At 49.1% G+C, this 71,771-nt stretch overlaps 4 protein-coding genes across 4 annotated transcripts; 1 reads left to right on the plus strand and 3 right to left on the minus strand.

The window, feature by feature from the left end:
* Positions 1 to 4,789: 4,789 nt before the first annotated feature.
* EI90DRAFT_3133041 (uncharacterized protein) lies at positions 4,790 to 5,803 on the minus strand (the record flags this gene model as incomplete). Its single annotated transcript, XM_039064542.1, has 1 exon — positions 4,790 to 5,803. The coding sequence occupies one exon, from the start codon at positions 5,801 to 5,803 to the stop codon at positions 4,790 to 4,792; it is 1,014 nt and encodes a 337-aa protein (XP_038909847.1).
* A 1,085-nt stretch (positions 5,804 to 6,888) lies between these two features.
* EI90DRAFT_3133042 (uncharacterized protein) lies at positions 6,889 to 8,219 on the minus strand (the record flags this gene model as incomplete). Its single annotated transcript, XM_039064543.1, has 3 exons — positions 6,889 to 7,234; positions 7,289 to 7,634; positions 7,682 to 8,219. 3 exons carry the CDS (start codon positions 8,217 to 8,219, stop codon positions 6,889 to 6,891), a joined length of 1,230 nt encoding a protein of 409 aa, XP_038909848.1.
* A 14,677-nt stretch (positions 8,220 to 22,896) lies between these two features.
* On the plus strand, positions 22,897 to 25,971 carry EI90DRAFT_3020949 (SNF2 family N-terminal domain-containing protein; the record flags this gene model as incomplete). Its single annotated transcript, XM_039057587.1, has 8 exons — positions 22,897 to 23,038; positions 23,085 to 23,459; positions 23,498 to 23,708; positions 23,807 to 24,436; positions 24,492 to 24,519; positions 24,572 to 24,685; positions 25,490 to 25,664; positions 25,715 to 25,971. The coding sequence occupies 8 exons, from the start codon at positions 22,897 to 22,899 to the stop codon at positions 25,969 to 25,971; spliced, it is 1,932 nt and encodes a 643-aa protein (XP_038909849.1).
* A 23,367-nt stretch (positions 25,972 to 49,338) lies between these two features.
* On the minus strand, positions 49,339 to 51,874 carry EI90DRAFT_3020950 (uncharacterized protein; the record flags this gene model as incomplete). Its single annotated transcript, XM_039057588.1, has 11 exons — positions 49,339 to 49,647; positions 49,722 to 49,868; positions 49,909 to 50,058; positions 50,106 to 50,320; positions 50,372 to 50,496; positions 50,792 to 50,945; positions 51,007 to 51,081; positions 51,153 to 51,177; positions 51,343 to 51,514; positions 51,689 to 51,708; positions 51,758 to 51,874. 11 exons carry the CDS (start codon positions 51,872 to 51,874, stop codon positions 49,339 to 49,341), a joined length of 1,509 nt encoding a protein of 502 aa, XP_038909850.1.
* Between the last annotated feature and the right edge of the window lie 19,897 nt (positions 51,875 to 71,771).

Consider the following 71,771-nt stretch of genomic DNA (forward strand, 5'->3'; position numbering starts at 1 on the left):
CCCGAAGGTGGACTCTGCAGGGCAGGCGAGTGTATTGCCCAGCGGAGGCGGGGGTGCGCTAGCGGACGTCGGAGCTGTCTGGAAGTCTTCGGGGCTCCGTACTTAGGGAGGCATAGGTAATAAATTGAAATGAGGGGGTGGTGACCATCGAGGGGCGCCGAGAGGATTGCGGAATACGGGGGCTCCGAGGTTAGTGAGGGAGGAGCGGAGTTGGAACGGAGGGATCGGAGGGTCCGGAAGTCGATGGCCAGGGATGGATATGACAGTATCCCCTTCTTAGGCCTGAACCCTTGAAGGCCCAGAATTAGTAAGACGAGGGGAGCTGCACTTACAGGAAGAGAAACAAATGAGGAAATGGAAATGAAAACAGAAGTGAAGAACGGAGGGGAAAGGAGAAATGGGAGAGGAGTCGGGGTTCCTAAGGAGCTTCGGGTCCAGGCTTCGCTGGATACCGAGAGTGGAACGCTTCGACGAGGTCGGAGGCGTGATCGAGTTCACCGGCAAGGAGCCATTGTGTCTCCTTGTCGGTCCCTTCATAGCCTAGCCACTTGACCAAGTAGAGCAACTTGTTGCGTCTACGTCGGTCGATCTTGGAGTCGAGTATCTCCTCGATCTCGAACTCCATCTCGCCTTCGATTTCTACGGGAGGCGGAGGTGGCTGGTGGCGGTTCGGAATGGTGTTCGGGACGGATGGTTCGATCTGCGAGACATGGAATACCGGGTGAATGGCTCGCATGTTTTCCGGCAGGCGGAGAGTGAGGGAGTGGGTTCCAATGCGGGCGATGATCTCGAATGGGCCAAGGTTTTTCTCGGAGAGCTTTTTGGAAGGTGGAGTGGAACGGAAGTACTTGGCCTTTACGTAGACCGAGGTTCCTACTTCGAAAGCTGGGGCAGGGCTCCAGCGAGAGTCTGCCAGGCCCTGATAACGGATCTGAGCGAGATGCATTTCCTCGCAAGTGGTGGAGGGAGTCGAGATCGACGGAGTACTCTTGGGCGCGTACCGATGTCAGGTCTCGCTCCGGGTGAACGGTGATGTTCGGATGGTAGCCTTTGTTGGCGAAGAACGGGGAGACGCCCGTGGTGGCATTCGGAGCGTTGTTGTATGCGAACTCTGCGAGAGGCAAGAGTTCGGACCAATTGTCCTGCTGGCAGAAACTCACTCACCCAAAGAAGATCAAAACCGCTGACACTTATATTGACGCAGTTGGTATTGGTGATATCGAGGTCCAAACATTCATGGGAGATCAATCCCATCCTGGCCGATTCACAAATGTTCTTCATGTGCCCCGCTTAAACGAAAATCTTCTATCTGGCCGACAACTTGCAAAGAATGGTCTCAGAACCATTATTGAGGAGGATCACATCGACATCGTAAATTCCAAATCTGGAAAAGTTGTCAATCGTGCATACCCACACGGAAGTCTCTATAGACTCTGGGTAAAGATCATGTATCCCGAAACCACAAAGTTTTGTCGAGTCAAAGTTGCAGAGGATGATGAGCACGCACTCACGACCCAAACCATGTCAACTTCCAAAGCCAGCCTAGCCCTATGGCACCGGAGGCTTGGACACGTTACCGAGGATACAATCCTAAACATGGAGAAACATGGGTCAGTGGGCGAAATGGAAATTACGGAGAAAGGAAAGGGACACTGCATACCTTGCCTAAAGGGAAAGCAAACACGCGATCCAATCCCTAAATCCACCTCAACCCGCTCATCCGAACCACTAGGCCGAGTCTTTAGCGACTTATGCGGCCCAATCACTCCAGAGACCTGCGAGGGTCACCGTTATTTCATCACTTTCACCGACAATTATAGCCGGTACACCCATATCGGACTTGCAAAGTGAGAGGTCTGTGCACAGAAACAGTGAGATGTTTCATTAGAAACATCCCAACATCCTTATATAAGCATTTCCAATGCTTAATAAGCATGCACCAAGACTAATCCGAAAATAGAAGTAATATATAGTTTATATAATGTACAGAAATGTTTATATTATAACCCGATATAGTAGCAACTGTTTGGTTGAGTTGGGTGGTTGTATTGGGTGGTTGGGTGCTTGGGTAGTTGGGTTGTCAAAGATAGAAATTGTCCTGGGCTGAAGTTGCAGGCAGAAAGAGGAGACCCTTGCTCCTACTGGAACACAGGGGACTTTCATCTGGGGGGACTCATCAGCCCTTTTTGCCTAGTATTTACACTTGCACAGTACAGGTCTGTGCACCTGGAAAGCATCCCACATCTGAAATCCTATTAATCTTTGTTGATCTTGGGTGGACATCAGATTTTACCATAATTATAGTTATCCTAAAATTATGATAAAATATGGAACAGGAAGCTACAATGCTGTAGATTTTAATGGAAGTATTTATTTCCATAAAAGGCAAGTAGTTTTTCCATTATTTATGAAATAATGGACCCAATCTTGTTAAAACTCAAGATTAATCCTTAGGACAGCCTATCTTTTTGTTTCAGTGTAAAATGGATAGATACCATCCAATTTACAGACTGGTCTGTTGAGTTGGGTATGGTTGATTGGGTGGGTTATGGGATGCTCATTGGATGCTCAACCTTGGGGGTCAGACTTTGGAGGTCTTAAACAGCAAAGTGCTGACAGTGTCAGCCCAGGTCTGACTGCAACCAACCACCCACTATGGGGGTCCTCTGGGCAAAGTGCTGACATTTTCTGGACCAGGTCTGACTGCACTGCCTCCCACTATGGAGGTCCTCTGGGCAAAGTGCTGACAGTGTCGGCACTTTCTGGATGAGGTTTGACTGCACTGCCACCTACTATGGAGGTCCTCTGGACAAAGTGCTGACAGTGTCAGCACTTTCTGAACCAGGTTTGACTGCACTGCCACCCACTATGGAGGTCCTCTGGACAAAGTGCTGACACTGTTGGCACTTTCTGGACCAAGTTTGACTACACTGTCACCCACTATGAAGGTCCTCTGGACAAAGTGCTGACACTGTCGGCACTTTCTTGACCAGGTCTGATTGCACTGCCACCCAATATGGAGGTCCTGCCAACACTGTCAGCACTTTCCAGACTGGTTTGACTGCAGAATATGGAGGTCCTCTTGGACAAGTGCCAATGCTATCATCACTCTCAGGACTGGCATATGTTAGTTTCCATATCGGGCCACTTTCACAGTATTTTCACCATATCTCCCCAAGTTCTTCTCCGATCCAGATGGATCTAGTATCGTTGGAAAGCTATTGTCAAGGCGAGTCCAACGAGTCCAAGCTTGGGAGATTTATTACAGCCCTTGTGGAGATGGTCATATTCTATTCATTGTGTTGCTACTCCCATATATCTTTCATATTTACTTTGTTCTTATGTTGTTCTTGTAATAACTGTGCAATGCGATACTTGTATTAGTAAAGTATTGGCTGCCAGAGCAAGTCCCATCCTAATATACATAAACATGGGCTCTACAACACTGAGGTGAAACCAAGAGTATCAAAGTGCGAAAACAATGGTGAGTAACAACACAAAGGGAAAGAGAAAGGTTGGGTGGCAATTATGCCTCAAAGCGCTCCCACCTCCCAAAGCAAGTGTGTGCAGCCTGGGTACCTTGCCTTGGCAACCGTTGTGCCAGGCAACCTTTGGCCCTGACCACAAATGGCGTTGGGCTGCAGTTTCCAACAGTTCTGTCCATTTCTGTCTGTCCCCAACACCATCAGATCCCTTGGACATTAGCTTGGATCAGCTTTGGTTATATGTATCTATACAGTGAGTCAACACTGCAGTTTCACTCCCCCTTTGTTGCCTGTGTGTGTGAGGATGGGCTGATGAGCCTCCATTCCCACTATGGAGGTCCTCTTGAACAAGTGCCATTGGGTCGTAGTGTTATAATCGCAGTGTTATATAATTGCAGCATTGCAGCCACATGTAGAAACTGTCAGGGCACACCCGCCTGACCCGGCTCCACCCGGCCCAACCTGACCCGGTACCCCGCCGGTCCACCCTTCCTTACCTCCTCCCCCTTTCCCTTCTTCCCCCCTCATCCTCCCCTCCTCAGTTTCTCCTTATCTTACTTCTCCTTTATTCTCCCTTTATTCTACATGGATGCATGGATGACTTTCTCTGTATCAATGTACAACTGACCCATCTGCAGCGCGCCCACCATGTACCCGGCCCGGGCACCTCGGGCGACTTCCCGCTGTGCCCAGCATGCACGCCTGCACCGGATACCCTCGGGATCTCCCACGGAGACACCCGGGTGGTTACGGCTGTGTGCGAGGGTGATGTGGCACCCGTCATGTGATCCAAGCTGCATGTATATAAACGAACCTGAAGTGGGAACCGAAGAAGTAGCCTTCTTCTCAACTTTCCACTTCAGGTAAGTAGTACAATATCTTTAATGATAATAACAACTTTCCACTTCAGTCTAAGTGGCCAGGGACCACTGTCCCGCATCAGGCCTGTCAGTACGCACACCCGATCCGCCCCCCGCCAGGCTCTCGGTCCCGGACGCTATACCCAGACCCCCTCGACCCCAGATGAGTCCCTGACAGAAACCCAGATTTGACAGGATTCCATCAAATTTTGTATTGTGGGTCAAGGGAGTAATGAAAACAGGGTGGGACCCACATGAGGCATTGCAGTGTAGGATCTCACAAATCCAATGCACCTTAGTTGGATTTGGTCACGAAATGAGGGAGAGCATCCACAATAAAGATTGTGTCTCATGCCTGCCAAAATGTGGATTGCCTGCATTCTGCCATGTCAGTGGCTTGACATCCAAGTGAAGATAGTTAATTACATGTAGTATCAAGCCAAATCAGTCTTCTGTGCCCTCATCTTGTAGGATGGGAGATTTCCACACCCCCCTCCTAATCAAATTCCCATCCCACATAGCCTTGTCATCCACCAAGGGATTTAGAATGAGCACAGGGAGCCTTGTTCCAGCCCTGTCAGCAGGGAAAGTGTCTGAACTCCAAGGGTTGGCTGTAGTGGACCACATTCGTGAAAGATCTGAATATGGCACCCAAACGAGTTTGGAGTATACTGTCTCCCAAATTTTCTTTCTGATATGATTACCACCAGTACAGTCAAACTTTATGATGAATTCCCACCAAGAGATGTGAAATGGATACCTCTTCCATCCTTTGCCCCCATCTTTGAACTGAATATGCCCCCCCTGTCTCCTGTCCCGATTGTATTTGCCCTGCATTTTTGGTGGTTCCCATTGGAGGTCTGGAGGTGGGAAAGTGAGTTGGAATGCAACATGAAACTCAGAAGGGTTGCACCTTCGGAGGTGAGCTCCAATGAAACCACTTTTATGCAGATCTGGTTCCACAAAGTACTCCATACCAGGATGATCGATAGGGTTGTCTGGATCATGGATGATGTGATAGAACACATCAGAAGATGGGGTCTGTGGTACTGGGATGGTCTGCAGGATGTTGGAATAGAAATACTGGATAATCTGGTGGAGAGACTTTGTGTAGATTATTGAGGTGGTCCCTTGAACAAGCTGAGGTACAGAATGGTGGTCTTCAACAGAGTAGGCAGTCCTCAGGTGCTTTATATGGTGCTTCTTGAGTTTGACATGAAGATCGGCTGGAAGCTCATGTTCTGGTTTGAGTACAGGGGGGGCTTCTGTACAGTGAGGTCTGGGGAGACGGAAAGGGGCTCTTACTGCAGTGTAGAGGGTGGCTGAGAGCAGTGTTTTGATCTCCTTGACAGAATAGCCCAGGAGGTGGTTAAAATGGTCCTCATCCAGTGGCCACCATCGTACCAGTCCAAGTGTGGTATGTGCCCTTGTTACGGATACGGAGTCTCCAATGACCATATCCGTCACATGGTCAAAGACTTCTCCTCATTATCGTTCCTCCCCTCTTTCTCCCTTCCGTCCTCTATCCTGATACCCTATCCTCCTTACCCGTTCTACCCCTTTCCCCCCCCTCATGCAAAGCTTTCCCCAACTGGGGTTTTGGTGCTGGCCGAGGTTATTTGTGTTTCGTGGGATTTCCCGCGACCTTACCATTTGTAGATAGTCACACGTCTTGTACGGAAACTGCCGAAGGCGGTTCCCGCTAACTAACAACTGCTCTACAACTGTCTCATGTACTGTCTTCTGTAACAACCCTCCCTGTGACTCAACTGAACCCATGTGATTGTACAGCTCTCAATATGTCTTATATGTCTGGTTATATCGAGTCCTCTAACGGCCCTCGCCGTGAGAACTCGATGTCGCGAGTCGAAGACTCTCGACATGTATTTCGTCCTATGGAATCTGTACTCTATGGGTCCTCCTCACTACGCTCTCCCCCCAGTACTCGACACACGACGTCCCATCACGATCATGGAGATCGTGAATACTCTGAGGCCCGCTTACCCGTGATGCCGGCACGTTCGCTACGTGAACACCAAGTAGCCGCCCATCCACCGTCTGTTTCTTCCTTCGCAAGTCATCATGTTTCCCCGCCAACGGTACGTTCCCTTTGGGAATGCCAAGTCACCGAAGGACCTATTAGTCAGTCCTCATTGCACGCCTATGATATCAACCCGCTACCGGTACGTTCGCACTGCGAACGCCAAGTACCCGATAGCAACTATACGAAGATCTCACCCATCTCACAAGTCGCGACCTCGCACACGGTACGCTCCATTGAGGAGCGCCAAGTATCCGTGGCTGACCCGTCTGTCCTGGTATCTCCGACTACCTATCATCAATCCCTTAATGGCTCACTACATCACCAACCGCGATCGATGGGAATTCGATCGTCTGCTCCCAGGCAAGACTGGGATCACTCATCAATTACATATCCCGTTATGGTACAGACTAGACACGACCCTCGTCATCCCACTATAAGAACGGATCGAGGAATGGGGAATTCCCCCCATCCCCGTAACAGCCCTGAATGAAGGGGCAATTCACCCATGATTGGAGGGGCCACCATAACTGATGTCCCTGAACCAGAGAACATTTCCAGGTGCAAATGGGCAACATTGTTCACCCTCAGCCTGGTCTCTGTGAGGGTTTCTGTCACATCCATCCAGGACATCTGGGTGTAAGAAGTTATCGGTCACTGGGAGGGAAGCACACATGAGTGCATGCTCTGAGGAGCCTGTGGCAGGCCTGCTGTTGAGCATGTTGATGCACCATAGGAGTGCTGCAGTGAGCTCCAGTGCATAAGGCTGCACCCTAGACTTGGGGGTGGCATTCCGCTGAGCTTCTATGAGCTGATGACATGCACAGGTAGTCAGGAGTTTGAACAACCTAGGTTGAATGGTTAACCACAGCGCAGATATAATTTAACCTTTCTTGACTTACCACCACTGTCGAGCAGGTACAGAGATGGTGCATTCCTCGATAAACTCCCTTATGCCCCTCAATGCATTCCTTGCTTTCCCCAGTGGCACATGAATCTCCATTCTGGCTGTTCCCTCTGTGTGCTCCTCGTTGGCTAAACTCCACACTTGATCCAGGTTATCAAATTCTCGCTGGAGTTTCTTTTGGTTCTTTTCCAGGAAGACGTTTTTCTTGCTAATCTCCAGCATGGGATGGAATTTGTCTGCCCTTCTGGCCACTGCCTTCTCAGAAGCATACCACTGTGCATAAACAGGCAACCATGCATGATGGGGTAATGCACAATGGCCACCAGCCAAAGATAGGATGCCTGCTTGAACATCACAAAGTACCCTTCTTGTCCTGGTGTGGTCCAACCTCTTTCAACCTCTCCCTGACACCCATGGGCAAGGACCTGAAGGACATTGTGATGCTTGGATGCATCCCAGTGGAGGACGAATTCCCTCCTGTGGATTTCCAGCCTCACATCCACCCATGTGCTTCTCTGCTCCTCTGCCGATAATTGATGGTTGAAGAGCCCAAGGATTTGTGTCCATGCTGTCTCTTCTTCAGGAGAATGGGAATGGGCATCCTCCAAGGGAATTGGATGTGTGGTGCTAAGTTTTATGCCCTTGATCTCTAAGCCAAAGAAAAAGCTGCATGCCCATTTAAGCCTTTCTGCCTTTATCTGGAGGCAGTGCCTCATCTGGAGGACCAAGTCATGAAGGAGAGATGAGGCAAAGAGTCGTTTTCCACCAACCACTTTCACATCCTTAGTGTGGGAAAGGATACCATCTAGTAGGCAGTAGGGGGGATATGAAGGGGCAGAATGGGGGATTATGTGAATGATGGCAGGATGCAAGACTTCATCATAAAACTTGGCAATATGCACCTCATCCACCCAGTTGTTGACCATGTTTGTCAGGTATGGAAAAAACATCCTGATAAGGCCATTGTTGGAATATCTTCCTAGGCAGTAGTTTGGTATTTTATTTGCCTCTGTTGCATGGGGCCCCACAGTACAATCCTAGATAACAGTCAATCACAAGAGACATGTATATGAAACTCAGGCTTACAATGGAAAAGAGGTGTTCAGGAATTTTCACATGGAGGCTGCTTGAACTTGGCAGGACATCCATTGGATGAGGAACCAGGCCAAATTCCACACTTTCAAACAGTGGCAACCGAGCATAGAATCCAATGAGAGAGTCATAGTCTCTGTGAAGAGAGACATCATCTGTGCCTAGTCCAGTTCTCATGTTTGAAGTATTGAGTCTCAAGTAACAGCCCCTTTCATCCTTGCCTTCTAAAAGAAGTTGCTCAAATCCTTCATGCAAGACCCCAGCAGTTTTGCTTCTCTCCAGTCAGAAAGCCGTTCTGACATATGTTGAGAAGTCAATGTCTAAGAGATCTTCAGGGTCAAAGTCTGATGGGGTTGTTTCCCTGGAGTCCATTAGCACTGTCATCAGGTGTCCTCCAGAATCCCATTGGCAGCTGCTGGGATACTGGCATCCCAGTATACTTGCAATCTCACTATCTGATGACAGTGTGAGCTAGCTAGAGTAAAATGTATTATAGCCCTTACTTGGTCATCCAAAAGGAGTGGCATCAGCATCAGCCTCAGGCAACCCATTCAACTTGGAGCACTCACAGATTCTGATGGAGGCCTTATCTCAACTATCTTTCCCTTGCCTCCATGTCTCATCAAAGTCCTCTCAAAATATGCATCCCCTCTTGGTAATTGAGCATCATCCATCCAGTACACACTGACAAAGTCTCAACTGCATCCTCTCACACATTGTGAAGGAACAGCTTACACATTGTGGAGGTGGTATTTGTACTCTTTTTCTCCTTTCCACCACACATGGCCTTAGAGTGTTGATGCAATTAGCATGAAAGCCAGAAGCCTTTTGATTTTTAACTCACCCGAAAATTCATGCCCTGACGTAACAGCTTGTTGAGACATTGATGCTTATTTCATGAGAGGGACACCTGTGGTACAATGTTGACTTGTGGTTATGCAGAAGGAGCCGAGGCCAGTAACTGGGATCATATCAGCCCTTTAACAGCCTGGGTTGGGACAATCCCTGTTGAAGTGGCATTCTGATACCCTTGTTCATCAGCAAACCTGAATGTGGAGGTCTGAAAACTCATAGAGCTCTCAGAGCTCTCAGAGCTTCAGTCCTTTGAAATTGCTGGTCCCCTTCTCTCAGAGCTCCAAAAAGTAGTCAAAGCTCTGAGAGCTCATAGAGCTATATTTGCACACAGGGGACTATTATCTATATGAGCTCCCTGAGTGTTTAATTTACCTGATATTAAAATTAAAATTTAAGAGCATGGACTCTGGCATCATGTGATGAGTCACAGCCAAGTCCCTACCATACAGGAAACTTGTCATATCCATACAATCCCGACCTCCGCTCCGGGCTCCCGGAACTCCGAACTCCGACTTCCGGAGCCCTACTTCCCTTCCGTCACTTTCTCCTTGCCGACTCCCAAGAGGTTATCCCACCTCCGGCTCGGACACCACCTTCGGTCCGACTCCGGAACATTCCGGGTCCGACCCCAACCTTGACACCTTCCAGACGAGTACGCAAAACCTATGCTCCCGACTCCGGACCTCCGCTCCGGTATCCCGTTCACATCTCGTCTCCGGAACCTCCGGTCTTAGTTCCGACCTCGGACTTTGACCCCACCTCCGCTTATACCCATTGTATTGGTTAGCTCATTCCATTTAATTACCTTTGCCAATATTCCGGAGTTTAACCTCCGAGTTCGGACTTTCCGGACTTACTCCGGACCTTGCAACTATTGCATTGTCCATTTCAATTCCGCTATTCTCCCTCATTCCTATTTGGGCTGCTGCTTCCTTTCTATTCAGTCAGCTAGCCATTCCCGACTCCCATCCTCCTTCCTTCCTTCTTGGGTCTTGGCCCTTCATTCCTCCTTTGGGAAACACCATTGAGTCAAACACTTGACCCTTGGTGTTGTTCCTCTTTCCATCTCCCTTTGTCTCCTTTTGTCCTACCCTTGTTCCTTTTGATTCCGGACCCCTCCTTATATACAATGTACCTAGTAACTTGTAACCTCAGTCCGAAATCGACTGGAATTCCCCCCCAAGAGACTTTCCCTCTGCTAGATCCGAAATTAGGGACCCCCAGGACAACCAGCAATGGCACAGCGCTCCACCTGAGTCGCTGAGGCCGAGGTCCTTCCATGCTAAGTCTCCGATTCCATTCCGGAGTCGTCCGAATCCGCACGTTCTAACAAAACTGAACAAACTCAGCTTGACTTTCAGCCCCAATGCATTGGAATGCCAGGAGGGGTACAGTGGGTATGGTGTAGTGATCTAGTATAAGATCAAGAGCAAGTGAGATAACAAAAGTGAGTGCAAATAATTGGTAGCCCACATGATCTTTTGCGCTTCCATAAAAGATGTGACAGAAATTTCTGTCACAGACTTGTGGCAATACAAAAAGACCCTCGTCAGAAAATTGTGAAATCCAGCTTAAATGGATGTGGAACCTTGACACTTGAGAGCCAAAATTGGATGTCTAAATGTGAGATTTGAATGCTTCAATACAACATGAAGATCTCCTGGAGAAGTCAGGCTCTCCCCCAGTCTGCTGGGGAGATCTATGAAGATATGGGTCTCAAAAATGAAAAGGTGTTTGAAAAAAAAATATAGCCCAGGGCATAGTTCATTTTGGAATAGGTTTTGTATCAATGTAGAGGGGCCAGTGAAGGGATCTAAGGTTGTGGAGTAACTCCAGTGGCAGGTTTGGATAAGTAACTGCATTTTCTGTGTAAGATCCTGATGAGTTTTGTGTGTAGAAGAGAGCAAGCAAAACAGTTTGACGATGAACAGGTTGAGCGGATGCTTGCATGGCTAGTGATCAACATCCCCAAACATATCCCTGGCAATGCACAGAGCAGCAGGTCTGCTTGGACAGTGTTTAAGTGGATGTGTGAGGATGTGTGTGTTGCTGCTTACTTACTCTTACCCTGAATCTCACCCCAACCCACCATTGGGCTGAACTGCACATAGAAGGCAGAACTCTATTGGACCAGCAAACATCCTGTCGCTTCATGGCAGAACCATTTCAAGAAGTTCTTTGACAAGTTCAACCCTGGAGTTGATAGGCTGGCAAATCTGGATAGAAAGGGAAAGGGGAAGGCTCCTGAGATTACCGCCAAGGCAATAATCCTGAACAGGAAGCATGCCAATTTGGTTCAACCCAACTCTCTGCCACATCCCCAATCTCTCAAGCAGAGGAAGCCAAATGGGAACGGTGCTGGTTCATCACCCAAGGGAAATGCCCCTTTGTCACTGTATGGGAGAGAGGTTAGTGATGAGGGTGGGGGTGGGGGTGGAGATGATAGTGATTACAGGTCACCTAGGTAAGTTTTAGGCATGCTTCGCAACTTTCACATGCAGTTGGCCATACTTAATGATACCAATAGTGATCAATCATTAAGGTATGGTTTGTTATGGGAATGGACCTAGAATCTTATGGTCCGTGACTATAGACAATCAAACCTTAGCCCCTTCAACTTTATTTCTTTGTCAAACCCCATGCCAAGCTTTCCCACTGGGTTTTGGTGCTGGCTGGGGGATTTGTTGAGTTTCAAGGGACTTCCTTTGACCATTATGATTTTTATATTAGATAGTTAGAAGTCATATGATGTATAAGGCAGATGCTGGAACTGTTCTCATTATCAAATACATAACCCACAAACCTTGTACCACAATTGTAACATCCTCACTATTGTGTCACCACTGTAAACTCAACCTGTAACCCTGGAACCATGTCCACCTCCCTATTCCTCCTTTCCATGACAAAACCACAGCAAGGAGGGCATTCCCATGCCCAACCTCCTGCTGCCCACTCCCACCAGTCCACCAGGTGGTTGAGTGGTTACTCCCATCCAACCAGAAGTTCCCTATCAGGAACTGTAGCCTATCCCACCTCCTCAGGAGAAGGATACGGTCCAGGCAGCTCCAGGATGCCTGGCCGTGCACCTGCAGGTCCCACTTCCCACGGTCACCCACTACCATGCACTGGTCCACCAGCCCACTTTCCCCAACAACTCCCGCTACCGGTACGCTCCCATGAGCGCCAAGTCACCGATAGCCACCAACTGGGTGACTCCCTTTGGGAGTCCCAGTATCCCTCACTACCGGTACGCTCCATTGAGCGCCAAGTCACCGCTAGCCAAACACTCCCAGCACACCTGCTACTGGCACGCTCCCAGGAGTGCCAAGTCCCCGTTAGCAGACAGCCAGGTGGCTCCCTCAAGGAGCCCACATCATACTCGCTACCGGTACACTCCCAGGAGCGCCAAGTTACCATTGGCTGACACACAGGTTGTACTTCCGTACACTCATCCTATTCCGCTCTCCCTCCGATGGCTACGCAGCCACCTCCATTAGTGAGCCGAACGGCTCAGGTTGGGTTCCCCGGAACCCATTCCTGTAACATGGTTGGCTCCCATACATATTGAAGCCTGCTGACCTCCAAACACAGCCCTGAAGAGGAAGAGGAAGAGCCAAGAAAGAGAGCTCCATCCATGATATGCCTTGATTCTGATTTGAAAGTGAGTTCTCTGTCTAGAGTGTTAGTGTTGAACATCACATTTGAGCTGCAAGATGAAGATGATTGGACAGCTGCCAGGAGGAGTCACCCACAGTATTTATGACTTATCTGTGCAAATCTACATCCCTCTTAACCACCTTTCATAGACTCCGCCCTTTGGTGACGCTTGATTCCGATTCTGCAGGTGAGAGTGCCCTCTGCAGTCTGAATGATCCCAATTGAGCTTTGGGTCCAACAGATGAAGAGGGGGATGTTGATGATGCACTGGGGCATGGAAATGAATTGAGTGAAGATGGGTTTTAAGAGCATGTGATGTTAGAAGTAAGGTGGTTTATGCTAGCGATGTTCTTGCTAAATGCCCTACTCCTCCCTTTCCCACATTTATCACAACCCCCAACTTCCACCCAAACGATCTTGACAACCACAACTTCCTACCTGAACATCATTATGTTAGTTTGAAAGAGTCTATTTATCTCTATTTTTCCACCAGTCTCCTGCTGAACAATGCAGTATTGGTGAAGATGCAAATGTGTTCGACACCATGTCAAATGGCACGTGCCCTTGATGGCACTTAGACAACCAGAAAGCTGTATCTTGAGATCCACCAGGCCAAATAAGATGAGATACATATCAACAAAATGCTGGAGACAAGGGAGATCCAATGATGATGATGGAATGGTGTTTCAGATATCACAGCAAGATGAGTCTTGGACTTGAGTGCATTACTGCTAAAAACGAAATATCAGGGAAAGTGCAACAAGCAAAGGCCCTGGAAGGTGGCCCTGAATCACATGCAGCTATTGCCACTTCTGGGGGAACCCTGAGTTTGAATTGAATCTAGAGTATTACAGAGAAATAAATGTGAATCCACTGAACTTTAGGCCACAACATCAAAACCTTCCCAGTCCCCTCTTTCTAAACTACACGAGCCACAGTGGTTGACATCATCCTCAGGCTTTGGAATGACAGCCCAAGTGGTTCTAATGGCAAGGCACCATTCACTGTCCAGAAGTTCTTGATCACTATAGGTTTTGAGGATGCCAAAGCTTGGACCAGTGGTGTAGACTGGGATTTTGATTTCTGGGCACTCGAGCATCCACCAATTAGGTTCTCTGAGGATCTGGAAAAGAATGCAAGAGACTGGGACAATATAAGGGCATTTGTAGTTGGCCTTTCCCAGGCTACAGGCAAGGTGAAGGGGAAGAAGTGCAAGGGCAAGGGACAGGAGGTGGAAGAGCCTCAAACACTGACAGCCATGAAGGCATTTGTCAAACAGTGGGAAAACGATGGATACACCCAGGGTCGCAATGCCTTTTGTAATCTCATCACCATCAAATGGTATAAAGAGAATAGCATCATGGATCTGTTGGTGGAGGAAACCAAAAGAGCTGATTGCTATCCTTTCTCTGTGTTGATGGAAGAGCCAGATCTTCTGAGCTGTGACTCCATTCAACTACTGCCAACCTTGGAGCTGGAGGTCAGCCAGATTGCAGCTGAGACCATGTTGGGGACAGCTGCATTTAGACAAGGCCCTCGACTGGATATCCGGATGGTGTTCCAGGTGGGAATCTGGTTGCTGGTCTCAAACTTCTTCTGGTACAACCATTGCCACAAGAGGGTTAAGACCAAGATGAGGGCTTTTTACAAGGCAAAAGAGGAGATGGGAGATGGACACCGTTCTTACTGGCATGTTTTCTCTCCTTCTGGTGGTGGACACTAGTACTTACCCCTCTAAAAGCCCTTCAGAATGATGATTCTGGATCAGCCCAGGAAGCAATGGGCCCTCTTCAAATGGGATACTCAAAATATGCTGCTATCTCTGAACAGTTCAAGAATGACACCATCGTTCTTGCCCATCAGAACACAGTTGAGGCCCACCTCCACCATCTAAAGGCAATGCTTGACCAGCCATTGCCTTCAGTTGAATCAGGAAAAGGAAAAGCAGTAGATTGTATGCCCCTTTGCCATTCTTTTTTTTTTTTTTTTTTTTTTTTTGGTGGAACCCCAGTAGCTTTCGCGATACATTTTCATGTATTTGGGGTTTGTATAGGGAGGTAGGTCCCGTGGAGTAGATAGGTTAGTGGGAGTGTTGGACTGCCACCGCGGGGAAATGCGTTACGCACTGGCCGGGTGTCGGCGCTGTGTGGGACTCCCAGACCCGGGGGGTCCGGTATACCCACTAAAACCCCGGTGCTGTTGAGCCAGTTGTCCGGTAGTATGTCTTCGTTGTGAAGGTTCCCACTCCAGGTAAGCAGGACTGTTTTGGCCGGCAGGGCTTTCCGGCCGTACTTCTTACGGTTTGTGAGGGCAATGTCTTGCTGGAGCTTGTCGTTGAGGCCGGCTTTCAGGGCATTTCTTACTTCTCTTAGTGAGGTTTGCGGGTGATCGGCATCTATAACTCTGCGGCATCTGGTCTTCCAGACTTGCCATGCACATTCTAGGACTACGATTCGGTACAGTCTGGTTTCGCCCATCCTTACTTTACCGTTGGTGTTCATTATCTTGGTTAGTGGGGCGGCCATTATGTGTGAGGTGTTTAGGTCGTTAGGCCATTCTATTTTCCGGCGATCGCATATCGCCTTGGCTGTGGACCAAACCCAGGCGCCGTGATTGAGGGGACATTCAAAGAGTATGTGTGTCATTGATTCTGTTTGTTGGCACCCATTGCATTCACCGCGGTGTTCGAAGCCTAGGATTTTATTCCAGTAGTCGCCGATCTTGAGGCAGTTATGGGTTAGTTTCCATACAAAGTTGCGGATTTCGGGGGAGACATCTTTACGGTTTTTCCCTAGGTTCTCCCAGATCTTGTTTTGTGTGGGGGAGTCATTGTTCATACTCGCCAGGGTCGTTTGGATTTTGGTGATGTTGTTAAGCGTTGCTATTTTCCGTACCGGGTTTTTCGCTAATCTGGTTCTGCATATTAGTCTTGTTGCTGTGGACTGTTTTAGGGAAATTAGGCGGGCGCCGCTCGGTATGTGGGGGAGGGGGGCATTACAGGTGGGAGGGGGTCGGGAGCCAGTTGTGCTCCTATTGCGGCGAGGTTGTCCGCTTCTTCGTTTCCACGGATCCCAGCATGGCCTTTTAGCCATTCGAATGTGGTAGGGGTGAGTCTGGATCTTAATGCGCTTACTGTTAGTTTGGTGATGTATTGATTCTTGGCATAGGCGTAGTCTGAGTCTTCTAAGAATTCGAGGTTGTCGCAGAGGGTGCTGATGCACCATTGTGAGTCGGCCTTGATGTGGAGGTTGGATGACGGGGGTACGGATATCGCGGCATGGTGTATGGCCAGCATTTCGGCTGTATTATTAGATTGTGGGAGACGGGGGTTAATTCTTTTGCTGGTATTTCGGGGGTTGTTTGGGCCGTACCACACTCCGAAGCCGGCTGTGGCGTTTGTGTTCCCGTTTAGGGAGCAGGATCCGTCCGTATATGCTATCTCGTCGTTAGGTTGTAGGAGATGGGGGTGGGGGTGATTGGGAGTTCTGGGGGGGTCTGCCGAATACCCTATAGTGGTGGTCGAGTGGCGTGCAGGAACTGGGGGCCGGGTGGAAGATTTTAATGGCCATTGGGTCCCCGGCTGTGTGTTGTCTGGCCGTTTCTCTGGGATTGCGGTCCGGTTGGGAGAGGAGGTGTGAGTCGCTGTAGGGGTTGTAGTGGAGGTCAAGGTTCGTGGATATTTTTGTCGCCATTTGGTAACAAGTGTCAGGGTTCTTACAGCCGTTAGCTTTGTAGGACTGGCACGGTGTGCAGGGACATTTGGTTTTTTTGGTTGGGTCGTGGCATGGGTTTTCTTGGTGGTCTGTTTGGATGATTAGATCGCCGACCCGTTTGCATCCATGAGTTGCCCTCAGGCAGCATGCCGGTTTTGAGCGGTCGCTGATTTGGGTGTTGTCTCTCAGGCCCGGATGGGCCCAGGCTGGTAAGTTGAGTTTGGTGTCTAGGTCGATTGTCGGGTTTTCTAATCTAAGGTTGTATTTTGCACCGATGTTTAGAGAGTTGCGGAGTTCGGCCGGGATGTTTCTTCGGTGGGTCCGGGCGTTAAGGAAGGGTTTCTGGATGAGGACCTCTGTGATGATGGGGTATGCTGGGTTTTGGGGCTGTTGGTTTTTCGGGAGAGTAGCCATCAGGATTGCTTCAGCAGCGTCTGAGGCCGGGGGTCTGTTGGGTGATCTGTCGAGGATTTTTTGGAGTTTGATGAGGTGGATCGCCTCGTTCCTGTCTTGTAAGTTTAGGACATTTTTACCGCCTTGATCTCTTGGACTATTCAGCTGGTTCATGCTGATTGGGGGGGGGCTGTCTGAGTTCCATATGAATTCACGTATTCTTCTGTTCAGGTTTCTTTCCACGTCTTTTGGCATTCCTTGGGCCCGGGTGTGAAATTGGGTCATACCTCCGATGGTCATCTGGATAATTAGGCGTCTGCCTTCGATGGATGGGTGGGTTTTGTTCCATTGGGTGAGTGATTTCTCGATGTTGGCTGTGATCGTGGGCCAGGGGTCTTTATGGTTGGGCTTGTTCCCGCATTGGGCCCCTAGGTATCTCATAGTTTGTCCATCCTTTAGTATGGTTATTGATTCATCTAGCTTGTCGCTGGAGGAGGGGTTAATGGATCTCTCACTGTGGGCCCATTCGCGGAAGTCTGGTGAGCCGACAGGGAGGACAACTGTCTTTTCTTGGTTGAACTTTGCCCCAGAGGCAATGCACCAGCGATCTAATGTCGTGAGTAGGTCATTCAGGTCGTCATCTTTGGAGAGGAAGATAGCCGTGTCATCGGCAAAGAGGGATATTATGACTCTTTGTGAGATTGTGGGTGTTTTGACTTCTAGTCCTTTGAGGGACGGAGATTCTCTCAGGGCAATTGATAAGGGTTCTATGGCGATGTTGAACAGGAGGCATGATAGTGGGTCACCTTGGCGTACCCCTCTGGTTATTGGGAAGTCTTTACTAATTTCGCCATTTAGGATTACTTTAGTCTTGGCTTCGGAATAGAGGTTTCTGATTGTTGATATTAGTTCTGGTGGGATTCCCATGGTTTCCATGACCCTCCAGAGGTAATCATGGCGGATGCGGTCATACGCCTTTTCTTGGTCGAGGGCAATGATTGCGCCGTCCTGTCCGGTTAGTTCACACAGGTCCGTCATGCGATTTACGAGGTCAATTTGGTCGAAAATGCTTCGGCCTTTCATGAAGGCTGCTTGGCATTTGTGGATAAGGAGGGGAGCTATCGGGGATAGCTTATTCATGAGGGCTGTCGTGATGATCTTATATTCAGCGTTTAGTACAGTTATGGGCCTGTAGTTTTCGATTTCTCTTTTATCTTTTTTTTTGTAGAGTGGGCATAGCCATCCTTCCGAGAATTGTGGGCATAAGGTGCCATTTTTTTCGATGTCGTTGGCTAGGAGAGTTAGGAGTTTTACTACGTGAAGGCCTTGGTTATCATTTTTCCGCTTTTCCCACCTGGAGTTCAGGTTTTTGTATAGCTCGGTGGGTATTCCGTTCAAGCCAGGAGCTTTTTCGTTAGGGGATTGTTTTAGTGCTTTGTCTATATCTGCAAGACTTAGCGGGGTGGCCAGGTCTGAGTGTATTTCCGGGGGGGTGTGGTTCCGGATGAGGTTGAGGGTGTTCGTAATGTGGGTTTCCCTTGCTTCCTGGTGGGTGGTTAAGTCTCTGTTTTGCACATTGTTGTAGTGGTTGGCGGCGATATTTGTCGTTTCTTCCGGTTTGGGTGTGTGTGCTGGTGGGTTGGAGTCCGGGATTCTCAGTTCGGATATTGTGTCGCGTGGTTTGTTTTCCTTCCCCCATTTGCACCAGTACTTGTTGGTTGTTTCGCTTAGGAGTCTTTTGTTTGCCCCTGCATTAGCTCTTGATTTAGTTTGTTTCAGTTTTTCGATTTCATTTATTCTTTTGGTTAGGTTTTGTATCTGGAGTTGTGTCATTTCTGTTAGGGTCTCGTTGGAGGAGGTCAGCCTTGACATTGCCTTGTCACGTCTGTGTGTGAGGCGCCTTACTTCCGAGTTGAGTTTACCTGCTTTTATTTTTGTGATTTTTCTGGCTAGGTGCGTCACAGCTGATATGAAGTCTTGGAAGGTGTTCTGGGTGTCGTTGTTCCTGGCTATTTCGTCTAGGGCCTCGTTGCCGATAGTTTCGACTTCATGTAGGAAGTTTTGGTCTTTGGTCAGGTAAAGGGGAATGGCCCATCTTCCTTTCCCGATTGTGGTAGTGCAGTTGTCTCTGAGTTCCACTGAGATGAGTTGGTGGTCGGCAGTGGATAGGCCCGGGCTGGATATTTCCCATGTGTAGGCTTTTTCTCTGATAGTGTCAGATGTGTATATTCGGTCAATTCTGGAGAGGGATGTCCCTGTGGAGTGGCCGAAGGTGAAGTTTTTTCGGGGGCTGGGTGTGAGTTCCTCCAGCCGTCTGTTAGGTTGTTTGGGGATGTGAAGTTGTGGAAGGATGCTACTGTTGTTTCCGGGTCTGGGTGTGGCGGAAGTCTGTCGATTGCTTCTTCTACCATGTTGAAGTCCCCAAGCATAATGTCGATGGAGGTGCCGTGAAGGTTCTGTTGGAGTGTCCTCCAGAACTGGGAGTTCTCGTGGTGGGGGTTGGGTGCGTATATGGCTAGGATTTTGATAGGGGAGTCGGGTGGCCAGTCTATTTCTATGAGGAGGGCGCGGCCGGGTATAATGTTTCTAGTGGATCTGGGCTTGGTTTTGATTATGTTTTTATTAATTATGATAGCAACACCACCTGCGCGGGTGTGATCTGGGTTAAAGGAGTGGGTGATTGTCCACTCTGGGTCATAGGTACTGTCTAAGTATTCTTGTTGTATTTGGTCGGTGTGGGTTTCGGAGAGACACATGATGCCAAATCTTTCTTTTTTCATTTTTTGTAGGAGGGTAGTCCATTTGTATTTGGTGGAGGAGCTATTTGCGCCCTTGATGTTGAGGGCGCCTATTTTTAGGCTGGGGGGGCCATTTTGGGGGGAGGGGTTGCCTCCTCTTAGGCGGAGGGGACAGTGGGTTGGGGCCGTTTTCAGTTCCTCTGCCTCTGTCCTTGGACATTTGGAAAACGGTTGAAGCCGGCAGTCCTCTAGAGGCAGAGGGAGGAGGCCATTTACCGGTTGAGTTCGTTTCGGGACCTGATTGGGGGTCCTGTGTTGGTTGTTTGTGTTAACTTTTTCGCTGGCGTTTGTTTGTACACCCCCTCCTGGTTGCCAGCCATGGAGGGGGTGGAGAGAGAAGAGGGGGTTGGGGTGGGCTGGTGCGCTTTCCTGTCACCTTGCGGTCCAGTAAATTTGGGCGTCCTTAGCCGAGGCTGCTTGCCTGTGTTTAGTTTTTATTTCAGTTCACTCATGAGTTAAATGTTTCAGGCAGTGTATTTTACATGAAGCTAGAAGGGATTGGGTAGCCTACATAGCTTTACTTTTTAGTGGTCATTTTAGGTGTAGTGCCGGCCACATCCTCGATAGCGTCCTGGGTTTCTGCCGCGTCCCCGATTTGCCAGGTGGGGCCGGGGCAGATCAACAGAGTTTGGTGTAGGGGGATTTTCTGGGCTCGGGTTGAGTTCACGCCAGATATAGTGCTCATGGATTGGGCAAACAGCGAATGTGTGGTCCAACCCTTTGCAAGTATGGCAGTATATGTGGGAGCCGCTGGCGGACCCGTTGTTACTTGTAGGGGTGGAGAATGTGGTTTCTCTGAATAGTCGGACCCATTGGTCATAGCTGGTGTTCAGGACACCGGGGGTGGGGTCGGGAACTTCGAAGAATGGGGGGGGAAGGTGGATTTCCCAAAGCGTTACATTGGCATCAGAGGTTGGGTTTCTTCGTTCAGACGGGTTGAGGCGGTTCCCATGGTTGGATGCAGCATACCCACGGGGGATAACAGTGCAGCTGGTAGCTATGCGGTTTATGTCATCAACATGTAGGTTCGCTCTTTCTAGGAAGGTTCTGAATGTGGATCTTTGGTCAAGGATTCTCTGAGTGATCGCGTTTTCTATGTCACCAGTTTCGTTTAAGTTGGCTCCCAAGCCACACAGGGATATAACATAGTTAGTGGGCCGGTAGTTGGCGAAGTCGATTGCTATGAAACATACCGCACGGCTCATCCATAGGTGGCCAGCGATAAGGGTGTTGATGTGTGAGGGGTGGAGGCCCTCAACAAGGAAGCCCCAAGGGGTTCCTGTCTGGTCGTGTGATCGGGCGGTTGGGGGACGGATGATTATATTCAGGCTTGATTGGGGAAAGGCCCTTTTGAGGAAAGTGGCCAGGTTATTCCTAAATTTTTTGTCGCCCTCTGTGCTGTGTTTGGCGTCAAGCGGGTATGTTAAGACAGTTCTTGGAATGGTCTTCCACTGTTCATGGCGGTCTTCACTGAGGTTTGCAAGGATTCTTGCCGGCCGTGCACCGTGGGCGCGGAAGTCAGCGAGTTCACCATCAAGGTCGGTGTAGTTGAAGATTTCGTTGCCGTCATGTGGGCGCTGAGCAGCTGCAGTTACTGGGTCAGGGGCATCTGCTACGGCTGGGGGGCGGGTGATACGTGGCGGGTTTGGGGGGGGAGTTGCAGGGCTCGTGGAGGTAGGGACTGTCGCGCGGTTAGTGGTGTTATTTGTCCTCCCTTCGCTCTCGGGGGGAGGGGGCGCGAGTTCAGGACCTTGGATGTTGGCCGAGTCTGGGGATCTGTGGCGTTTGGCCACCTCCAGAATGGAGGTGATAGATGGGAGTGTGGTGGTGGGAGACGCGAGTGTGGTTAAGTCCTTTTCGGTGTTGTTAGGAGTGCTTTGTTGGTGCGTCCCCATAAGGTCATCTATCATGGTGTCATCCGCCCCAATGGAGCTGAGGGGAGACAGCGAGCGTTGATGGTCGTTAAGGTTGTTACGTTTACTTTGCATGTTTGTGACTTGGGGAACCACTGTTGAGAGAAGTTTTGTGTATGTTACGGCTTTATTTAGTAGGAGTTTGCGGGGAGACACACCGTTGTGGCGTTCTACCGCTAGTATGATTTTTCTGTGGGACGAGAGGTACTGGTGTATTTGTACTTCGTGGCACCGCCAACCTAATCCTTGCGGGATTACCCGGGCACCGGGGAACTGCATAGTGGTTAGCGTTCCGACCGGGTGTACCCAACTCCTAGCCCCTTCCGGATGGGGACCTGACAGTGTACTGGGGCGTATTTTGGTTGCCCTGTCGAGGTCAAGGGGTCTTTGCCAGCGTCACGTCCGGTTTTCTAGTGGTTCCCCTTAGTCATTCATATTTTTGTTTTCCGAGTTGTATTTGTTGTTCTTAGTTGTTTTTCTCTCCCTAGTTTAACGACGTCGCGGTCGTCCTTTGCCATTCTGGTGTTGCTTTCCTGCTCTGATTTGGACATTTCCAGGGTGTTCTGTCAGGGACACGTCCAGGATCAGGGCCCAGATGTGATGCCCGGCAATGAGGCCCTTGTGGGGTGTGGAGCAGGCATGTGTACTGATGGGCCCGATGCAGACAATGGTCCCTGGCCACTCAGACTGAAGTGGGAATAGTGAGAAGAAGGTTACTTCTTCAGTTCCCACTCCAGGTACATTTATGTACATGCAGCTTGGGTCACATGAGGTTGCCACATCACCCTGCATACAGCTGCAGTCACCCGGGTGTCCCCATCGGGGATCCTGAGGGTGTGTGCTGCATGTGCACATGCTGGGTTACACCATGAAGCCATCTGGGTCATCCAGGGCTGGGTGTGTCATGTGCACGTCGCAGGTGGGTCAATGATACATAGAATGGGGAAAGGTCGTCTGTGTAGATAGAAATAGAATAGAGACTAAAAGGAAAGAAGGATGAGAAATGGAGGACGATGATGGAGGGTGGTGGGATACTGGGTGAGGGCGGGTGGAGCTGGGTTGGGTGGGTGTGCCCTGACATGTTCAAAGTTAATGCTCAGCAACATGAAGTCATTGAACAGTCTGGAATCTATCCAATCAATGAAATCAGAGGTCCAAGACTGGCTGGAGCATCTTGGACACATGTCTGAGTTGACTGAGAAGCTGGAGATTCCGGAGGTCCAGGAGGATATGGAGGAGCTGGGTGAGGATGCACTCGGATTGGGCGACATTGGTGTCAAGGCTTGGAAGGATAAAACCCATGCCTGGCTCTGTCAGTGCCTAGGTAAGCCTATCTGTTCTGTTCTGGTTCATTTTGTCTTGAACTCTAGTTGCCAGGTTGGGGGCATTCAGATGGGCCTTACATCAAATCTCTGGGGTCCACAATGGCATGGACCAAAGGACTGAGGAGCAGTGGGAAGATGCCTACACTCTGCTGAAGCAAGGCAGGACACTCCCAGAGGGGTTTTATGTCCAGGAGGCCATGTGGCACCAGCTAGTGGCTGTAGCAGCCATTGTACAGCATTTTTTCACAAGGGAATGCAATCCCATGTGCTCTAGCCCAGAGGGAATGGCCATTATCGATGAGGTGGGGCTGGGAAAGACCCTAGAGGTTATCCTTTCAATTTCTTTTCTCATTGGGCTTGTCGATGGGAGAAAAGCACAGAAAGCTGACCCTCCCATTCTTGGTATGGCCTTCCTTCATTGTAAGAGGCACTTTATCTAACTGAGTCACTGGGCACAGGTAATCAGCCATATCTTTCTGGCCATTCCGAAGTTCCAAACTGGCCTCATCTCATCATTGTTCCCAACACATTGGTGCCACAATGGAAGCATTCTCTTACTTGCTGGCTGAAGCCTGCAAGTGCAGATGTACTGGTGTATGCAGAGGGAAAACAAGCAAGGAACGAATTTTGGGCCCCAAATGGGCCTTATGAGAGTTCCTTGTTCAAAAAGTCCAGAGAATTGCACCACATAATTATTCTGGCTTCAAAAGAGGTGATTGGCCATGTCATGATATGGAATGTATGATCGCTAATTTCCTCTACTTTAGGTGGTTGGTTTGGATCATTTATACCAGTCAGGATAAAGGTTTGAAGGCAGGGAGTTCCAAGCAGTCTCCCTGGATTCCTGTGCCATCTACTGCCAGGCCCACATCTTCTACCCATATCCACAAGCACCAGTTGCTGTCTATATTGGTGGATGAAGCACACCTATATCGGAACAACATCTCCCCCCTACTTTCCATTGCCCAGTCTTGTGCTATGTTGGTCGCACTCACTACCACACCATTGTTCACTGGTCATAGGGATCTTCTATCCATCAGCCATCTTCTGAACTTCAAAGACCTCTGCTCAGGGGCTGCAATGGACAAGAATAAGGTCTTTTCCAGTAGCATTCAAAAGGCCCATGCTGCCCACTGTAAAGCATTGGGTGACATGGAGGATCAAACTTCCACCACAGAGACCAATGAGCTCAGAAACCTGGTCAATGCACAACTGGAACCAGTTTCATGGTTGAAAGGCTCTTTTAAGAGTCATTTGATTCATTGCACTGGGGAGTCTAGGGGAGAGCCGCTCATTGGGCTGTGTGCTCACAAGTGCTTGGTCATCAAGATCACCTTATCACCCAATGAGATGGGTTTGATCGAGCAAGCGCACAAGGACTGCAAAGGTGAGGGAAGGTTGGTCACCCAAGCTGTGTGATGTATAATGTGTTATGTTAATGCTTCTGTTCAGAAGGGATGGTGCTCTTTTTGATCCTTGGGTGAGCCTGTGTGATTCTGCTGGATCTTTCCTACCTAACATGATATTTTTAGGCATTCTATTCTGGACCACGGCAGGAAAACATGTCTCCAGGACTAGACAAGAATTGTGGGTTTGACCTGCAAGAGACTTGGAAGGAGAAGGGTGGAACCAAACTCAAGGCTCTTGTGACTCTCATCTCCTTTTTGTCCAGTATGGGAACGGAGCAGACCCAATACTAGACTGTCAGGGCACAGCCCCTGACCCCACACACCTCAGGTACCCTTCCCCCATTTTCTCCTATTTTTCCCTTCACTGTTCCACAATCCTGCATGCATGCAGACCATGGGAACGTTCTGGGCGAGTTACTCGCCCAGAAACCATCACAGCCACAACCGTGGGAACTTTCTGGGCGAGCTGCTTGCCCAGAATCTTCCCACGGGGGGGTCCAATCATGGAAAGTCAGCAAAGAGCTGAAAACTGTATAGTTCCCGGCTCCCATTTGTAGTGGCTTCACAGGAGGTTGAGAAGGTTACCCTTCTTCTCAACTCATTTCCTGTGAAGGCTGGGGCTAGCCCCCTCAGTGAGTTTGAAGACCTCGGACTGGGACTAGATACCCCAGCGACTCAGAGGATCCCTTGGCGTCACAGAAGGGGGCTGATAGATCCAAATTGTGCAACAACACCTCTTCATTGGCTTCCAATGGATCATCAGTTTTGGTCTATTGCAACTGGCTCTGACAAGTTGATCTCATCCAGTCTGCACTGAAGGTCAATGATATCAACACAGAATCTGTGACCTTGGGTGATAGTGTCCATGTCTGAGATAAAACTCTTGCCTGTTTCAGTTCCAAGCAGGATCGCAGAGGCAACCCTTGCCATGTGTTGATCATTAGTGGTGTGGGTACAATGGGGCTGAACATCACAACAGCAAACATTGTTATTTTGCTGTATGCTTCTTGGCTTCTGACCTTGACAAATACTCACCCATAGGATCAACTTTGGAGCTCTCAAGATGAGCGTCAGGTCATAGGCCATGTGCAATGGAAAGGGCAAACCAAGAAGGTCACAGTAGTCTGGCTGCTGGCAGATGGTACCACAGATACTTTACTGTATCAGTTTGCCCAGGGAAAGGCAAGGCAGAGTGAAACATTTTCCAAAGCTAAAGGTATGTCCCTATCGAGGTCTTCAGCCATTTTACACTGACATACTGCCCAGCATTTTTGGCATTGAACAACGATGAAGATAGTGATGGGGATACAAGTGACAGCGGCATTGACGATCGCTCTCCTTCCATTGTGCAAGCGAAAGGGAAAGGGACAAGCCACAAGAGGAAGAGAAGCAACGATGTTGCTGACAAAGGAAAGAAGCAGAAAACAAAGGGGGGTTTCAAGGGAAAAGAAGTTGCCGCCCCCCCAGCACTTTCCCCAATCCTCTACTGTCATCTTCAAAGGGAGAAGTCCCACTCCCTTTAGATGCTGGCAGAAGTAGCCCCATCGATGATGGCTCCCTGGATCTGTCTGGAGATGTGCCTCCAAGGTTCCCATCTTCCTCATCAGCCACTGATTTCAACCACATTTTTGGTAACACCGATGCCACAATGTCAACATCTGTGACTGGTTTATCTCCCATTTCATCTGCCCCTAGCTCCCCTGGACTCTTTGCTTCAACCCTGCCTTCCTCAGGGTCCTCAAGCAACCAAGTGGAGGGTTCAAGACCTTCAAGTAATCCATATCATCGACAGAAACTTGAGATGGTGCCTTCTGACAGTGATGAAGATGGAGAAGAGTTGAACCCCAAACCCTACATCTCACTGACACAGCCAAATAGACCTCGACGACGTTGAAACTGGGCTAAACGTGCATGGCCACTTGGAGGGAATGGATGGTGGAGCAGTGGTGACTTTCGTGTTTATTTCTTGTTGTACCCAATTGCATTTACATTTGTATGGCTTGGGCTTGGGTAAAGGGTATACACTAACCCACTGCCAAATATAAGCTTGATGCAGCCTACGATCTTGACAGCCAGAGGATTGAGGAGTCAACGAGGCTGGCACCCCAACCAGCCTTACACTGCTACTTGGATGGGCGTGGTTGCATTGAATTCCTGTATTTTTCCACTTCCACAATATATATGATTCATTTCTGTAAGCATGTGGTTAGGATCGTGCTATTTGTACCTTATATACATAAACAATCTGAAACTTCATCATATCATCACCATACTTGCTCATTTCTCGATGGTTTTCCTTCAGGTGACCGTCTTTATCAATTAATAATTCTCCTGACTGCTTCGTCTTGTAATTCTTAAGCACCATATATTCTTGTTGACTTTATATATTTGGGTGCCCTACAACGTTGTGGTTGTGCTGTGACACATTGTGTGACAGAAATTACCGTCACAGTCACTTGAACATGCCATTGCTTCTCTATTGCAATTCAGAATGGAAGGCTTGCATCACCATCACTTTGAATGTAAAGGTGATTGTGGTCAATAGCCCAGCATGTATTGATGCTGCAAGGGCCATGTTTAGTGAAAGATGATTCCACCAACATAATCATCGGGATAACCTATCAAACCAACCATGGGGTGAACCCCATCATTCGCGGCGACTTCTATGGGTTCAAACCAGTCGTCCAGCATAGCGCCTTGTCATACTGGCCTGTCAACATTTCAAAAGACATGGAAGAGGAAGTGATGAGAAAGTGGACCTTCGATATATGGAAATGCAATGACAGACACTTGACAATGCTACGGAAACTATTGCTATCATTTCCCAAAAACAACCCACCTTGGACTAATGTGCTTGTAATGCCTCACCATGCAGTTCAAATGCAATGGAACAATCAATCACTACGATGACATTGCCTGATATTTGTATTGTTTCCCCCTGCCTGCCTATCAGTCAGACTGGATTCTGAGCATTTTGTCTTAATGACTTACACACTTTCATGTACCCTAGCATAACATGCTAGGTAACTAGTTTCAATGCTATTTGTCATATCCATTCCCGGCCATCGACTTCCGGTCCCTCCGATTCCTCCGTTCCAACTCCGCTCCTCCCTCACTAACCTCGGAGCCCCCGTTATTCCGCAATCCTCTCGGTACCCCTCGATGGTCACCACCCCCCCATTCCAATTTATTACCTACGCCTCCCTAAGTATGGAGCCCCGAAGACTTCCAGACAGCTCCGACGTCCGCTAGCGCACCCCCGCCTCCGCTGAGCAATACACTCGCCTGCCCTGCAGAGTCCACCTTCAGGCTTATCCCTCCTTTCCGTTTCTGGGTTATCGCCTGCCTTTCCGCTAACCCCGTGAACTGACTCGTCGGTAATATTCAGTCGGCTAATGGTTAAACCCCGTTAGCTCCGCTCCGTTCGGCTCCGCCAATTGCGGAACCGTCTCCGCTGTAACCATATATATATCCCACTTGTACATAGGTTACGCCCCAGTAGAAAAATCAACTAGAGTTCCCCCTAGGTTCTAATTGCCAGTCAGTAAGTTAGGGCACGGACGTGTCACTAGGCACAGCGCTCCTGGCAGAAGTCGCTGAGGCCGAAGCCCTCTGTTACGGAGACATTCTTTCGTCTCAAGTCTGGTCTCTGACACTATTAGTTCAACAACGTGCCCACTCTCTTCCTGTCACAAACTACTCAAGCTCTTATAGCTCCTTCAAAAGTGCCTTGATCAGACTTCGACCAAGTTTCAATCACATTATGAGCTCCCTTCGATTCACTCGTATCTGTATCTTGAACTCACTCCCAACTCATTCCAACTCATTGCACTTACCCCAAACCCTCATCTCGAACGCCACCCAGCAAATGCCGAATCCCTATCAACTCCCCCAACTCTTTCTGTGGCCAATCCATTCCAGCGCTGCGAGCTGGCTTCGAATGCTCCTCATGCCCACCTCAAATGCCTACCAAAGACACATCAATGCTGCCCAACTTGCAGTTCACAATGACCTAGCAATGCAGGGGGAAGGTTTTACTCAAGTGCAGGTCTACCTGCCTCCCCACACTCGAGGAATGTCACATAAATCAGCATGGGCGCAAGCTCACAAAAGCTTCATTGCTCAATATGAGGATGACCCATCATATCTGTTTGTGTATAGCAATGGTTTGCAGCATAAGCTGAATGGGGCAAGGAGATTGGGGTATGGTTTGGTTGGCTATTGCAGCCATGAGGTAGTATTTGAGTTGAAGGGGCAAATGGAGAAGGGGGCACACCTGTTTGAAGAGGGGTTTCAGGTGGCAGCGCAGGAAATCACAGGAGTATTTGAGGGGCACAATGCAACCCAGTGTCCAACCCATTTACTCATATTCAGAGATGATATTGGCTCAATTGAACATCTCACAATGTCAAGTCCAAACAAGGGACAACACTACTCAGAGGGATTTCAAACGTATTTGGCCAACATACTGTTGTGCAACCAGCCCCTCGAAACCATCATCAGCTGGTGCCCAGCTCATTCTGGCATTATCAGGAGCGATTGTGTGGACCAGCTAGCAAAGGAGGGTTCACTCAGACTTTAGTTCTTATTTGTATTCTTCATTATAAAGTCAATTCCATCAGGATGACAGACCATGTGTAAATAATATTTGGATGACTTGTACAAATTTCCCAGTGACTCACAGTAGCATGTGATTTTATTTATTTCCTCCTTTATTTCTAGTTTAACAAGTATATTGACAAGTACATCAACAAACATCATCAGCTCTTGCTGATTCAGGTTGAACAGGGTCTTCGCTCGTTTAACTTTTTCCATTATTTTGGAATCTGCTATAACTTCCAGTGTCAAATTCAAGAAAGCATAACCAACAAAGTGAGATCGCAAAGTGATGTTGAGAGCCATTGGGGAGGAGGGAGATGAAGTGAGAAAGAGGCAGGTGGAGATCCTTTTGTATCACAACTCAGGACAGCAGATGGAGAGAACAGTGTTGCATGAGACCGTAACCTGGGATCCAATAGGTGCTGAGGCAGATGGTACATGAGCTGACACAGACAGGAAGAGTCCAAGACTGAACGGATGGAAGATGGGTGTGGTAGGTGTCCATGGACTGAGGGCAGCTGTGTCTGCAAGGGACATGAATGGTTAGGCGTAACCTGGGTGAAAACCCATGCACCTGCATCAGCAAACCCAACCAGGAGGTATGAGAGCTCACAGAGCTAAGAACTTTGAAAATTGCAGGTCCCCCTCTCTGAGAGCTCATAGAGATATATTTGCCCACAGAGGACTATTAGCTCTATGAGCACCCTGAGCCCATGCTCAATTTGCAAAAATTCAAAAAAATAAAAAGCTTGACTACAGTATCATGTGACTGGCCACAGTCAAGTCCCTACCCTAGGGTCAACAGTCTACTTAACTTGCAACCCCTCATGTGGCACTGCACACCAAGGGCACACAACCCAATTGATATATACACTGAATTTAGGGTTATAAATAGGGGGAAAGGGGGGGAAAATTGAGGGGGGGAAATGAGGGGGGGAATGGGGAAAATTGGAGGGGGGATGAGGGGGGGAATGAGGGAGAAAATGAGGGGAGGGGGAAATGAGGGGGGAAAATTTGGAGGGAGGAATGAGGGGGAAATGAGGAGAAAATTAAGGAGGAATTGGGGGGGGGAAATGAGGGGACAATTGAAGAGGGGGATGGGGGGGAATTGAGGAGGGAATTGAGGGGGGGGAATGAGGGGGGGAATGAGGGGGAAAATGAGGAGGAAAATGAGGGAGGAAATGGGGGGTAATTGAGGGGGGGAATGAGGGGGGGAATGGGTGAAATTTGGAGGGGAGAATGAGGGGGAAATGAGGAGAAAATTAAGGGGGGAATGAGGGGAAATTTGAAGGGGGGGATGGGGGAGAATTGCAGAGGGAATTGGGGGGGGGGGGGGAAATTGAGGGGGGGGATGAAGGGGGAAATGGGAGGAAAATGAGGGGGAACTGGGGGTTTCTAAAAACTTGAAAAAAAGTCAGGGAAAATTAAGGAAATTTCAGAAAATTCAGGGAGATATGGGGGACTTTCAAAAAAAATTGAGAAAAGGAAAATTTCTAAAAAATCAGGGAAAATTAGGGAAAATTCAGATATCTTGGGAAATGTTAGGGAGAGAAATTTCAGGACATTTAGAAATAATTTTAAAAAATTGAAATCACCTTTTATCATAAAATTTTAGCTATCTGAAAATTTCAAGGCAAACTCCAAAATCCAAAAATTTACACTATATATTTCATCACCTTTCTCACCCAAAACTCACCCAATTTTGACAATTCAAAAGGCTTGGTATGGATGTATGGATGATATCTGAAGGATACATCAACTTTCTGTTTGTGTCATATCCATACAATCCCGACCTCTGCTCCGGGCTCCTGGAACTCCAAACCTGACTTCTGGAGTCCTACTTCCCTTCCATCACCTCCTCCTTGCCGACTCCCAAGAGGTTATCCCACCTCTGGCTCTGACACCACCTTCGGTCCGACTCCGGAACATTCCGGGTCCGACCCCAACCTCGACACCTTCCAGGTGAGTACACAACACCTATGCTCCTGACTCCGGGCCTCCGCTCTGGAATCCCGTTTCACGTCCCCGTCTCTGGAACCTCCAGTCTTAGCTCCAACCTCGGACTTTGACCCCACCTCCGCTTATACCCATTGTATTGGTTAGCTCATTCCATTTAATTACGTTTGCCAATATTCCGGAGTTTAACTTCTGAGTTCGGACTTTCCGGACTTACCTTGGACCTTGCAACTATTGCATTGTCCTATTCAATTCCGCTATTCTCCCTCATTCCTATTTGGGCTGCTGCTTCCTTTCTATTCAGTCAGCTAGCCATTCCCCACTCCCAACCTCCTTCCTTCCTCCTTGGGCCTTGGCCCTTCATTCCTCCTTTGAGAAACACCATTGAGTCAAACCCTTGACCCTCAGTGTTGTTCCTCTTTCCATCTCCCTTTGTCTCCTTTCATCCTACCCTCGCTCCTTTTGATTCCGGACCCCTCCTTATATACAATGTACATAGTAACTTGTAACCTCAGTCCGAAATCGACCTGAATTCCCCCCAAGAGACTTTCCCTCTGCTAGATCCGAAATTAGGGACCCCTAGGACAACCAGCAATGGCACAGCACTCCGCCTGAGTCGCTGAGGCCGAGGTCCTTCCATGCTAAGTCTCCGATTCCACTCTGGAGTTGTCTGAATCCGCCCATTCTAACAGTTTGCTTTATTGGGCTGTATTTTAAATTTACTCTTTTTGGGTGTAAGGCTGGTGTAGGTGCCAACCTTGGTGCCTCTTCAGTTCTCAAGACAGTTGAAAGCTAGGTTGTATAGAACTTAGTATTTCAACATGATGAGGAGAAGTGTGAAGACCCTTCACTCAACTCTGGGCAATACATAAGTAAATACAGGAGGTACAACAAGAAATAATATAGGAATAATGTAACTGGGATCCCTTCCTTACATTGGGACACTTTTCAAAACTGATTTATACCCTACATAACATGCATGGTTACATTGCCACACTTAAGTGCTTTCCAATGCACATAGATAGAATCATCAAAATTGGATGAGTTTTGAGCAAGAAATGAGATGAAAGATAAAGTGCAAAGTTTTGAATTTTGGAGTTTTCCTCAAATTTTGCAAATAGCAATAAACAACGTGCTGTATCTCAGCATATTCCATGGATACATCAGTAAACACAAAAGGTCTATGAGGTCTATGAGCCTGCTGAGATCATAGAGCTCATAGAGCCTTTGGAGCCTTTGGAGTGATGAGGATGGCTATTTTCCACACATTTACAGAAACATATATCCATATTACCATTGTACTACTTGTGCCAAGATAGCTCAGCAGATTCCATGGAGACATGAAGACCATTCATTAGTAAAAAAAAAAAACACAAAGCTCTATGAGCTCTATGAGCCCACTGAGCTCATAGAGCTCTCTATGAGCCCACTGAGCTCATAGAGCTTTTTGAGTGATGATGATGGCTATTTTACATGCATTTCCAAAAATGGATATCCATATTATCTTTGCACTTCTGCATCCTTATGAGGATGTAACCACATATATATTTCATTTTCTTGACTCTATGTGTACAGGGTGCACAGCAAAAGACTCAATGTGCTCACAGGGCTCTGAGAGCTCTGAGAGGTCCATACCAGGTTTGCTGATGTGAGGCAGGACAAGCAGGGATAAGGAGACTGGAAAGGGACTGAACCTCGGATCCTGAGTGGATGATCATCGTCAGAAAGGACAGCACCACTATTGCAAACATTGTGCACAGCTCACCCATTGAGAGCACAGATGACCCATATTGGGAACGGCCCAGTCAGGTTTGCAACAATTTGCTTCCTTATGGATGTCAGAATAATGTCAAGCCGTCAAAGTCCACACTAAAGCCAGCGAATGAGGAGTGCCAAAAGGGTGGGAAAAAGCGAGAGGAGTCAATGGGAGAGCGAGAAAGGTGAGGCGACCAATTGGAGTACTTCGATCATAACTCTCCCCAGCTTTTCTAACTGATACTAATAGCGCAGGTCCAGCCAGACAACTGTTTCTCACCCCCTGATTGGCTCAAGCCTTGCTCTTTGAGGTTTTAACCTTAACCCCGAGTTGGGTTGGTTCCAACGCGCTCCTCTCATTGGCTCCCATTTCACCAGAATTGGGATTGACATCCCCAACATTGCTCATTTGACATCCATTCACACTTTGGCTGTGTTCCCAACTGCCAGGTTATACCACTGCGATCTGTGACAGCACACACACTGCACGCCCCGGAACTGTTCAATGTACAGAGTCTCACCAGTGCATTGAAGTGCATTCTTGCTCTCTCATTGGCTGGCCATGCTGCAAGCGACCACTTATGCAAGTGCCAGACCCCCCCCCCTGGTCTTCATCTGTCAATCATTCCAAGGCTTTAGAGGGCACATTGGCTGCTTGACATGGCCTCACATCAGAAGCAAATCTTGCCCCTCAACAATGACTCAGACAGCCACCAGACTGCTGGTACATGGAATTTCTTTTATCATTGAGGTTTGCACTTCATCCTTGACTCAAGTTTGGACGACGCAAACGTACTAACTGTATCATTTGATCCAACGCACTGACTTGCGTTTATTACAATGCAATCTGATGGCTCATGTCATGAATTACAACATTGTGATGCCATCCACACTATCTGATCACCAAATACCCCACTGACACAATGCAACCTCCTGTGAATATGAACTTTGATATCACTGGAGTCGTTCCACGATCAATGATCGATTCTTCACAGTAACTAAATCCTTCAGTCCTCCTGCATGCTCCGCAACATCATTCTCTCTTTGCTCAAAATGTGAATTTGCATTCGAATTCCCTGCTTCACCACCTCACTCTCAACCTGAAATAGAAGGAGATAACCATGAAGTCTCTGCATGAACGTGCCAACACGAAGACAATCACGAGACCTATATAGTTGTTGTAATGGGTCTATCGCCTAGACTCAAGACAGAGAAAGGGGGAGGGTGGTAGTGAATGCATGTGTGATGGAGGTTCGGTTATTTGGGTCTTGGGGTGCTAGCGGGTCTGTTAGAGCCTCAACTCAACACTCACCTACGTCTCTCTTGGACGTCAAGGCCGAGGGTTATGAGGAAAGGGGTCTCAGATGTAAGCAAGTGACTCAGGGGAGGCGTTAGAGTCGTGGATGGCGTCTTTGCCACTTGGATACAACTTCTGCTTTCTCTTTCACGGGTCTATTCAATACTAACTTGTTATGTACCAGCTGTTATCTAGTTTTTATATGTTTGAAATGAAATGAATGGACTGGGGGAATGTAAACGAGCCGTTAGGCAACCGTAAATGGTGAATATCCAATTGGGAACAAAGAAACAATAAGAGAAATATGAATGAATGGGGGATATATCATAACGGGTCCGAAATGGGAAATGTAAAAGTTAACTCCGCAACGCTTCGCCACAGCGCCCTCCTATCCTCCCGTCAGCAACCTCCTCGTCTCCAGCTTTCCAACGAGCCCCTATTCGTCCCATTTGGTGCAGTAGTTGTTGAGATGTGGCCATTGACAGGTGCTGTCAAGACCACGTGAGACTCTACTCCGTGCTGAACCATCCAGGCATGGGATTGCCATTCTGGGAAATGCTCCGGGGGTGAAGAAGGAAGGTAGAGCATCACTATCGGGTGGAAAAATGGCTGGGTTGTATGTGTAGGTATGGAGATCTGGAGAGGGGGTGAAATTGGCAGCGTGGTTGGGCGTGGGAATTTTGCTTGGGGTTGTCGGGAATGATGGGGAAAATAGGGAAAAATAAGGAATGAGTTTGTGGAGTGTTGGATAGTGATAGAATGAACATCGGGAGCGTCAGAGGGTATGTGGTATATGTTGGTGGCCAAATTCCGCAGAATCCGACTTTTTGCGGTACATGGAGTTGTCCCCACAACATCGTACAACACAGGAGAGCCCAAAGGCTCCCTGGCCTTGTAGTATATGTAGCTATGCCTCCTAGTGGATCGGATCGGATCGGATCGGGATCAGAATCCATGGATTTTTAGAGGTTTGAAATAAAATCCATATCCGGTGGTTAGAAATCTGCAGATATGCAGATCAACCACGGATTGTAGATAGAATGTTCCAAAGTTGCATTTCGTCAGAATTGTCCTTGACGAGAGCTTTCTAACAATCCCAAATTTGTCCATATTGGTGGAGAACTGATGGAAATATGGGGAGAATGGTGGAAAACTTGGAGGTCAAATGCCTAATTTGGGAATAACAGGCCTGGGTGGTCAAATAAGACTTGAAGAAATTGGAAGAAAATATAGAAACATAGGAGGGGTATCTAGAACAGTAGCGACAATAGATCCGTGGATTAGAAACTGCCGATATTATCCTGTCAAAAGCCAAATCCGCATCTGTGGATTTTGGATAAATCTGCGGATATCCGAGTGTTATCTGATCCACTAGGAGCCCTATATGTAGCTAGTATATGTAGATATAACAATAAATTTGGACAACTCCATGACATGACAATATAACAATATAACAATGATGCTTCAAGGGAGGTGAAAGTATCACGTGATATTTGACACCATGTTGAAGGTATATGGCAGGCATGAAACTTGGATTCCTTGACAACTACAGATTCATTTGAAGGAGTCGACTCCATTTTTGAGACAGTAACTTGCTCAGAGCTTTCCCACAGCATGTGCTTCAACAACATTGGCATTGACCCTCAAACACTCAACCCTCAATCCTCATTGTGCCCTCACTTCTCCTTGTCATTACCACCATCAACCGGCTCCAGCGCCAAACTACCCAGAACTCGGTATCGCACTACTGGGGAACCGTAGGTCGAATGGGAGGATCGGGCACAGCAGTATGCCCCATTTCCACTCCCATAGCTAACCCATGCCCACAGCTACTGATTTCGCTGTTAGAAGTGGGTGGATTCAGACGACTCCGGAGTGGAATCGGAGACTTAGCGTGGAGGGACCTTGGCCTCAGCGACTCAAGCGGAGCGCTGTGCCATTGCTGTTTGTCCATTTGGTCCTTAATTTCACAGTAGGTGAGCAGGAAGTCTCTAGGGGGCATTTCAGGTCGATTTCGGACTGAACCCACGAGTATGTACAAGCGCCGATATATATAATGGAAGGGGCAAAAGCACAAGGAAACAAAGGGGAACCGAATCGGAACAAAGACGTCCGAACGGGGACAAAGGGAAGAAGGAGCGGAGCGGTACCGAAAGGTCATAAGGAAGGACCTGTGATACGTCCGAAAGGAGGTAGGGAGGGCAAGGCCCAGAGGGGCAGGAGGATGAGGAGAAGTGGGGATGATGACTAACTGGCTAGAATGGGAAGAAGCAGTAGTCCAAATAGGGATGAGGGGTAAACGCGAGAGATACATTACAAGTGGCAAAAGTGCCGAAGGCGATCCACAAAGCTTGGGGGTTGTGGAGCTTACGGGGGTTACGGAGGCAGGGTTGAAAGTCCGAGGGATATTGGCAATGGTGTTTACGTAGTATGAGGTCACCAATGCAATGGACTAAGACCGAGGTGGAGTCAAAGTCCGAGGTTGGGACTATGACGGAGGTTCGGAGCGAAGATACGATCGGTGTCCGAGTAGGAAGTACGGGACAGTGGCAGAAGGTCGTAACTTGGCGGAAGGGTGGCGGAGGAGTACCAGAGGGAGGAGAGAGGGGAAAGGTAAGGGGGAAGGAGTGGCGGAGAGGAGGGTTGTCAGGTCCGAAGGCGAGTATCGGAGCGGACGGGGGAAGCGTGATTACGGGAGGGTGGAGGCGTTGCAGAGGGGGAGTGGAGTAGGAGGAGGAGGAGTAGTAGGAGGGCGGCGAGAGGGCGGTGTTCGGTCCAAGGTGAGTATCGGAGTGGACGGAGATAGGGTCGGAGAGGTAAGGAGGAGTAGAGGTGGCGTGGGGGTAAGGAGGAGGTGTGTTGCCAAGACTGAAGGTGAGTATCGGAACGGCAGCGGTAGGTTATGACTCCGGAGGTGAAGAGGGTGGAGGTCTGGAAGTCGGGTCGGGGTCGGGTATGCACGGATATGACATTCGCTCTTGCTGTAGAATTCCATACAATGCACGATCAACTTCGCACTGGAAGACTCAGTCAAACATGGGTGTTTAACTGATGTCCTTTGTGTGCTGGGGTCTCTACTGGTTGGTGCTTGGCGCGATCATCAGCTTGGGCTGGGGCATTGTCTGGCTCATGTGCACGCTTGGGCTCATCATCAGAACTGGGGACTCGAAGCTAGGGTTGGGAGGCCTTAGCTCTTTGGGCTTGGCTGGGGGTTGCTAGGCCATGGAGGTTATGCCTTTTGTGCCTGCACTCTCATGTCGTATACAATGGCTTGGGTTGGTGCTGCCATGGTAGGCACCGCCCATGGGCTCGGGATCAATGTCGGATGGCAGCTCGATACTAAGGCCTCTTGGCCTTAGCTTGAGCTCGGTGTGCTCTGGTGCTGTGAGATCGGGTACAGTTGTGGCATCGTGCCTTGCACTTGGGGGACTTTAACATCGAGTACGACATTACCGTCTAGCAACGTAGGCGCCATCTGGTGTCTCCAGTGTGAACATTTGGGGAAAAGGGTCCGTATGTCACAGTATTGAGGACTGATGATGCATCCGACTCAGGTAAAACTCTGAGAAATTTCAAATGACAAAGGCATCTTGCACAACCTGCATGGACCACCATGTTGGAATATCAACACTCATAGACAACAGCCAAGCTGCAATGTACCATGTGCTCCCAATTTTGTCTTACATATATTGTCAGTTGTCACTGGCAATTGCATTAAGCGATATTGGTGCCAGTCATATAAGTTACACTGGACACCATAATTTTTCTGCCTCCCTCAGTTCTCCATTACAAGGCTGAGGTGATACCATTTCCCTCCTATCTGTGTTTGCGCATAACTCATTGTATTTTCGTGTTACAGTTATGTGCGATAGGCGAAATATCTTAATATATTAGTTCTCCATTACAAGACTGAGTTACACATGATAGCTCCTATTTTATTACACCAAATTGTCAGAGACGGGATTTATTGTCAGAGGCTGGGATATTGTCGGAGTCGGAGGTGATGCAGAGGTCTGTTGGAGCGCGCACGCGCGGATATGCGGGCGGAAATATGCGGCGCGTCCGGAAGCGCTGTTCAAGGTTAGCAGAGTGGGATCGCGGCCTCAGCGACTCAGGTGGAGCGCTGTGCCCTGAGCTTGACGTTTGGGGGAGATCCCGTATTTACGGATTGACACTCACAGCGGACTTCAAACAAGACTTGCAGGCGGAGCGGACCTGTAGGAGGAGCGCGGACTCCGCGAGCACGGACTCAGAGGGGGGAAGCCCCTTTGCAGAAGAAGAGACTCAGAACAGACAGGGGGGTACTCTAGTTGATTTCAGACTGGGGTCCCCGAAAGTATTTACAAGGTATATAAATAGGCAAGAGGGAATATAGAAAGGCCGGTCAGTCCGGCGCAGTCCGGCGCGGAGATAAGCGGGAATTGTCAAACTAAATAAGGACAAGAGCCCGGGAACTGGAAACGAGGAACAGATCAATAAACAATAAGTGGCAAGGGTTATTGATGAATAACTGAATGAGATCAATAACCTAGTGCCAATAAAGAGGGGATCAAATGCCGATATTGGCAGGGAAGCAAACAATAATTGGCACTCGGCAAGGAATGAATGATAAGCTGCCAAGTGACAAATGGCCAGAGGAAAAGCGGAGGTCAGCGCGCGGCGCCGATACAAGTCCGCAAATAAGCAGGGCATGGCTGTGACCACATAGCGGGAAGCGATGAGTGTGGTTCAGATGGAGACAAGGCAGGCGTGACTGAATGCCGGGAGCGCCAAGGGCTCAGGAACTGGAGGTAAGGTCGGAATACCGGCAGGGTCTAGGTTCTGATTCTTGGCCAAGTCTCACGCAGTAAGGCAGGGGGCCAGACATGGGGTTGGGGGCTGGTTAGGATGGGTTTCGGGTCGGCGGATTCGCCTATCGGCATTGGTTCGCCGCTGACGGAGCCCCGGGATTTGTCGGTCATGACACAAATGCGAGCTGCTCCTCCTGTACCCTGTGACCCACCAGGAGGGTAATGATCACATGCCCCTACACCCATCTGTTGGGATTTATGAGGGGGAATATGATGTGTTTTTCCTCTTTCCAGGTGCTTGCTTCTTTAGCTAGACACTTTCCTCTTGTACTCAGTGTGTAGATAGTCGATATGCAGTGTAGAATTGAGCTCAGATGGAAACGATTGTGTGGTTTCACATGTGAGAATAAGTGTGCAAGTTGCATTCGTCACTATTGCTGCCGCTGAGGCCAAATGGACCCCTACAATCTGGCCCTTCTTTCCTCCAAATTCCAAGTATGGTCTCATATCCTGAATACTTACCACCCAAGCCATGGCCCTCCCATACCACTGGCCCCTTTGATTGCTCATTTGTTATTGTTATGTCATTTCGCTGCTCATTCCTCTTGCATGTACAGTAGCCACAATGTATAAGATCCTCATATATATACAGGTGGTTTTACCCTATGATATGATAAGATAAAAGGACTACAGTCATTTGCTTCCGAAATGCACACACCTCTAAGATGCACACGGTGATTTTGTTCATAAATGACTTAACTAATGCATTAAATATGTATCCAATAAAATGAATATATCTCCCCTCTGATGGCATGCCAAATATGAGCTCAAATGCTTCAAAATTCATCCTAAAAAAAGCAAAATTCCGTGGATTTTCTTGATTTTTGCATCAACTGAATTCACATTTTGTTCCGTAGTGCTGTGAATTGTCAATAAAACTGCTCAGTTTGATTTGTCAGTGACAGTGATAGGTAGAGCACGTAATGGGAACATGTTTTTGACACCTCCACTTGCGTACTTGCCACTACAAAAGCGGAGCAAGTGCTGAATTCTCGGAGTGGCAGTGATATTATCATGTGACCAAATCACCTCCGATCGCGCTGATCAACCTTTGATCTCTCCCTCTCTGCACACTTCAGTGATGGTTGGAAGGCCACAATCTAAGGCAAGAGCTCACCACACACTCTTGAGAGACTTGGAAGCAACACAGAAGGCAGCTGTGGCAGCTTACATGGCTGAACAAGAGAATGCTAGGTTGGAAGGCCGGAAGCCTGCTGGCCTCCGAGTTATTGCCGATCAGTTTGGAATAGGCTATAGGGCACTGGGATACCATGTCAAAGGTGGAAAAACCAAATCTGAATGGGCTGAGAAGAACTCGCATCTCAGTCATGCAGAGGCTATGACTCTCATTGACTTTGCGATTGGAATGGCTGATCGGGGCTTCCCCCTCACTCACGAAGTCCTTACTCGTTATGCCCTTGAGGTAAAAAAAGCCAGTAATCCTGAAGTGCAGAGATTTGGACCAAGTTGGGCCCAGAAGTTTCTCACCAAGTATGGGGACCATCTCTCAGCAAAATGGAGCACCTCCCTTGATACAGTCCGTGCCTCGGCTGTCAACCCAACCAATGTCAAGAAGTGGTTTGAAATGGTCAAAGGGGTCCGAGATAGATACCAGTTCCGTCCATGCAATATCTATAATTTCGATGAGTCCGATTTTCCAGTTGGAAAAGGGTCAAAGCAGCGTGTTCTCACCCGCCCTGGGACAAAATCACAACATGCTGTTGAAGACGGGAACCATGAGAATGTCACAGTCATGTGTACCATCTGTGCCGATGGCACTGCTCTTTCACCTGTCGTGATCTTCAAGGGTCAATACTTGCTTGAGAAGTGGGGTCGAAATAATCCTATTGGTGCAGCATACGTAAATAATTAACCTTGAGTTATCATGCAACTTACAGTGTCAGAACAGCATTACAGTATCAGCAAAAGGCTGGACTAATGGTGAAATCAGTGTTGATTGGATTCAACTTTTTGATCAACAAACATGCAACAAGCTTGCTCATGAAAATGAGTACAGGCTACTCATTCTTGATGGGCATAACTCTCACTGCACCATGGGTTTCCTTGACTATGCTGCTGCACACAACATTGTGATCATTTGTTTCCCTGCTCACACCACCCATGTGCTCCAAGGTCTCGATGTCGTTGTCTTCTCTGTACTCAAGCGTGCATGGTCAAAGCAGCTACAGCAATGGAGGGATACACACGTTGGATGTATTGCAAAAGAAAACTTCCTTGAAGTTTATGGTGCTGCACATATAGAGGCCTTCACTCATGAGAACATCACTGCCTCTTTGCTGCTACTGGTATTGAGCCATTCAATCCCAGTGTCATCTCCACACGTCAGATGAAACCTAGCATGGAGTTTTCGAACCAAGGGGCACTCCCAATGACACTTCCAACCCCTGTGAAACGTGTAGCTGCAATTATGTGGGATGTAGTTCTGGGCGAAACAAGCACACAGGATGGATCAATCCAATCTCCTCTAGACACACCCAGCACCCCAGCCCTTCACAGAACCCATCACCACCATGACCTGGTCAGCACTTCTCATCATCCCGAGATTCATCCAAACTTTGAAGATCAAATCCGTACAAGCCTGGAAACATTCTCAGCAAGGTTCCTTGTTGGCAAGACACCAATTAAATCCTCCCAAGGCCCTATACCCATTGTATATCAGCCTCTGGGGCCACATGGGAATTTGCGCTGGACGGGACATGCAACCCCACAAGCATGCCGCAAGCTTGATCCTCATGCCCTTCTTGAAGAGGTCCGATCACTTCAGCACGAGCTATATGAGTCTCGTGAAAGAAATGCGGAGCTTGCTGAACGCCTCATTGTTGCCTACACACAGCTTGTTCTGGGATCTCAGTACAATCACCGACTACGACGCCAGTTAGCCAACAAGGAGAACAAGAAGAAAACAACCAGCCACAAGCTCCTAGGTGAAGGGTTGCCATGAATACTCACTGATCCAGAGTTCCGGGCCCTTGTTGAAGAGAATGAGGCAAACCGAAAGATGGCTCAGCAGGAAAAGCAAAATCGAGAACGTGCTCGTCAGTTAGCTGAAGCACGCAAGGAAATTGAGAAGAATGCATGGGAGAGGGCCAAGAAGATCCATGAGGATGCAGTCCAGGCTTGGGAAGAGGAGACATCAGAACTCAAGGTTGCCAAAGTCCCAAAGAAAAATTGGCCTAATAAGCCACCATGCCCACGGAAAGCTGCAGTGCTTGCTGCAATTAACATGAGTGAGACACTCGAAAGCCTTGGGAATGATGGGGAAGAAGAGGGAGAAGTGTTTGATATAGGTTCTAATGAGGAGGAAAGCGAAGAGGAGGCTGAGGTTGACTAGAGCGGGATATATGTCTATTTTCCCATGGCTGTGCACATCGGTGGACCCCCCGAAAAACAAGCCCCCTCAGAAAAAATCATTTTTCAAGCTCATTTCTTCATATTTCAACTTCACATTTTATACAGTAGTAGGCCAGAAGCTACTTTACAAGATCATGTCTTTTGTTTGGAGTTCTACAATTTCAACATGCGTGTATGGACAAAATATGAATACTGTGCATTTCGGAAGCAAATGACTGTATGTCGTGGCTTATAGTGGGACCTTTTGACATGATTCTGGTTGCTGCTCACATAATTCCGGATAGCACTGGTTGGGTATAAAACCCATATGAGGCTGTGCACTCTTTTTTGTTGGAGATCAAGCACGAAATCATGTATTTACAATTATTTACTCCGAAAATATACCTCAGCGGTCTACTGTCATCTTGTCCGACCCTGGCCCTGGAACTGCCATAACCCTATATTTTCTATAGGTTATGAGCCCAGCCAGCCTAACGGCTCGCTGAAGTATCAATCAAAGTCTGCATGACCCTCGCAGCAGTGGCTAAATTCTTCATTGGTCACCTTCTGGGTTTTCTGGTTCACGCTATACCCACCCCCTCTAAAGTCCAGTCTGGCACCCTCCTTCTAAGTCCAGGAAGGTTGTAATCGGCACTCTCCTTCAAAGTCCAGGAAGGCAGTAAGCGGCAACCTCTTTCAAAGTCCAGGAAAGTTGTAATCGGCAACCCCCCCTCTGGTGTAGCATGCACCCTCCTTCAAAGTCCTTGAAGGCAGTAATAGGCAACCCCCCTTCTCATGGCTGTAAGTCCTTAGACAGGCATGCAACTTCTTATTTCCCATTCCTTCATTGCCACGTCATCATTTTTCGTTTTTCCCACGGTCCAAAAGCGCGCGCTCAGAGGCAGCAACCCAGCTTCACCTTGCAACTGGCATGGGCAGACCATCAGAGGCACCCCCCACTTTTCCTTGCTATAAGCCCTTAGACAGGCATGCACTCATCACCATACCCTTTTTTTTTTTTTTTCCTCTGCCACGTCAATTTCTTCACATTTTCCCACACCAGCATTGCGCGTCTTCCTTTCTTTTTCTTCACATTACCTTCACCATGCCTACAGTCACTTTCGACAAGCTCACTGACAACAACTACTCCAGCTGGGCTATGTACATGGAGGCACACCTGACCAAGCAGGATTTGTGGGAGGTGGTATCAGGACATTCTAGGAGACCTACTGGAAGTCCGAACTCAAAGGTAGTCCTGGCCTGGGAGAAGAAGCACCGCTTGGCAGCCGCTGAGATTCTTCTAAACGTGTCTACAAAATATATTGCACACTGCAATAATTCCGATGCTCCGGGGACATGGAGCAAGCTCAAGCTGATATTCCAGTCTGAAGGCCGCAGCACTGTCATGTCGCTCCGTCGCCAGTTTTATTCGATGGTTTATGAACCCGACTTGACCATGCGTGAATGGATCACAAGGGTTGAAGATTCAGCTCGCCATCTAGCTGAGATTGGCTCACCCATAATCCCCATCGACATCATTAACACATTGATCCGCCAACTCCCTGAATCATATGCCCCGCTTATCGTCCATTTTGACACGGTGTTTGGAGACCCAAGTCAGATTTCAACTCCAGACCCGGTGCAATATGTTATCATGCGACTCTTAAACAAGGAGGTCCGACAGTCCGAGTATCAGACATTGGATGGACCGAAGGCACTTATGGTCCGTTCAAAGGAGCCACGGAGGAACCACAACACCTGTTACAATTGCGGTGACTCAGGACACCTTAGACCTGATTGCAAACTCAGCCCCTATGAAGTCCGAGTTAGACATGAGCAAAAGCTGGGGAACACAAAGGCAAAGGTTGAGGAACAAGTGAACTTAGTGGACACTGTTGAGTTGGATGATTCCGGGATTGAAACTTTTGTAGGCTATTAGCCATCTATCCTTCAGCTCTTTTCTTTTCTTCCTTTGGTTATTACATGTTTTACTTGCTTGAGAGGGTGTGTTGGAGATCAAGCACGAAATCATGTATTTACAATTATTTACTCCGAAAATATACCTCAGCGGTCTACTGTCATCTTGTCCGACCCCGGCCCTGGAACTGCCATAACCCTATATTTTCTATATTTTTTCTCTTGGGTGCAGGAATATGGATTGGGATGGTGGAAGGGTGGGCCTGCTCTTCTGCTGCCTAGCAATCCCAGGCTCTCTAGCCTGCCCAAGAATGGCTGTACATACCTGGGGACCATTAGTCAGCTCTTGCAACCCAGCCAGCATAATTGGTAACCCTGCACCATCCCATAGTTCCCTCCACTTTGTGATGGCATTGAGGGCCAACTTTGAGGTTGGCTTCTAGGTGTGTACATGTCAGGGCACACACCCTGACTAGCCTGGACCCAGACCTGCATCCGGACCTGCTTCCACCCACTGTGCTTCCTGCACACATGCACACTCCATGCACCACATGCTCCAGGCCCAGTTCCTACCCCTTCATGTGACTTCCAGGTATCCCCAGAAGTTTTCCTGATATGGTGGCCACTGTGGGAAGATGAGAAGTTAGCTTCCTTCTCAAGTTAGCTCCTTCTCATCTTCTTACCCACAGTGGGTTGTGCCCTGGATAGGGCTGGTTACACCAGTAGGCTGTGGACCATAGGGGAAGGTCATGGGGACCTGGGAGTCGTCCCCTGACAGTACATTGGTTTGTTGGCAAGTTAGCTGACCTGTCTAAAATTACAAGAAAAGACTGTATGTAGATCCATTGATCTCAGCGCTTATCCATTGGGGAGAGGGTACATCTTACGTTCTGCAGCTTTCCATTTCTGCTCGTTTCATCTTTCCTTCCTTCTGCACTTCCAATGCTCCCTGGGATCATGACACTTTGGCACATGGGGATCAGAGCATAATCCCTCAAGGTGAACAAAGTCCCAGGTGGAAGTCTATCTAGGCATGCTGCCTAAGGCAGAAGCGCCAACTTGTCCACTTTTTTTGTTTGATTTCTCTCTCTCATTTTGATTATTTTTCTGGTGACCCATGGAAGAGTAAAGTTGGAAGGTGGGTGTCATATCCATTCCCGGCCATCGACTTCCGGTCCCTCCGATTCCTCCGTTCCAACTCCGCTCCTCCCTCACTAACCTCGGAGCCCCCGTTATTCCGCAATCCTCTCAGTACCCCTCGATGGTCACCACCCCCCCATTCCAATTTATTACCTACGCCTCCCTAAGTACGGAGCCCCGAAGACTTCTGGACAGCTCCGACGTCCGCTAGCGCACCCCCGCCTCCGCTGAGCAATACACTCACCTGCCCTGCAGAGTCCACCTTCGGGCTTATCCCTCCTTTCCGTTTCTGGGTTATCGCCTGCCTTTCCGCTAACCCCGTGAACCGACTCGTCGGTAATATTCAGTCGGCTAATGGTTAAACCCCGTTAGCTCCGCTCCGTTCGGCTCTGCCAATTGTGGAACCGTCTCCGCTGTAACCATATATATATCCCACTTGTACATAGGTTACGCCCCAGTAGAAAAATCAACTAGAGTTCCCCCCTAGGTTCTAATTGCCAGTCAGTAAGTTAGGGCACGGACGTGTCACTAGGCACAGCGCTCCTGGCAGAAGTCGCTGAGGCCGAAGCCCTCCATTACGGAGACATTCTTTCGTCTCAAGTCTGGTCTCTGACAGTGGGAGGGGGAGTGTAGCTTGTTGATTATGTGTCAGAGCCCAATAAAAGGGGGCACTTGGGATGTTATGGTCATGTGCCATGGTGCCTGTGGCCCTTCCTGGTCTTTGTGGTGTCCATCATGGTCCTCTCTATTAGCTCAGTGTAACAATCTCTTGTCTAAACCTTTGTTTACGTTGTGTCCTTGCTTAGTTCGACTGGTTTCTGTCAGGGCACGCCCCACCCGACCCTCGCTCTGCTCCCCCGCTCTGCACCGCTTCTCCCTCTTCCTTTCTCCTTTCCCCCTTTCTTCCTTTCTTTCTTTCTTTCTTTCTTTCTTTCTCACATGGACCACCTTTCCTGCTGCTCAATGTATCACCGGCGCACATGCCCATTTCCCCTCCTGTATCTCACCGTTCCTATATCGCCGCCACTGCCGCCACACTCGCCCCGCACCCACAGCGGGCCCTCTTGGGATCTCCTGCAGAGGCACCTGGAGAGCTGTGGCTGTGTGCGAGGGTGACGTGGCATGCCCCACGTGACCGATCCCGCATGTATATAATAACAGCTGGAGTGGGAACCGAAGAAGTAGCCTTCTCACATTCCCACTTCAGACTAAGTGGTCGGGGATGCTCACCCTGCGACGAGATCGCCACTACACACAGCCGCTACTCATCCCACCGAGTCCTGCACGCCGGGACCTCACCGCTTTTGGAGCTGTCCCTGACAGTTTCCTATCGGACTTCATTGTTATGCTTCAAATATGGAATGCAGGGCTTGATGATGGTGGCCTACTGTCCAACTCTCCAAAGCCATCATAGGATCATCATTGTGAGTATTTCCTTTTACTATGTTGTGTACAACACCACCAGTTTCTTACATAGCAACTTGTGTGCCAAAGTGGCATACAGCATATGCACTGATCTTGTCTGTAGTGTCTGACACAATTGATGGCACTGCGTGCAAAGAGCCAGTGACTTTCAAGTGAGTTTTTCACCAAAGAGAGGTGATAGGCTTTTTCTGTCGATAATTGATCCTTGGACCTTTTCAGTAATGGCTTCCCAACTAGTCTTGCCATTTGCTTCTGATTCAAAACGAATGGTCTTCACCCCTTCCAAGTTCTGTCACTTAGCACTGAAGGAGAACAGAAATCCTATAAAAGGCTGTTCTTTCTTCTGATACTTCTATGTTAGTATTGGTACTTTAACTCAACCACTGTAGCATTTTGGTTGCTTTGTGTATTGATATTTGTATGTGTTACTAATTGTTTGTGTGTGTATGTAACTCTCAGGGTTCAACTCACTTGTCTACCTGATTGTTCCACATGAAAATCACGCTATAGACCTACTATTTTTAGTTGTTTCACCTCTGTCTTGTCACTTTTAACTTGGAGCGACTCCAACCAACTTGACTCAACGTCACTATTTCTTAACTTCTTCTTAACTTTTTACTGAGGGTTGATCACTTTTACTCAGATGTGATCTGAACTGCACACTTATACTAATGAAACATAATTTTTATTAGGACACCTTGTGACCTATGAGCCAGAGCACATAGGGGAGAGGAGTAAAGAAGGAAGAGGGGTCAGACCAGAAAATGCAGTCTTTTATACCTTTCCTAAGGGCTCTGTTTTCACATGTCACTTTACTATTTACATTGCTGAGTAATCTTATATTGAGCTTAGTAATCCTCTTATGTAAGCGATCAGCATCCCATTCTGCTTCTAGAACTTTCTGGAAGTTTTGGTGTGGGAATCAACTGATTGCACTGTCTAACACCTGTCCTGACCTTGTTTACCCTTGTTTACTCACTTTATTCTAAGTCACATGTCATGGGGTTATTTGTTAGCTTAAGAGTGTAGCTTTCCGTCAGTATAAACAACAGTAAACTAGGAGGATTATTTATGAAGATATGAATTTTTCAAGATTTAATTTCGAGGTTCTCCAGATTGCTTTGATTTTAGCTCATCCATTTTCTTATGATTAATTCTGGATAAATTATGCCTTGTTCCTGGACTCGAACTCTTTAGTTTCGCATTTCTAGCTCATCCGTTTCTACCACAAACTCAGGATGTTTGAGCCAGTCTTCTCTGCAAGTGTGTTTTAATCTTGTTAAATCCGTTTCTCTCTCAATCCTTCAGATTTTAACATGAAATCTTTTTGTACACAGACCTATACTTCAACTCTTTAAGACCGACAAAGATTCATATTTTTCCCTATTTTCCTCGTATAGATATTTCCAATTCTTTCATCTTTTCCTTGTACCCGACCATTTTTCATTATGTGAATTCCTTAATTTTCTCTTTGTCATTCGTTTCGTACGTTCATAAAACTATTTTCCCACGTTACCACGTATTTTATCTGATACAGGAAACCTTGTTTTTGTTTTCATGTGAGTTTATTTGCTGTTTTTCTTCATTTTCTGAACCATCTTTTAATCCCTAGACATGAAAGTTCACATAGATACTCATCCCATTGACTCTGTTCTTCAGTATTTTTCCGGTAATTTATTTCAATTCATTTTGTTGAGTTATGACTTTATTCTATTTTTATTTCTGGTCCATGGAGGTTGTATGATTTTTATCCAATTTTCTGTGATGGTTTCTGGTTGTTTTAGTGTTGTAACTTTTATATTCCTACAGCGCACTGCCTGGCATCCAATTATGACTACCTGAAAGTTTCACCTCCAGAAACACTACCAGCTGCCAATGCCCCACAAGCTGCCATAATGCATGTAACATCTGCAGCGCTTTTGCAACATACTCATTTTTGAATAGCGTGCCTGCTTCCAAAAAAACTGTGGCCCTCGTTGAGAATGAGGTTGAGTACAGTGGCAAAGGTTTGCAAAAGTGCCATGACAAATATGCTGGTACAAGATAAGAGAAAGGTACTTGGTGTTCTGCCCTGTCTTTAGTGCCTATAAATTAGTACGCTTTACAGCGATAGCCCACAACATGGATGAAAGCATGCAAGCCTAAGGAGCTTGGGCCCAGATGTGCAGCAAAAACAAGATATGCAAGCTGAGGAGTTCAGGTCAGAGGGGAGGAAAGAACAATCATTCGTCATGTTGCTGATTGTCTTATTTCTAGGTTAACAAGCATCATGTTTACACCTTGCACTGCAGTCCCTCCCTTCACCACATCTATGTGATAAATCTTTTTTCGTCATGTATTTGTCCAAAATCATGTCATAAAATCTTGTCCTGACAAAGCTGTGATTGTATCTATAATATATCATCTTAATGTTATGACGAATCCCAACATTAGTTGTGTATTCACCAAGGATTTTATGTTCAGCAAGCATGTATATTACATTTGAGCGACACAGACGGTATGCAGGGATTGGTGGGGATAGGAAGCGATAGTAGGATCTTCCAAGTTGTTGTTGCTTGCTACAGATACTTTATATTGATTGGGGGCAAGAATAATTATAGTTACCCATCATGGCAAGGATGCTTCTTGCAGAACATTCCCTGAGCCATCCCATAGAGGGGGCCAAGGTCCCTGGGTCTTTCAACTTTCACATATGCAAAAACATGTCTGTCAGCAAAAAATGCAAACACCATCCACCCTTGACCACTCCAGCCAGGAGCCTCATGCTCCAATCCTGCACCCCGGATAAAGAAGAGATCCCCAGGACAGGTTGGGAAAGCGTAGCCCAACTCCAGGAAGGAAAGCTCCCCTCCCTCGTATTCCCCAAAGATGGCTATTGCATCGAAACCACACCAGGTGGATCTCCAATCCTTGTGAGACCTGATATCTGCGTTGAAATGGACACCTTGGCCAAAGAAATGGGACCTCATTTCCAACAGCCAACCCTCCAATCCAAATGCTCTCTGATGTGCTCCCATACAGCATCACACTGTCTTGCCAACGACAGTGCAAGCCTCTCAGTGTACATGTTGAGGACATGATATAGAGGCTCTTTCTGGGTGGAATCTGTGGAGATTGCAGGAGGGTTCTCCTATGGGATTAATTTGAATAATCAAAATCAAAACGCTAACCAAGTGACCCTGGAGGTGCCAATAGGCATGATAAGCTGCACTGTTCTTCTTGAAGAGATTTGATGCTGTATCTTTGAAAGCTGTTCTGGATTTCTTATTGTCAAATTTAAAGTTTTGATTGAAATCATGACCAGCATTCAAGATATCCTTCTAGGAGGAATCAGGTGAGCTCACTAGCTGAGGACATGAGAACATACATGGATTGGGTTAAAAACCCTTGGGAGCCATATGGCCAGCAGGTTCCCTAACCAATCCTCGATAGCTGTGCCATCCTCACTGTCGAGTAGGATCTGGGTTTGATCCTTGGTGAGTGGAGGGAAATCAAGATGCCTTGGGTGTGTCTGGCTTTTTGCAGGTGCATTAGCCTTGTCATTATGCCGTGCCACATTGGCATACTTCATATTGAGTTTGACTTTTTGTGGGTTAAGATAGGGAATGGAACCACCGCTTATAAAGGACATACTTGTGTTTTTCATTGCATTAAAAATATTAAGGTCTGCTTCCTTCTTGGCCGCCTTGACAATCTCTCGCACCTGAGGGTCATCAATACCCTTTAGACGCTCTTCGTGTGCCTCCTGGGATTCTCGTCTAAAAACAGAAAGGTAAGGCAGTTGACCTTGACAAGGAATAAGAGGGAATCAACTGGGGTCTTGCCCTGAACAACTTGACTGGTGCCACATTTGCCTTGAGATACTGATCATGCTTTGTTTGGTTTTGGTTAATTCTTTGAGAGATCCATCACCCCTTTCCAATGAGCTTCTGCATGATGACATGTCAGTTACAGAAAGCACTGCATGTGGGGTCCCTGGTGGCAGGATGCTACATGTGCCAGGGATTCTATTAGTAGGGTTGTAATTATTCCATGCACAACAAAGGGACTCACAGAGAAATCCCAGGTGTTAGCAATATTAACTGCATTGATGGATCACCCTCATAGGCCAAATGGAACAAATCTTCAGGGGCATCTGGCCTGTTGAAGAGCTCTGAATCCCCATTGCTCAAAACAATCCACTTGGCCCCCAAAACCACCCTCAGGACTGCCCATACCATCTATATGGGGAGGGTGGCTAGTCCCACATGATGATAGGGTGGACCAACCACTGGAGGGCACCAGTAGAGATTTCCCCTTCATGCAGGGGCTGGATGATGTAGAGTTTATGGCGATGTAGTCATCTGCAAGAACCCTAAAATTAGAGTCAGCTCAAGTATACAAAAAACCTAGCCACTTGCATGCACCTGCTCACACTTCCCAAGGGTGGGCTCCTCATGCTGGGCAAAGGCAACAAATTGAGGTTCCCTCCCATCAGGTTCTCCATTTCAGAAAATGCAACTGAGATGGTAGTTGCACGAATATGCCTGAATCTGGCTCCTCAGCATCCATGTCTATATGTGTCATATGAGCCTATTGGTAGTTCCATTCAACATCCCACTCACCATGCGCTTCCACATGGGTGGAGGCATCAACTTCAATTGCCTCAAGCACTGCAGGAAGCTGAAATGCCACTGCTTCCCCTGTATCATTGACAAGGAATGAGGCTCTGAGGACCTTGTGGAATTCCTCCAGCTCTGAGTCTCTAAGTCTTCAGAGCTCCCCCTTCTCCAAGGTCTGGAGGTTGGGCATAGATGATCTCCTAACAAAATGATGGAGGTCCTTGACATAATCCTCCCCTCTTGCCACTGTGATTGCTGTCTTTGTGCCTAGGTTGGGCTACTGGACATGTTTACCAATATATCATGCCTATGATAACAACATCTTACCAAACCAGCAAAAGCCTAGAACCTTTTCAGCCCAAGTGTTGACTGGGGAATCATTCAGAATCATTATATAAGCACAAATTAGGGGGCTTACCATAGTGGCTGCTGAAACATCCAGCTCCATAGCACCAGAAACTTGCTGCCCACTGGAAACTTGTTGCCTCCTGGGAACAGAAGGCTCATCAGAAGATGACTCTGAGGAAGCTTCCATTCTCTTGGAGGGTATAAATCTGGATCGCTTCTTGTTCTGAAACAAATATTGAATGAGTGGTTATTTGTAATTTAGCACATCATTTCTCATCCAGGGCTGCAGTGTCCTTTGCAGTGCAGTGGCCTTCTTTGACCCTCTTCCCTTCTTTTTCTAAAATGAATGCTGAATAAGTGGCTGGTTCCAATTTAGTATATCCTTTACCTGTGGCTGCACTGCTTGCTTGGGTGCAGTGCCCTTCCTGGGTCTTTTTCAGGCTTGACTGAGTCATCATCCTCCAACTCAACATCCACTGGGGAAGTCCCTCTTGACCTCTTCCTGGACAGATTTCCCCTATCATCATCACATTGAAAGCTGTGATATGCAATGACCAGGCTCAGCCTCCACTCAGGGGCAGAAGAAATAAGAGGAAAGGAAGGTTGTAACTAACCTCAGTCTCAAGCTATATGCATGAGAACTGAGGGAAAAGAAACCAATTCAAAAGAATGTGTCATCTTTGCAGATAAGTCTGAAATGACCAAAATAAGAAGAAAGTGTAACTTGTGGGAACAAGTCACATGGTGTAACCAAGTAAACTCGGTCAGCCCAGCAATGTCTGGAAGAGGTTGCACACTAGTGCCTTTCAGCATTTGTCATGTGAGTTTTCCCACAGGTTTGCATGTGGGCTTGTAGCTGTGTGTACACATAGAAATTATATAAAAATACAGGGGGCATGTGGGAAGATGAGGAAAATAGGAGGAGGTGTCAGGGACGGCTCGAGGAAGGCAGAGGTAGTGGCATAACGCTCGGCGCTAGCGGCCCGGATGGCAGCGGGGCGGTGAGACCATATAGTGGACAGCCCTTACTCGGGCTTACGTCCCTGTGTGGCTTCTTAGGCTGAAGCGGGAAATGTATTGTTATTAGGGTGGGAAGCCAGACTAAACTAGGGTACTTGCCTGAAGCGGGAAATGAGAAGAAGGTTACTTCTTCGGTCCTGCTTCGGCTTAGTTTATATACATGTGTGAATGGGGTTGCTGTCAGAGACCAGATTCGAGACGAAGGAATGTCTCCGTAACGGAGGGCTTCGGCCTCAGCGACTTCTGCCAAGAGCGCTGTGCCTAGTGACACGTCCGTGCCCTAACTTACTGACTGGCAATTAGAACCTAGGGGGGGTAACTCTAGTTGATTTTTCTACTGGGGCGTAACCTATGTACAAGTGGGATATATATATATGGTTACAGCGGGGACGGGTCCGCAATTGGCGGAGCCGAACGGGGCGGAGCTAATGGGGTTTAAACATTAGCCGACTGAATATTACCGACGAGTCGGTTCGCGGGGTTAGTGGAAAGGCAGGCGTTAACCCAGAAACGGAAAGGAGGGATAGGCCCGAAGGTGGGCTCTGCAGGGCAGGCGAGTGTATTGCCCAGCGGAGGCGGGGGTGCGCTAGCGGACGTCGGAGCTGTCCGGAAGTCTTCGGGGCTCCGTACTTAGGGAGGCGTAGGTAATAAATTGAAATGAGGGGGTGGTGACCATCGAGGGGTGCCGAGAGGATTGCGGAATACGGGGGCTCCGAGGTTAGTGAGGGAGGAGCGGAGTTGGAACGGAGGGATCGGAGGGACCGGAAGTCAATGGCCGGGGATGGATATGACAGTTGCCACGTCACCCTCGGATGAAGCCGGGTTACTGCGGGTGGTTCTGCAGTCGATCCCAAGTGTTGGAGGGGAAGTACAAGTAGAAGTGCACAGTGCATCCAGCGTTGTGGTGCCCCTACGGGGTGCTCAGCGTTGGACGCATCTGTGCTACAAGGGTAGGAAAGAAAGAGAGGTCGTCTGTATAAAGATAGAAAAAGAGAAGAAGGAAAGAAGAGAGAATGAGAGGATGAGACAAAAGGAAAAGGAGGTGGTGGCTGCGGCGGTGGCAGCAGCATGCCCTGACATCACCCCCCCCTTAAGCCGCTGTCAGGGCAATAGCCCTGAACCCCGAGTCACATGTAAATTAGATACACATAGTCACGTGGGCAAGCAGGAACCTCCGGGTAACCGCTTACACACCACCATAAAATACACTATCTTGTATCACTTACAGCCTTGTGTGCTGAGCAACCCTAAGACCTCACACTTTTTTAAGTGCATGAGGTGTGTTTTACAACACAACCCACAACTACACAATCTTAACATCTGACTCGGAAGCGCCTATGGCGCCTAAACACGCCCGCAAGGGCAAGGTCGCATCTGCAGCGACACTAAAAAGAAATGAGCGGTTTATAAAGAAACCGCAATCTCCCATCAAGGGAGATTCAAACCAAAAGCCGTCATCAGATGATGACGAGGATCAACATGATCCGGCATTAGCAACCACTTCAGGGCTGGTCCCTGAAGGTTCTAGAAACTTACGTGGAGTAAGTGCGGGGCGAAATACCCCCAGAACTCCACAACATACCGATCTAACCCAAGCTGGGGAAGATCCATCACCTCCTCACGAGGTGATTGACTTGCACGAAAAATGCGTAAGCGCTGAACGATCAGCCCAAAAAGCTGATCAGATAGAGTCGCAGGAAACTCCAGGGCCCCACTATCCCCTGGAGTCCCCCCTCATGTCCCCAAGCCAAGCCCCAAAGGCAGACAAAGGGAAACAAAGGGAAGAGCCCCCGTGTCGGCTATCCGAAAAACTACTGGACTTGTTCCAGGTTCCATCTGAATGGAGGATAGAAAGTGAAGATCAACTTCTTCTCAGGCTGAAAGCCCGAGAAGGCACGAAAATACGCCCTGAGAGCAGGATCTCCCAGAGCGCAGAAGCTCCAAAAGAACTTCCGCTGTTTACACTCCCACACACCATGCCAGACAAGGCAAGGTCGCCAACTTCGGAGGAGGTCTCTGAGATAATGATGAGGAGGCGAACTGAAATGAGGGAGTTCGTGGAGGAAGCCTTACGTAAAAGTAAGGAGAAACCAGCGAACAGACCCCTCTATGAAAGGGAAGCACCCTCCGCAACGGCCTCGCCTAAACAAAGCGAGCGTGGAGTGTTCACTCCAAGAACCCATTCTGGAACCCCCAGAAGCAGAAATGTCAACTGGGGAGAGTCGCTGCTTGCCCAACCAAACTTCCTCCTGGAAAACCAGGAATCGCGCATAATAAACACGATAAACTCGATCCAAAAAAAGATCGAGGAAACGAACCATAATAGCACAGCTCGTCTAGAGATAACTCTAGAAAGAATGGCCAACGCAATCGACGCGTTGACTGAAAAAATCAGTGAACAAACAGATTTGCTGAAGGAAATAAATTTCTCACAAAAAAGTGAGGAAACAAATAAACACCCCTGGACCACGGTCCAGGACATAAATAGAACTCGTGAAAAATTCACGAAAAGAACTACCAGTGAAAGCACACTGGAATATCATCAGCGACTCGACAGAGACGCTAAGGAGATCCTTCTCCCAAGGATAGGAGAAGACAATGCCGAAAGAAGGCATCGTTCAGAAATTAGAAGGAGAATTGGCACGTACCAAAGGTTCGGCCAAACATCCACTTATGACGGACCTCTCGAACAGAGAGGTAACTCATTCACACCCTCTCAAAACAATGAGAGAATACAAATACAACTTCAGGCGAATATGCCTGAAACCAAAGAAACGCTGCGAGGAAGATTTCCCCCAGCAAAAACCCCCCCAAAGGAGAGATCTCCATTGGATAGCGACCCCGCAAAGGCAGGGGAGCAAGAAGAGTACCTGGAGAAATGGTACGAAAAGGCCATAAGAATGGCCGAAGTGAGAATACTCACTCCCTACCCAGAAGGAGTGAAACCAGAAGCCCTAAAGAATGGGCTGGCATTCCCTGACAAGAAATGGTCAGGGGAGAATGACATGGAATCGTTCTGGCAGTGGTTCACAGAACTACTGGGATTCCTCGCCTCGCGAGGATGCAAAGGTCCCCAATTTGACGAAGTCCACCTGGACTGCTTGATTTGTGGATTAGGGGGGCCCGCGTTTGACCTCGGAATTAGACTCCGAGACGAAACTCTCCTCAGAGGAGATGAGGGCATGTTCCTCGAAGTTCTCAACATATTGATGAGAACCTTCATCAAAGCCTCCGCCGCGTTGAACGCGACAAAGAAATACCGCAACGTCAAATACGAAGCGGAAAAAGGCCTAAAACAGTTCTACTTAGAACTGTCAAAAGCAGCATCCCAGATGGTGACGCTGCCAGACCAGGCATCTTTCAACACCAGGTTCCTAAACTACATTCCCCTCAAATGGAAGAGGGAAATGATTGCTCATGATAGAATCAGAGCAGACTTCTCCTCAAACAAGGAGATGTTAAAAGCAATATCTCGTGTAGACGAGATAATCGACGGGCTGAAGATGTCTTCAGCCTACAAATCAGGTTACTATACCCGAACAACTACCATGGCAACCACGAGCTGCAGCAGAGCCCTCCCATCAGGAAAGAAGGCGGAAGAGCCGAAACCCAGATGGAAAGAGGACACACCCTCGAAAAACTCGAGGAAAACTGACCAAAAGTCAGTTCCAATTTGCGGCAAATGCGGCAAAATAGGGCAAACGAAAGATTGCCCAAGACACAATATAACGAGCGATGAAAAACCAAGGCGCATAGCTGCCATGGAAATCGCGAACTCAACGGATGAAGAGTCAAAAGACTCATCAGATGAGAAACCAGAGAACAACTCTGGCAACTCCGAAGCATCAAGCTTCGAAGTAGAGGACCCATACGAAGGACCTCAATACTCACCCGACTCAGAGGGTGAGGAAGTCAACGTTGGGACCATAAGAATGGGCCCAATGTCAGTCGTCGACCACGATGACATAAATTATAAAATCAAACTGGTGGTAGCACACCAGTTAGAAAACATGGCAGACGAAAAAATCGCCAAAGCCTTGGTGGAAGCACCAAGAAAAGATGCCTTGGGGAAATACACCAAAGTACCCAAGGAAAACAAGGACAAAGGGAAGAAGGACCAAAAGTCCATCGAAACCCAGTCCCCCTTGTTCGATGCGAAATTCCGCATCTCAAAAGACGTAGGAAAATACCCTGCAAACAGACCGCTCTCAACGAAGAGAACACTAACGGCTCACATAAAAATAGCAGGCATAAAAGCCTATGCACTATTCGACAGTGGAGCCAAAACGGATGCTTTATCGCTGGACTTTGTCCGCACGGTCCACATCCCAATTCTCCAATTGGAGAACCCAGTCGTCCTTCAAATGGGGACGAAAGGAACAAGATCACAGATCCTGTTCGGAACCAACGTGGACATTGAAATCAACAGCCACGTAGAAAAACACTACTTCGATGTAATAAACATCAACAGATACGATGCCATCTTCGGCGCCCCCTGGTTAAACAAAAACCAGGTAAGCTTAGACTTCCGGTCCCACAAAGTGAGAACGGCGAACAAGGGCAACATAGACACCCTTGGAATAAGCGAAGACCGTGTGACGAGATCACACGGATGGAAAACTCGAGCAAGAGCCCGAGAACAACCAAAAAAGAAGCCCCCCTGACAGGGAGGCAGGATTGAAACACACCTCAGGGTAATCACGAGAAAATACCCTGAAGATTGGCCCAATCCTACTCCGGAAGGACTAGAACTTCCAGACGTACCACACCTGGAAGGTCTCTCCATGAACAACCCTGAGTTCAAAATACTCAGGGAGTGGTGGAGAGAAAAATTTGAAACCATAATGGCACCAGCGCCATTAGAAATGCCTCCCTTGAGGGAGGTGAACCATCGAATCCTGTTGAAGGATCCGAAAAAGAAATTTCGGGAAAACACCCCGAGATGTCCCACAGCACTGCAGGAAGCACTAGCGACCAAAATAGATCGCTATGTAAAAGCAGGATGGTGGTATCCTGTGAACAGCGAGCGAGCATGCCTGCTACTGTGCATCCGCAAAGCAGATGGATCTTTGCGCACAGTAATAGATGCAAGAAATCGTAACTCAAACACGATCCTCGACGTCACACCAATGCCAGACATGCGACTGATCCAAGAATCAGTCGCCAGAGCAACATACTGATCCAAGATCGATATGTCGGATGTGTACGAACAAATACATGTGGATCCAGACGACGTCCATAGGACGACATTCTCCATGCCCCACGGGACGTACAACTCGAACACGATGCAGCAAGGAGACTGCAACGCTCCCTGCACCTTCCAGCGCGCACTGACCTGGGAACTACGAGGAGAAGTAGGCAGATGCCTACATGTCTGGTTCGATGATATATTCACCAGCACAAGCTTGGTGGAAAACCACAATAAAGCACTATTGTGGTTATTCACTCACCTAAAAGGGGCGAAATTCTACATAAGCCGGAAAAAATTCCAGCCATTTGCCCCAATCCTAGACGTTCTAGGAAGCCGAGTGGACGAACAGGGCATCCACGCTCAAGCGGATAAAATGGAAAAAATCCGCAACTGGCGAGAGCCAGTAGACCACACAGGAGTCCTAAGATTCCTGGGAATGGTAGAATATCTATCGATATTCATGCCAAACGTCAGTGGTTACACAGGACCACTGCAAACAATCTGCTCAAACAAGCAGACATTCAGGTGGACACCACTCCACCAGAATGCTTCGATGAAATAAACATCTAGCATGCAGGGCTCCGATCCTGAAGCCCGTCCAGTGGAACCCACCGGAAAGCCTCTCAGAAGAAGAGAGGACAAAACTCCACGTCTGGGTCATAACAGACGCATGCCCAGCGGGCATGGGTGCATTAATTGGACAAGGCAAAAGGTGGCAGACTTGCCGCCCGGCTGCATTCATGTCCAAAAAGTTCACCAACACACAACGTAGGTACTTCGCCTACGAGCTCGAGGCACTGGGTGTCCTCGAAGCACTCATGAGATGGCAAGATGACCTCATGGGAGGCCATGAATTCACAGTAATCACGGACTACAAAGCTTTGGAATATTTCAAAGCGAAAAACCACAACTCAGGGAGACACCTGAGATGGCAAGCCTTTTTTGCAAGCTTCAATTGCGAAATAAAATACGTGGAAGGCCACAAAAATAAACTGGCAGATGCACTCTCACGATACTACGACTCGTCAACGGACGAGGATCTGCATTTCGACGATTATGTGTCAGCGGACATCCACCTGGACAAAAATGCAGAAGACATTATCCCCAACAGAATCGAGGAATACGAAGAACTGCTACTAAGCAGTACCCTGAGTAAAAACTCAGAGAGAAAGAGACTCGCAGTGATACATGCGAAAAACACCCTAGAGGAAGCTCTAGGGGGGAGCAATAACCTAGAGGAAACTCTAGGGGGGAGCGCCCAAAATCTGGAAGAAATCATAACTCCAGAAGAGAACCTTCGAAAACAATTCGAAGAAGAAGACCTCATTGAGGCAATAAAATCTGGATACTTGAAAAGCCAGATCCACTGGGAAATCCTAGAGAACCTGGGGAATTTCAAAAACTTCTCCGTAAAAGACGGGCTGATAACCCGACTTGGAGAAGGAGGAACGACCCAAATAGTAGTCCCAAAAGGGAACTACGAAAGGAAGTCCATTCGGGGAATAATCCTCGAGAACATCCACGAAACACTTGGACACCTAGGATCCAAGAAAACAGTGGAAACCCTCCGTCGACACTTTTGGTGGAAGTCAATGAGAAAGGATACACACAAGTTCTGCAGGTCTTGCGGAACTTGTCAAACGACAAAGAAAAGCACCAGGAGAAATCCTGGAATGCTTCACCCACTCCCGACCCCAGAGACACCATGGTCGTCAATAGCCATGGACTTCACAGGCCCATTCCCAACAAGCTTGGGATATGATTACCTCTGGGTAATCATCTGTAGGTTGACGTCTAACGTCCACCTAATTCCAATAAAAACAACAATGAACGCACTAGAACTAGCATTCGTATTTCTTCGTGAAGTTGTAAGACTCCATGGTCTACCACACTCGATCATATCAGATCGAGACTCAAAATTCACATCAAAATTCTGGCGCGAACTACACTGAATACTCGGTGTACAGTTGAAATTCACAACTGCATTCCACCTGCAAGGCGACGGCCAAGCAGAAAGAATGATACAAAAAGTAGTACAAATACTACGCGCGATGGTTAGACCAGACCAACGCGACTGGGCAGCGAAACTGTCGATGGCGGAATTCGCGATCAATGCGAGCTCGAACACATCGACAGGATTTGCCCCGTTCAAATTAATCTACGGCCATATGCCAAAGATGTGCCTAACAGCACCACTCTCGGACTACCCAGGAGTAAATGACTTCGCTCAAAAAGCGAAGGAAAACCTCATGGCAGCACACGACGCGATAATACATAATCGCGCTGCTCAAACAATCCAGGCGAATAAGAAAAGACGCCCGGACCCGCCTTTGAAAAAAGGCGAGCTCACATACTTATCCACGGATAAGCTGAACCTACCCAAAGGCAGGGCAGGAAAACTAAAGCCCTTATACATAGGGCCTTACGAAATTCTGGAAACATTTCCAGAAACGTCAAACTACGTCCTCAAGTTGCCACCACAACTTGAACAATGCGGAATCCACCCAAGATTCCATGTATCCCAGCTCGTACCTCACGAGCCGAATGACCAGGAAATCTTCCCAAATAGGGAAGTAAACATATTCTACGATTTTGGGGAAGACCCTGATCGCAAAGCAGTAGTTCACGAAATCCTAAACCACGTGTGGGTTCACAACGAACTCTGGTTTAAGGTTAAATGGGAACTAGGGGACACCACATGGGAACCCCTAGGAAATTGCAACGACCTCGTCCACCTGGACGAGTACCTCACCTTACAAAATGTAAGGGAACCAGAAAAACTCCCTATCAAAGAAGACAGGGAACTCTCGGCATCACTACGCCCCCAAAAATGGAGGCAGAGGAAGTAAAGCCGAGGGATGATGGCCCACAGCCAAGAGCGTGGGAAAGTTCTGGGCGAGTAACTCGCCCAGACAGCCACACCATGTACTAGAGATCACATGGGCTAGGCAAGTAACTCACCTAGACCACATGAACCACAGGCTCATGTGCAAAAGAACACACAACTGCAGCAAATCCCATGCACACAAGAACGAAAACCCCTCCCACCACCATGAGTAACATAACGACAAAATGTCGTTCTCTGGGGGAGGCAACCCTCGGTTCGATCCAAACAAACCACTGGATATCGAAATACGACAACCCGGGGAGCAAGGCTCCCCGGAACAACAACAACACCAGGCGCAGATAAGCGCCATGGATTACACGACGCACGCAGCACAAATGAGTGCTGCGAACCAACAACCATCCGCGTTGCTAACAGGCACCGTGTACCCCAGCCTCCCCAAAGAGGCTTCCAACCATACACAGTGCAAACTGCACCGATGGCGCAACAAGCGCCATTCCAGGGGCAGCATTTGCTGCTGCAGCCCCAGGCATACTCCCCAGGGAACTTCCCTGGCCAGATCAACCCCTGGATTAGCCAATTCGGCCCAGGTCCAACAACACCCCAGCCAAATGCAGGCTGGGAATCAGCCATCGCGTCAGCGGTAGCTGCTCAGACAGGTCAGCTCCGTGAGGAGCTGAAAGAGATGAAGTCCCTCGTAGGAGGGAGACGAGGGAGCGACAGTGGCTCCTCGTCCAGACCGTCCAAACGGGCACGGTCTGATAACTCGAGGGCATCAGAAGACGCCTGCAACCATTGCGCCCACTGGAGGCGCGAATACAACAGAGCACGAAGAGATGCTGAGGGCATCTTTGACTCTCTGAAAGACACAGAGAGAGAAGTTGATCTCCAAAAAAGAGAGATCGAATCACTGAAACGCAAGCTCAGAGAGGCATGCGCACTGGCAGACCTCGCTGCCAAACCCATCATGACGGGGGCCTCCCAGGTCAGGGGGAGGGGATACGGTTCCGGGCCTCATGAGGCGCGACCCCACATGGGGACTAGCGCATCAAGGGGTGGGGCACCGACTATCCTGCCACCCCATGGGCAGGCGACCCTGTCCAGGTTGCATAAGGGCCCGCCCTCAGAGGGGCAAACCCATGTCGAGGGGAAGAGGGAGAGCAGTAGGCAACCGACGGCAGACCCTAAAATGGGGAACACTGCCAGAGGCAGCGGGCCGCTGAGTACCTCAGCACCCTATGGGCAAGCTACCCTGCAGGGAAGTGTCCACATGCTATACGAGACCACCAAACTCAACGAGTTCGGCAAAGTCGAAGCTCCAGTTGACATAACAATCGACCCCAACTTCCCCATGAGGAGAATAGCGGGGTCAGAAGCGGTGCATGATGCCGCATACGCTTGGTGGACAAGCGTGAGTGGGAAAGAATTCGTACACTGGTACGAACAGGCCGAAGCCGCCTTCAAAAGCGGCAAGGTACACAGACTCCTTCGCGAAAAAGCGAAGGAAACCAAGAAATACTTCTTGGGACTCCCGAGTATCGCAAGACTCACGGAGGAATATAATTCCCCAGAGAATAAGGGGAAAATCTCCTGGGAAAGCCTAGGCAAAGCTGCCTACTTAAAGTCCCAGTTCAAACCACTCAGGACTCCTGAGGAACGTGCCGCAAGAACTGCAGAACGGGAAGCGAAAGCTTCCAAATACTGCGAAAGAGATGCAAGTCTCTGTGCTGGACAACCAGCCCAACAACCATCCTTCCCCACGGGAAGAACGGTAGACCTACCGTACTCTACACCTGAGCCAAGCAGCTCAGGAACACAACAGCCTGCTCCCACCCAGGGAGCACCCACTTCGTCGAGCCCACAACCCGACAATGTAGCCCAGGCTAGTCATCGCATCCGATGCAGCAATCGGATGTCCAGATGAACAACCTGGAGGAAAACCCTCCTCCGGGGCAATGAACCCACCCTTGAGAGAAGGGAAAGTGACACGGTAATACGCCATCGAGGCGCCCATGAAAACACCTTCCCCCAACTCGAGGCCCCGCACACAATACTGTATGCAAGGAACTGCAAGTAACAATTGCGGAAATCTCCACTCCATCAAAAGACCCACATCCACCACCGCTCATGTGTAAACACCACTTACACACAAACCCTCACTCACAGAACAAGTGAGGAACACCAAAGACATACAACCTTTGGGTCGAAATTCATTTTCGACAAACTCCACCATTTTTTTCTTCTCTCCCTGCGATACCAATGTATCACCGTTCACTTCAAAGTAACGGCCCACACTCATTCATTCCTTAAACCCCCTCTCTTTCTTTCACTGACATGAAATCGCCCACTTTAAAGTGGCAACAACAAAACACTCATTGATAATTCCAAACTCAATGTAAATCAACTATTAAAACTCTGTTTTATTCACTATCAACCTTGTATGCGTCGCAAATGCAACACAAGGGGGGAGAATGTCAGGGCAATAGCCCCGAACCCCGATTCACATGTAAATTAGATACATATAGTCACGTGGGCAAGCGGGAACCTCCAGGTAACTGCTTACACACCACCGTAAAATACACTATCTTGTATCACTTATGGCCTTGTGTGCTGAGCCACCCTAAGACTTCGCAGTTTTCCATCCTAGTAGCCCTACTAAGTTTCTATAAAAGGAAATTTCCCTTTATGGAATTTCCCTATATGGAGATAAGAGTTTGTAGTTGTTTGGGATTGTAGTGTGAAGTCTCTGGGGTAATGTGTCACTACCTCCAAAACCTTGCCTTGCACTCAACTGGCCAAGTTTTATCCACAAACAACACATCTTGATCCACTCAATACATCTCCATAGCCACTTGGAGTTCTTCCATGGTCTCAGGATTGAATTTGCACTCAGACAAAGCTTTGAAAGATGTGGTAGAACTCAAGGGGGCATTCCTTAACATGGAATAGTTAAATACTTGGGGGATAGTTGTAGGAGTTGGGTAGTTGACCCCAAACATGATGGAGATCATTGTTGATGTGGTCCACTGTACCATAGTGTCAGGGCACCACACCTGACCATATAGCCCTGGAGCCCCCTTCCCTGGCCTCCTGTCAGGGCACGCTGCTGCCGCCGCCGCCGCCGCTGCCACCTCCTTTTCCTTTTGTCTCATCCTCTCATTCTCTCTTCTTTCCTTCTTCTCTTTTTCTATCTTTATACAGACAACCTCTCTTTCTTTCCTACCCTTGTAGCGCGGATGCGTCCAACGCTGAGCACCCCGTAGGGGCACCGCAACACCGGATGCGCTGTGCACTTCTACTTGTACTTCCCCTCCAACACTCGGGATCGACTGCAGAACCACCCGCAGTAACCCGGCTTCGTCTGAGGGTGACGTGGCAACCCCACATGACCCATTCACACATGTATATAAACTAAGCCGAAGCAGGACCAAAGAAGTAACCTTCTTCTCATTTCCCGCTTCAGGCAAGTACCCTAGTTTAGTCTGGCTTCCCACCCTAATAACAATACATTTCCTGCTTCAGCCTAAGAAGCCACACAGGGATGTAAGCCCAAGTAAGGGCTGTCCACTATATGGTCTCACCGCCCCGCTGCCATCCGGGCCGCTAGTGCCGAGCGTTACGCTGCTACCTCTGCCTTCCTCGAGCCGTCCCTGACAGCAGAAGGTTTCAACCTAATCTCCCCCACCTCCTCCAGCATGGTGACCGAAGAGCAGTACCAGGACCTGCTGACTAGGTTCCAGGAACTGCAGGCCCTCCTCGAAAGCCACGTCCAGAACCCACCGGCTCCGCCCGCACCCGCACCCACACCTATGCTTAAGCCCAAAGCACCCAAGGTTGCCCCCCCCACCGCCTTTGCCAGAGCGAGCAAGGACCTCGACCGCTTCAAAGCGGAATGCGGAATCTACTTCCATCTCCATGCCACGGAGTTCCCCAACACCCTATCCCAAATCCTTTTCGTCCTGTCATACATGAAAGGAGGAGCTGCAGGAGCATGGGCAACACAGCGCACAATCATGCTGTTGACAGCAGGATCCCCTGCAACCACCATGGACGAGTTCATGGCAGAGCTGGATGCCATGTTTCAAGACCCCAACCGGGAAGCCACCGCCCGGCAGAAGCTTGCCACTTTACAGCAAGGCACTGACTCCGTGGATAAAATCATCCAGGAGTTCGAAATCCACGGTCCCGCTTCGCGGCTAGGTGACGTAGGGCTGGTAGACCGCTTCGAACAAGTGATCAATGCCCGGCTACGTGAGAGCATCTACCATCTGCACCCCATGCCAGGAACCGGGGCAGAATGGAAATGAGAGGCTACCCTCCTTGACAACCAATGGCGGCGCTTCCAGGCGACTCAACCCTGACTCCCCCTGTTCAAGTCGCCCCTCCCCCCTGCCAGACCGCCGCCATCACCCTCTCAGACCCTCCCGCCCCCACCACCAGGGCCATCGCCGCGACCTGCCGCGGCCCCTACCACCCCCATGACTACAGCCCTGCTGCCTCAGCCAATGGACCTCAACCGCTCAAGGGCAGACCAACGACAGGGGCTATGCCACAACTACAATGCCCCTGGGCACTTCGCACAAGACTGCCCCCTCCCAAAGGTCTGCCGAGTGCGCCGCATGCACCCGGAAGACCTTCGAGCACTCACAGAAGGGCTGAAGAGCCAACTGATGGGGACACCTGAGGGGAACGAGGAGGAGAGGGAGGAAGGGAACCCCTCTGCGGATTTTCAAGAAGGCGACCGGTGAGGGATGCGTCCCGGCCGCCTGCAAGCAATGATACCCAGTGTAAATACAGAGATACACGTGAGTCTGCGCCGCTGTCCAAATTCCACTGGGTGATTGTTAAGAAACAGAGGAAAATCGCACCCTCGACCAGAAAGAGCACCAAAGCTGCTAGCCTGCCCTCTGAGGTAGCCGTCTCCCCACCTGCCATCTACGTGCTTGCCAAGCAATCCCCCCGCTCCCTCAATATGAAAGTGAAGGTGACCGCCCTACTGTCCCTCGCTGCAGTCACTGTGTCAGCGCTGCTAGACTCCGGCGCGACCGGGAACTTTGTGAACCCAGACTTTGTCCAGAAGCACAGGCTCGAGACGACCCCGCTCCCCCAACCCATCCCAGTTCGCAACGTGGACGGGACGCCTAACGAGAACGGAGCCATCACAGAGGAACTGGAGGCCTTGTTGACATTTGGCCAACATACGGAGTGCGCCCGCTTCGCTGTAGCGAACTTAGGGCAGCAGTCCCTCATCATTGGGCACTCATGGTTGTTACACCACGACCCAGAGGTCGACTGGGCACAGCAGAAGGTCGTCATGTCCCGCTGCCCCTCATCCTGCCAATCACCGCGAGCAGATGTCAGGCAAGCCCTCGAAGTGGAACCCAGCGATGGAATCTACGCCACCGTAATCCCACTGGGGTGGGGACATGACCTAAGAGCGACCACAACGCCGTCCCAACACCTGGCAGAGGAAGCCCAAGACACAGAGGCGAAGCCGCTGACACTGGAAGAGCTAGTACCCGAGCACTACAGGGACTTCCAGGATGTGTTCTCAAAAGAAGCCTTCGACGTGCTGCCCCCGCGAAAACCCTGGGACCACGCCATTGACCTAACCCCCGACACCAAGCTACCCAGAGGCAAGACATTCCCCCTATCCCGGCCAGAACAGAAAGAACTAGATGACTTCCTGCACGAGAACCTGCAGAATGGGCGCCCCCATATTCTTTGTCAAGAAGAAGGACAGATCCCTGCGCCTGGTTCAGGACTACTGAAAGCTCAACGAGATAACGGTCAAGAACTCGTACCCCCTCCCATTCATCTCCGACATCCTTGCGTGCCTTCGAAATGCGAAGTATTTCTCGGCGCTAGACCTGCGCTGGGGGGTTTAACAACGTGCAGATCAAAGATGGCGATGAGTGGAAGGCAGCGTTTGCGACCAACCAGGGCCTGTTTGAACCCATGGTAATGTTCTTTGGACTGTGTAATTCCCCAGCAACCTTCCAAACCATGATGAATGACATTCTTCGGGATTTCATTGACCGAGAAGTCATCATCTGTTATATGGACGACATCTTAATCTTCACATCCACCCTAGAGGAACACCGGGAGGTCGTGCAGGAAGTGCTGGGAACACTGCGGAAGAGGAAACTCTTCCTCAAACCTGAGAAGTGCAAGTTCGAGCGACGCCGCATCGAGTACCTCGGACTTGTCATCTCCAAAGGCAACGTGGCCATGGACCCGGTGAAAGTCCAAGGAGTTCTCGACTGGCCGACACTGACAAAGGTGAAAGAAGTGCAGTCCTTCTTAGGCTTTGTAAACTTCTATCGCCACTTCATCAAAGACTTCTCCGAGACAGTGCGCCCGCTCCATGTGCTAACCTGCAAGGTGAAGGTCTGGGAATGGGGGGAGAGCAAAGAAAACGCCTTCAACGCTCTTAAGAAAGCCGTCACCTCTGCCCCTGTCCTCGCCTTCCCTGCCGACAGCGGCCGCTACAAACTCGAGTGCGACGCCTCCGGCTTCACCACCGGCGCCGTCCTGTCCCAGCTCCAAGCCGATGGCGAATTCCACCCTGTAGCCTTCATGTCCAAAAGCTTCACTGAGGTGGAACGAAACTATGAAATCTATGATAAGGGAATGCTCGCGATAGTCCGAGCGCTAGAGGAGTGGCATCACTTCATAGAAGGAGTGGAAGAAAAGGTCGATATCTACACTGACCACCGTAACTTGGGCTATTTCCGCACTGCACAGCGGCTGAATCGCCACCAAGCACGATGGTCACTCTTCCTAGCCCGTTTCCACTTCACCCTCATCCACTGCCCAGGGAAGCTCATGGGGAAACCGGATGCCCTCTCACACCGTGCCGACCACCCGAAAGGGAAGGACAACAACGAAAGCTTGACCCTCTTGCCGCCAGAGTGGTTCGAAACCCGTGTGACTGAAGCCATCACAGTGGAGGGAGAAGAGATGACCATCCTGGAGAAGATACGCACGGCGAAGGACCGCGACGAGAAAGTGGTGAAGGCACTGAAGGAATTAGGAGATGGGACGCTCAGGTCAGATGAATGGAGCAAAGACGGAGAACTGGTCCTCTACCGAGGAAAGGTGTATGTCCCGAAAGACATGCAACTCCACCATGACCTGGTGTGGCTACACCATAACGCACGGGCAATGGGGCACCCAGGGCGATGGAAAACCCTGGAACTCGTCTCCCGTGACTACTGGTGGCCCCAGATGGCGGAGTACATGGGCCGCTACGTAGCGGGGTGCGACGCCTGCAACCGGGTCAAATCGTTCCCTTCACGGAAGGTAGGGAAACTCATGCCGAACAAGACCCCCACCTGCCACTGGCAGGTAATCTCCGTAGACATGATCGGAGAGCTCCCCAAGTCAAAAGGTTACAACGCCATCCTGGTTGTAGTGGACCGCCTCTCCAAGCGCATCCACGCAATCCCCACAGTCACGATGGTGGACTCGGCAGGGATCGCCCGACTTTTCCTTGAACATGTCTGGAAGCACCACGGCCTTCCCAAGGAAATTCTCAGTGACAGAGGGAGCACCTTCGTCTCCCAGTTCTCCAAAGAACTAGCAGCCCTGCTAGCGGTCAAATTGACCCCCTCAATGCCCTACCACCCACAGACAGATGGACAGACAGAGCAGGTAAACCAAGAGATAGAAGCATACCTCCGAGTGTTTGTCAACCACCGCCAAGACGACTGGGCAGACTGGCTCCCGCTAGCGGAGTTCTCCCATAACAACCGCATCCATGCATCCACCCGCTGCACCCCCTTCGAGCTCGACACTGGCCAGCACCCCAGAATGGGGACAGAACCTATGCGCACGTCAGAAGTTGAAGCTGCAGATGCATTCACCTCGAGGATGATGAAAATGCAAGAGGAGGCGAAAGCGGCACTTGAGCATGCAGCAGAGGAGATGGCCCGCTACTATGACTGGAATCGGGAAGCGGCGCCTGAGTACAAAGAGGGTGACCAAGTCTGGCTCAGCACCCAAAACTACACCACGGACCACCCAACCAAGAAGCTGGAGCACAAATGGACGGGCCCCTTTAAAATCCTCAAGGTTGTATCCCCCACTGCCATCAAGCTCCAACTTACGGCATGGCAAAAAGGAGTCCACCCAGTGGTGTCAGTAACAAATGTCCGACCCCACCACCCAGACGAGATCGCTGAACGACCTGCCGACCCTCACCCAGGCCCCGAAATCATAGACAGGGGGGAAGAGTACAAAGTTGAGAAGATCCTCAACTCCCGCTGGTGCCGCAGGAAACTCTGGTATTTGGTAAAGTTCACAGGCTGGCCAAACTCCGAGAATGAATGGCTCCCCCTTGACAACCTGGCCAATGCGTGCGACCGGATCGAGGAGTTCTACAAAGCGCACCCAGATGCCCCCAGGAGAGAACGAGGAAACCCTCTAGCCACTTCGAGGCGAAGTGGCTGTGAGGTCTTAGGGTTGCTCAGCACACAAGGCCATAAGTGATACAAGATAGTGTATTTTACGGTGGTGTGTAAGCGGTTACCCGGAGGTTCCCGCTTGCCCACGTGACTATGTGTATCTAATTTACATGTGACTCGGGGTTCGGGGCTATTGCCCTGACATTCTCCCCCCTTGTGTTGCATTTGCGACGCATACAAGGTTGATAGTGAATAAAACAGAGTTTTAATAGTTGATTTACATTGAGTTTGGAATTATCAATGAGTGTTTTGTTGTTGCCACTTTAAAGTGGGCGATTTCATGTCAGTGAAAGAAAGAGAGGGGGTTTAAGGAATGAATGAGTGTGGGCCGTTACTTTGAAGTGAACGGTGATACATTGGTATCGCAGGGAGAGAAGAAAAAAATGGTGGAGTTTGTCGAAAATGAATTTCGACCCAAAGGTTGTATGTCTTTGGTGTTCCTCACTTGTTCTGTGAGTGAGGGTTTGTGTGTAAGTGGTGTTTACACATGAGCGGTGGTGGATGTGGGTCTTTTGATGGAGTGGAGATTTCCGCAATTGTTACTTGCAGTTCCTTGCATACAGTATTGTGTGCGGGGCCTCGAGTTGGGGGAAGGTGTTTTCATGGGCGCCTCGATGGCGTATTACCGTGTCACTTTCCCTTCTCTCAAGGGTGGGTTCATTGCCCCGGAGGAGGGTTTTCCTCCAGGTTGTTCATCTGGACATCCGATTGCTGCATCGGATGCGATGACTAGCCTGGGCTACATTGTCGGGTTGTGGGCTCGACGAAGTGGGTGCTCCCTGGGTGGGAGCAGGCTGTTGTGTTCCTGAGCTGCTTGGCTCAGGTGTAGAGTACGGTAGGTCTACCGTTCTTCCCGTGGGGAAGGATGGTTGTTGGGCTGGTTGTCCAGCACAGAGACTTGCATCTCTTTCGCAGTATTTGGAAGCTTTCGCTTCCCGTTCTGCAGTTCTTGCGGCACGTTCCTCAGGAGTCCTGAGTGGTTTGAACTGGGACTTTAAGTAGGCAGCTTTGCCTAGGCTTTCCCAGGAGATTTTCCCCTTATTCTCTGGGGAATTATATTCCTCCGTGAGTCTTGCGATACTCGGGAGTCCCAAGAAGTATTTCTTGGTTTCCTTCGCTTTTTCGCGAAGGAGTCTGTGTACCTTGCCGCTTTTGAAGGCGGCTTCGGCCTGTTCGTACCAGTGTACGAATTCTTTCCCACTCACGCTTGTCCACCAAGCGTATGCGGCATCATGCACCGCTTCTGACCCCGCTATTCTCCTCATGGGGAAGTTGGGGTCGATTGTTATGTCAACTGGAGCTTCGACTTTGCCGAACTCGTTGAGTTTGGTGGTCTCGTATAGCATGTGGACACTTCCCTGCAGGGTAGCTTGCCCATAGGGTGCTGAGGTACTCAGCGGCCCGCTGCCTCTGGCAGTGTTCCCCATTTTAGGGTCTGCCGTCGGTTGCCTACTGCTCTCCCTCTTCCCCTCGACATGGGTTTGCCCCTCTGAGGGCGGGCCCTTATGCAACCTGGACAGGGTCGCCTGCCCATGGGGTGGCAGGATAGTCGGTGCCCCACCCCTTGATGCGCTAGTCCCCATGTGGGGTCGCGCCTCATGAGGCCCGGAACCGTATCCCCTCCCCCTGACCTGGGAGGCCCCCGTCATGATGGGTTTGGCAGCGAGGTCTGCCAGTGCGCATGCCTCTCTGAGCTTGCGTTTCAGTGATTCGATCTCTCTTTTTTGGAGATCAACTTCTCTCTGTGTCTTTCAGAGAGTCAAAGATGCCCTCAGCATCTCTTCGTGCTCTGTTGTATTCGCGCCTCCAGTGGGCGCAATGGTTGCAGGCGTCTTCTGATGCCCTCGAGTTATCAGACCGTGCCCGTTTGGACGGTCTGGACGAGGAGCCACTGTCGCTCCCTCGTCTCCCTCCTACGAGGGACTTCATCTCTTTCAGCTCCTCACGGAGCTGACCTGTCTGAGCAGCTACCGCTGACGCGATGGCTGATTCCCAGCCTGCATTTGGCTGGGGTGTTGTTGGACCTGGGCCGAATTGGCTAATCCAGGGGTTGATCTGGCCAGGGAAGTTCCCTGGGGAGTATGCCTGGGGCTGCAGCAGCAAATGCTGCCCCTGGAATGGCGCTTGTTGCGCCATCGGTGCAGTTTGCACTGTGTATGGTTGGAAGCCTCTTTGGGGAGGCTGGGGTACACGGTGCCTGTTAGCAACGCGGATGGTTGTTGGTTCGCAGCACTCATTTGTGCTGCGTGCGTCGTGTAATCCATGGCGCTTATCTGCGCCTGGTGTTGTTGTTGTTCCGGGGAGCCTTGCTCCCCGGGTTGTCGTATTTCGATATCCAGTGGTTTGTTTGGATCGAACCGAGGGTTGCCTCCCCCAGAGAACGACATTTTGTCGTTATGTTACTCATGGTGGTGGGAGGGGTTTTCGTTCTTGTGTGCATGGGATTTGCTGCAGTTGTGTGTTCTTTTGCACATGAGCCTGTGGTTCATGTGGTCTAGGTGAGTTACTTGCCTAGCCCATGTGATCTCTAGTACATGGTGTGGCTGTCTGGGCGAGTTAC

The sequence above is a fragment of the Cantharellus anzutake genome (assembly GCF_015039405.1).
Source record: "Cantharellus anzutake strain C23 chromosome Unknown EI90scaffold_96, whole genome shotgun sequence".
In the NCBI taxonomy this organism is placed as follows: Eukaryota; Fungi; Basidiomycota; class Agaricomycetes; order Cantharellales; family Hydnaceae; genus Cantharellus; species Cantharellus anzutake.